Source organism: Balaenoptera musculus, chromosome 4 (genome assembly GCF_009873245.2).
Source record: "Balaenoptera musculus isolate JJ_BM4_2016_0621 chromosome 4, mBalMus1.pri.v3, whole genome shotgun sequence".
Lineage (NCBI taxonomy): Eukaryota > Metazoa > Chordata > Mammalia > Artiodactyla > Balaenopteridae > Balaenoptera > Balaenoptera musculus.
Genome location: NC_045788.1, coordinates 40,793,447 through 40,865,535, shown reverse-complemented (window position 1 = coordinate 40,865,535; position 72,089 = coordinate 40,793,447). Strand labels below are relative to the sequence as shown.

At 39.2% G+C, this 72,089-nt stretch overlaps 1 protein-coding gene across 1 annotated transcript; it reads left to right on the top strand.

Annotated features, from left to right (window-relative positions):
• Window positions 1-21,233: 21,233 nt before the first annotated feature.
• On the top strand, window positions 21,234-49,803 carry SPTSSB (serine palmitoyltransferase small subunit B). The gene is made up of 3 exons (XM_036851712.1): window positions 21,234-21,447; window positions 30,795-30,887; window positions 48,233-49,803. Exon 3 carries the CDS (start codon window positions 48,265-48,267, stop codon window positions 48,493-48,495), a length of 231 nt encoding a protein of 76 aa, XP_036707607.1. The 5' UTR covers window positions 21,234-21,447; window positions 30,795-30,887; window positions 48,233-48,264; the 3' UTR covers window positions 48,496-49,803.
• The last annotated feature ends 22,286 nt before the right edge of the window (window positions 49,804-72,089 follow it).

Sequence of the window (72,089 nt, the reverse complement as noted above, 5' to 3'; positions counted from 1 at the left end):
GAGCAACTGGGCCTGTGAGCCACAACTGCTGAGCCTGCGCGTCTGGAGCCTGTGCTCCGCAACAAGAGAGGCCGCGATAGTGAGAGGCCCGCACACCGCGATGAAGAGTGGCCCCCACTTGCCGCAACTGGAGGAAGCCCTCGCACAGAAACGAAGACCCAACACAGCCATAAATAAATAAATTAATTTAAAAAAAAAAAAAAGAAGAGTGTCCTTTCCTTGGGAATATGAAGGGAAACAAAGGTAAGCACTGGGAAGCAAGGGTGCCCTGCAGAGCAGCAAGGCCTCGCTGGATCACTCGAGACCAGCTTTTTTCAATCTTGGTTGCAAACAAGTTCAGTATGTCACAGACTGTTTGAAATTTCCTCAGACACTCTTAATCACCAAGCTAATTGTCCAACCCTAGGTTCTCCTCCCAATTTTTGCTATGACCAAAGTTTAATATATCCTACTATTAAGTGATCACACATCAAATTTTCTCATAGCTTGTAAGGTTTTCTCGGACAGCACACTTAAGCTCAAATTACGTAGTATACAGACAAATTTTTTTACCAAAATCTTTGCATCCATGTAAATTATTGGAAAACTGAACTCATCAAATTTCACATCAATCCTGAGGTGTATATCAGAGTGCTCTTTAAGGGTCATATGTGGAGAGATGGAGACCCAGAGACATTGCTGAATCCATAACAGGGCAGGAATGGGGTCATGGAGCCTGAGAGTAAAATGCTTTCTCCTTTTGTTTTTCCTACAGGCCTTCTTTACCCATGCAGCCTAATCAGCATCCTGAACAAGGGGCTTCCTCCTGAAGACGTCTGCATTCTTCTCGAGAAGGAGTGAGAAAAGACTGTCTTCATGGCACACATTTTGCTGTATTCATTTTCCCAGATCTCTTAAAGCAAACGAGTCCCTCTGTGCCCCTCCCTTGCTTTATTTCTGTGAGGACTTTATTGACAGTAAACTTTCTTATCTCTATTCAGAGTCTATAAATTATGAATTAGTGTCTTCAGAGATAAAGGGGAGGATTAGTTCTTCCATACATGGAAATCCCACAGCAAGGTCAACAGCGCACTGTAACACTCCCTTAAGCTTAATACAGCACAGAAAGAGCAGGTTCTATGTCACGAACTGCCTCACTGGGACCCGGGAGGGAAGCATTAAAATACCTCTTTCCAGATGGAGAAACAGACTCAGATGGAGAAACTTTACAGATGGAGTTGCCTGAGCTCCCACAGCTAGTGTGTGTGGTAGAGCTGGCGTTTAACAGAGGCCTGTCCTACTCCATGCCCATCCTTTTTTCCCTTTTGCACTCCGGAAGACAAAGCTTCTCTCCTAGAGCACCTTCAGAACATCTGAAAAGATCTGAAGATCTGTAATCTAACCCAATGCCATCCAGATCCCCTGCTCTGCTTCAACACTTGGGCCAGCCTCAGAAATCCATTCGCTCCACCTGAGAAACTAAAGCTTTGCCAAGGGCTACCTCAGAGTAGGGCTGAATTCCTGAATGTTGACATTCTGAGTCTTTCTCAAAGATGAGGCAGAGTTAGACAGCATCCTGGAGTCAGATAGGGCAGAACTCCAGGTAAAGGCCAGAAACAAACTGGCCTCGGAAAATGGAAAGAAAACAGAGGCCCTGGAACCAGAAGACCAGATTCTCCTCCTGGATTCAGCATTTGCCCGCAGTGAGAACTTACATTGCCTCATTTCTCTGAGCTCCAGCTTTCTAGTCTGGAAAACGGAGATATTAGAACCTTCTGCTTATTCAACATCATTACATTGATGACGAAAAGAAGTTGTGGGAGCAGCCTAGGTTCTCCTCAACAGGAAAGTGGATAAACAGAGACATAGCCACACAATAGAATATTATTCAGCAACAAAAAAGAACAAATTATTTACACATGCAGCAACACATGACTCTCAAAAACATTATACTACAGGAAAAAAAAGACAGACGTAAAAGACTGCATGATTCAATTTATATGAAGTTTTCCAGCAAAAAAAGCTAACCAATAAGGATAGAAATTAGGATAGTGGTTGCATGGGGAATTGACTGAGAAGCGGCATGAGGAGACTTCCTGGGGTGATGGAAATGTTCTATACATTTGATAGGAGAAGTGTATGCATTCGTCAAGAATGATTGAATGCAGACTTAAGACCTACACCTGTCACCATATGTAAAGTGTACCTCAATAGAAAACATAATACAATTTTAAAACCTTTGTAAATAAAAGAGCTTTGTACAAATGTAGAATTCCGCAGTTGCTTTACCAGAATACTAGTCCCCTTTACGTGATGGCTTGGTCGGACAACCTCATATGAGTGACGTGCGGTGGCTCCAAAAAAATGCACTTAATTGAGGTTACTCTCTTTTATTATCCAAAGTTTATGATTGGATCTGAACATAGGGATTTCTGAGAAAAGCAAATAGCATACAAATACAGCAACACTAAGTTTAGAAATAATGAGTCATATTCTAATAGCAAAGTGGCATATGGGCCATTCCACAGCACATACACATTTCCTCTAAATTAGACTCCCTACATTTCCATAGGAAAGGGAAGTTGCTATTTAAAATTTAGCTCGAGAAAAGCAGGCAGCAATAAAAAGAATAATGCCATTTGTATTGAGTATACCAGCCTCTTCCAAAATGTTCTTGTTTCTGCTCTCAGCTGCCCTGCAAAGCAGAAAGCATTATCTCCATTTCAGAGATAAGAAAATCAAGGCTCGGGTGTGACTAAATTACTTGCCAGAAGACACATACCAAGAAATCAAACCTGTGTGTGTCTGACTCTATAGCTTCTTTACTCTATCCTGACAGATTATATATATTTTCCAGTCACACTTATTGTTCTAATTAGTTATCTTCTCAGTTGTAGGTAATTTTCTCATTACACAATAGTCATAGTAGTAATATCTAATGTTTATTGAGTATTTATCAAGTGTCAGGAAGTTAACATGTATTAAGGCATTAAATGCTTAAAACTTAGTAAAAGGGAGACATTATTACCAGCTTGATTTACAAATGAAGAAACTGACCAAGAGGAGGATAAGGGCTTTCCCAAGGTCACACATGGAGCAAGTAGCAGAGCCAGCATTTGTGCCCAAGCAGCCTGGATTCAAAGGCCACGTGATCAGCCCAACCATTGCACTGTCTTTTCTCAATGGGTGAGAAACCCAAAGTGCAAGGCATTATACAATAGTACTCAAACCTTTATTTCAGAAAAGAGTAGAACATTTTCAACTTTTCTAGGAAAGGTCGGCAACCAGAAGCAAGTTCAAGATTGTAAAACAACGTACATCTACTATTTCTGTCTAACTCATAGTAGCAGTTGGGGCTATCAGTGTATCTATGGTAAATGCAAAGACAACAGAACTTTATAAATCCTGAAAAGGTCACAAGGTCAGGACATGACACCATCATGATTGACCATCTCCTAGAAAATTTCATTCTAGTCCAAAGATTCACCCCAAAGCCTCCAAAGAGTGTGTCAGATTCTCAGAGTAATAGCTCACTGTGCAACAATGGGAGTAGAAGGAGGGACAAAGGAAGAGAGACTGTGAGCTCGAGAAAAGAAGAAACCCAGGGGCTTCTGATACTCTCCTTCTTCTTCTTCTTCCTACAGAAGTACTGATCTAAGGCTCATATTCCTATTACAGGGTTCTCAAATTTTAGCATGCATCAGAACCACCCAGAGCAGGGGGAATTTCTAACAAGTCCCCACGTGAGGCTAATGCTCCCGGTCTAAAGACCACACTTTGAAAATCACTGCCCTGTAATATTAATCCCTCCCAAGCCTCTGCTTAAGTATCTCCAACCACAAAGGACACTGAAGTGAGATTAACACTGCCCACTCAACAAAGCACAAGGTTATAATTTTACTTACTAACCATGAGGAAATGCTACCAAATGTTAAAGTAGAAAAACACTTTGTAATAATAAATTCTAAACATATCTATTTCTGAAATACACACAACAAAAGTTGCTATATTTCACTAAAAAATAAAAGGTCATACTTTATTTTTCTTAATGACTACCAGAAATCCCAGGTCAAAATTTTCCATGTGCAATGTTTATGCCTGGTCAGAAGAAAACCCCTGCAGACCCAGAGGCTAATGCACAGGTTCTGTGTAAACGTTGACAGCCAGAGTCTCAGTTGAGCTCATTTAGCTTAACAAGTCTCTAGCTCCAGTTCACGGTGAGCAGCAGAGATCAATAAAAGCTCTATAATGTTTTTCCATTAGTCTCCAGACTTTCTTTGCTCAAAATGATAAAGGATGAGCAAGGGTCAATAGTGCGATAGACATAGCCCAGAGTTGCTCATTAGAGCTTACTACATTTACATAGAATTAAGTGGCACATTCTAGGGGGGGGTTCTGTGTTTTTCTGGGGTCATTTTGGAGAGATCCCTCTTCCCTGGTTTATCACCAATTCACCAAATCCTAGGCTGAAAGGGGCCTTAGAAACCGTTTGATTTAACTTCTCATCAGCCTATGTTGTAAGATTCTTGCCTACAATACTCTTAGGAGATGTAAGTATGACAGTCGTCAAAAAGGTGAAGACATGGACTTCCCTGGTGGCGCAGTGGTTAAGAATCCCCCTGCCAATGCAGGGGACACGGGTTCGATCCCTGGTCAGGGAAGATCCCACATGCCGCGGAGCAACTAAGCCCGTGCGCCACAACTACTGAGCCCACGTGCCACAACTACTGAAGCCTGAGCGCCTAGAGCCCATGCTCTGCAACAAGAGAAGCCACCGCAATGAGAAGCCTGTGCACCGCAACGAAGAGGAGCCCCTACTCACCACAACTAGAGAAAGCCCACGCACAGCAACGAAGGCCCAACGCAGCCAAAAATAAATTAATTAATTAAAAAAAAAAAAGGTGAAGACATGTCAACAATTGGTGAATTGAAGGGCTTATGAGTATTAATTATATGACTCTTGCAACTTGTCTGCTGATTTCAAATTTTTCAAAATAAAATTTTGGGAAAAAATTTTGGGAAAAAAAAAAGGTGAAGACAGAGATCTTCAAGACTTCTCATTCAGAGCAAATTTACCTGGCTTCCTGACCTATTCTTCAATGATAGGATTATTGTTTAAAATAAATCCTTCAAAACTATGGTATCTAAAACAGGCTTGGAAGGGAATCAAAACTGCTCAACTAATTTACATCACAAAAATAAAACTCCGTGAAGGGAGGAAATCAGCCTGTTTGTCACCACTGTATGCCAGAGTGGGCACAGCTGGACATAAGTTCTCAATAAATATTAATTGGATAAATTAATGAGTGAATGAGACCATCATAGGTATTCATAGCTGTAATAACAGTTTGTAACTTTCCAGAATAACCCTAAATGACTTGTTCAATCGCTGAGGATCCCACAATCCTCAGATTGGGCTTGAGATCAGAAAGGACTGTGTTTTATACCTAAAACACTTGCTAGAGATACCAAAGGAACATTTTAAAACAGTCAGAGGAAACTTAAAGTGCGTTAAGCCATGGATGAAAACATGAAACTTTAAATTAGTGTTGTGAAATTTTTTGAATTTTTAATTTTAGTTGGATCCTAACAAGGCTATCTGTATACATGAACATGAAATCTACTCAGAAAGAAAATTGAAGCCTTAGTTAACCCGTTTAACTTTAGATTGCAATTTTGCCACTTAAAAAAAAAAAAACTTCCATTATAAATTTCACTATTAAGGAAGAAAACAACCACTGAGCACCTGCTATGTGCAAGGCAATGGGAAAGACTCTCCTACAAGCATCATCTTATTCAGCACAACAACAGGCAGTAACTTTCAGACATCTGGGTAATCTAGATATCCAAATATCTACTGAAACCAACAGTAAGCTGATCAGGCAACTTTTGTGTTTAAATTAAATGATCCAACAGCTAAGTTGAAAAGTAAATTTCTAACACCTAACACATGCCTTGAATATGTGTTAGGTGACTAGAATTGAAGAAAATAAACATTAGCTTTAGTAGATCAGAGTAGGAAAAATATTTCCCAGTCAAGTCAGAATACTATTTGAGATAGCTGGAGAGGACAGGCATTTCAAAGGATGTTGATTACTTTCCCATGGACGAAAAAAGGGGAAAAAAGTCAACCAAAAGGGCTGCAAGTGATATTTTTAAAGGATATAGGGAGGGTTAGGATGGTCACCCCATCATTCACAAGAGGTATAGGAGGTCAAAAATCATCCTCCATACAGTATTGTTTACCAGGATGGTTAAAAAGCAGAGTAATACTTGAGCACATTTGCCATTAAATTCTCCCTCCCATCTCTCACTCTCTATCCTGTCTCTCTCGCTAGATGAGCCATTTTTTATTCTTCTTTCCATTCGAGTGGAGAACTCTCTGCTTGCATCTCTCCTCATCTTTTCAACGGCCCCATCCTTGTTTCCCTTCTTTCCCCCTCTCTCCTCTAGTGGCCATAATATAGAATTGAAGTCTTCAGTGTTACAGTCGTTGGTTGGAAAATTTTATACTTCTCCCTTAAGAATACCTCAGCTTTTTTTAATGAGCTTCAGTCTTGATTAAAACTTCAAGGTTTTGAAATTTTCTTGAAATCTATGACCAAAAAAAGCCTTGTTCTATGCCTCCATGAAAGACAGCCTTTAAATTATCTGTAGCTTTAATGTAATAAGTTTTGAAATTGGGAAGTTTTGGATTTCCAATTTTGTTCTTCCTCTTTAAAATTGTTTTGACTATGCTGGATCCCTTGTATTTTCATGTGAATTTTAGAATCAGCTTGTCAATTTCTGTGAAAAAGGCAACTAAGATTTCAATAGGGATTGCTATCCCTTTCTACAGATTGAATCTGTAAATCAGTTTGGGGAGTAAGCCATCTTAACAATATTAAGTCTTCTGATCCATGGAATAAGATGTCTTTCCATGTATTTAGATCTTTGAATCAGGAAAATCATGATTTTTGCAGACCTGGAGGAGTACACACTGCAAGAGGATATGCATCTAGGAATGCTTGAATACCTGTAAAGCCAATCACTGAATTTAAAAACTTTAAAAATAAAAGGCATGGTGAAAGAAAAATCCCACTATAGAAGATTTGGGGCAAATAAAATGCACCATTACTGAGATACAGTGACTCAAACCACTATATTGTTTCAGTGTGAAGAATGAAAACCTGAAGCAGAAAAGGCAAAAACATAGTTGGTCTTAATATATTTTTCAAAAGTAAAGATAGATCCCCAGGGCTCATTTTGTTTCAGCTCTTGATCTACCTCTTAATTGCTCCTTCCTTTGTCATCATTGATTTCAAAATCAGAAGGAGGGCTTCACATTTTTTCATTTGTTTATCCCTCAAATGCCTGCAGAGAGGGGGGCAAACGGGGAAAGGATAGTATCTTCTTGCCTCTGCAGCTTCTAAACTTAGAGGCAGCCTCAGAGCAAAATGGGAAGACACAAATGCTGATATATTGCTGACTGAAAAGATTTGTCCTGCTTACATACATGAAAGAACAAAAATCTGTGCTCCAAGATTCCCTGCAGCTTCAGAGCTACCATCAGATCCTACCATGGGTCCAAATTCACAGTTCTGTGCTTTATTTCCCCAAATCAGGTCCTTTCTTGCTAAATTCAATGAGCCCCACTCTGGCTCTACTCCCCTGGGACCTCAAATATCCTTAGTCCTTAGAAGGACTTAAGTTTAGGTTTGCAGTTTCCAAAGACCTCTCAAAGAGACTTCTGAGGATACCCTACACAAAATTGTGTGACATGCACACAGTCACTGCAGTAAAAATAACTTTCACCCTTATAACCTGGAATTGGTTCTACATTATTCACACAACAGCATGAGGAAAATGCCTAGATAACCTATTACTCAAAATTGTATCTCAACTTCTTTAGCAACAACAATAATCAGATTCTCTTTTTTTTTTTAAGGAATGATGAGCTTACTTGAAACTAAGATAAAAAAATAAACTCTTGCAATTTTTATTTAATTTTCTCCTGAATTAAACGTTGATGCTTCCTATGGAAATGCAGGTTCATGACAAAAGTGTTCCCCTTCCTACTATTTGTGATCTCTAAGAAACTCCTAAATAGAAATGTGGAACCACTCCATCTCCTCCAAAGAAATGTGATTATCTATGTTAATGAAAGATAAGTTTAACATGAAATAAAACCCAAGTAATTCAAATATTTTACTGCAAATATTCATGTTACCCCCTACCTATTTTTGCCAGAGCTGCTGGCAAATTAAAAACTAAAACAAAGCAAAACAACAACTTTTTAAATATTACCTCTTATTTACTAGATAGGTCACTTCCTAACAAGCAACTTGCTCTTTCGTTCCAACCTCAAATTCAGAAGTCAAGCTTGTGGCTCAGCAAAATTGCAAATTTCATGGACCGCTAGAATGATCTGAACATAGCAGAACTAAAAATGTTACATCCACATTTGCCGAGGGTCTATTTCATGGCCTTCATTAAATGTTTACCTTTTCTTTATATTCACTGGTTTCACTCTTAAACAATTGATAGATAACAGGTATGTGGTTAACAGCAACTCAACTCACATCTTCATCTACAAGTTCTTTTGTGTTTAACTCCCATTTCAGAACCACCCCCTGTCCCTCTACTTACATTTTCCTACAGAGAAGAAAAATCCTATTATTTTTACTGACTACCTCGGGGAATACTTCCTGGAATATAAAGTCATTTCTTTTTTAACCATTTATAATTAAAATTTCTTCATTTGGGGTCCAGGCAGCCATCATTATCCATCCAGTTCAGACCTGAAAAGCATCAGTCAATCTCGGTGGTTTCTTCTAGGTCACAATGTCTGCTATCTCTTGATAGCAGGCATTCCTCTTAATGCACCTCCTGTTTTTATCATCAAGAAACTCTCAGTGGGCCTTTTTTCCCCTTCCTAATGAGAGTTGTGACATCAGTAACATGTAGCCAAGGCTAGTACCCTTCTCTTGGTCCATTTGCCTGACCTTGACAATGTCTTCCTGATTGGTAGGTGTTCCCAATAAATGCTAGATACCCATACACTGCTCTCATTTCAATCACAGTAATTTAATACCTGTTTCATCCCATCACAAGCTTCTTTATCAGATGCTCAACCATACACTTAACTGGATGCTCAATTCTAAAGCCCGAATCAGAGACCATTCTAGGAGGTGTCAACTCGTAAAAGAGATCTGTACCTTTGAAATGTAAGCAGAAGAGAGAGTCTACAAGGTTTGACACATCTTTAACTCCATCTGTGGTAGTTAGACTTTAACTTTCATTAAGTCAAGGTTTTTGTATCCTCACATCAGTGAGTCACTGAAATGTGGCATGAAAATAACTGTAAGACTTTTCGCAAACACTTCGCTAATTTAAAAGTTCAAGGGCTTCCCTGGTGGTGCAGTGGTTGAGAATCTGCCTGCCAATGCAGGGGACACGGGTTCGAGCCCTGGTCTGGGAAGATCCCACATGCTGCGGAGCGACTAGGCCCGTGAGCCACAATTACTGAGCCTGCGCGTCTGGAGCCTGTGCTCCGCAACAGGAGAGGCCGCGATAGTGAGAGGCCCACGCACCGCGATGAAGAGTGGCCCCCACTTGCCGCAACTAGAGAAAGCCCTCGCACAGAAACGAAGACCCAACACAGCCATAAATAAATAAATAAATAAAATTAAAAGTTCAAGAAAGAAATACACCCCAGAGTGACACCTTATTTTAGCCCTAAAGGAGCTGGATGATATGACAATGTACATTTTTAATGTAATTCAATAAAAATCACTTAGTGCTATCCCCCATTTTCCCCTGAACTTCTCAATATGCTTCTTGGTCTAAAAGCTTTCAGAATTAATATAATACTAGAGGAAAATGTTGAATTGTGCTTTAATTTTGTATTTGACATGGACCGAGTATCTTTGGCCATGCCAATTAACCTCCTTGGCCTTAATATGTCCATCAGTTAACTTTCTTATTAAATGGGGTTATACTTGTTCTGTTTTCTTAATGGGATGCTGTAATAAAAAGGAAAAATATTGTGAACTTTCTATAAGTATAAAATGTATTTTCTCAATTTACTTCAATAAGCACAGGGATGGACAGCCATAATGCAAGACACTAAGCCAGGTAGGAAGGATGCTGGGTTAACCAATACATAATTCCTGGACATTACTAAGCTTTATTCATATTTGGGGTTTAGAATAAGTGTTTAATAAAAGAAGTGCAAGACGTGTACACTGAACATTACAAGACACTGTTGGAAAAAATTAAAGAGGATCTAAATAAATGGAAAGACAGCTCATGTTCATGGATCAGAAGTCTTAATATTGTTAAGATGGCTTACTCCCCAAATTGACATATAGACTCAATCTGTAGAAAGGGATATAAAATCCCTATCAAAATTTTAGCTGCCTTTTTCACAGAAATTGACAATCTGCTTCTAAAATTCATATGAAAATGCAAGGGATCCAGAATAGTCAAAACAATCTTAAAAGAGAAGAACAAAACAGGAAAACCAATAGTTCCCAATTTTAAAACCTTTTACAGTAAACCTACAGTAATCAAAACAGTATGATATTGCATAAGGCTATATATATTGATCAAAGGAATAGAATTGAGTGTACAGTAATAATCCCTTACATTTATGTTGTCAGTTTGGGCTGCTATAACAAAAATATCATAAACTAGGTGGCCTATAAACAAGAGAAATTTATTTCTCACTGTTCTGGAGGCTGACGTCCAAGATCAGGGTATTACTATGGTTGAGTTCTTAAAAGGGCCCTCTTCCAGATTGCAGACTGCTGACTTCTTACTGTGTTCTCACAGAGTGAAAAAACAGCTACCTAGCTCTCTGGTCTCTTTTTATAAGGGCACTAATCCCATTCATGAGGGTACTACCTCTTGCCCTAATCAACTCCCAAAGTCCCTAATTCCAAATACCATCACACTGGGGATTAGATTTCACATTATGAATGTTGGGGGACACAAAGATTCAGTCCATACAAATGGTCAGTTGATTTTGGCAAGGGTGCTAAGACAATTCAATGGGGAAAAGACAGTCTTTTCAACAAATGGTGCTGGGACAACTTGATATCCACATGCAAAAGAATGAATTTGGATACCTACCTCACACCATGCCCAAAAATTAATTCAAAATGGATCATACACCTAAATGTAAAATCTAAAATTCTAAAAATCCCAGAAGAAAACATAAAAGTAAATATTCATGACCTTGGGTTAGCAATGGTTTCTTACATACAACACCAAAAGAACAAGAGATCAAAGAAAAAAAGATAAATTAGACTTCATCAAATTATTAAAAAAACTTTCATGCTTCAAAGAACACCATTAAGAAAGTGAAGGTGCTTTGTGACCACCTAGAGGGGTGGGATAGGGAGGGTGGGAGGGAGACGCAAGAGGGAGGGGATATGGGGAGATATGTATACATATAGCTGATTCACTTTGTTATACAGCAGAAACTAACACAACATTGTAAAGCAATTACACTCCAATAAAGATGTTAAAATAAATAAAATAAAATAAGAAAAAAGAAAGTGAAAAGACAACCCACTGAATGGGAGAAAATTTTTTCAAATTATATACAGACAAAGGAGTTATATCCAACTCAACAATAAAAAGATACAATTAAATAAACAAATTTAAAAGATGGGCAAAAAATTGAATATACATTTGTCTAAAGATGTCAAATAATGAATAAATTTATGAAAAACTGCTTAGTATCATGATTCGTTAAGGAAATGCAAATCAAAACCACAATGAGATGCCACTTCACACCCACCAGAATGGCTAAAATCACAAAGACAAACAATAACAAGCGTTGGCCAGGATGTGAAAAAAATTGGAACCCTCATACATTACTGGTGGGAATGTAAAACTGTGCACCCACCTTAGAAAATAGCTTTGCAGTACTTCAAAAAGTTAAACAGAGTTATGACCCAGTCATTCCACTCCTAGGTTTATACAAAAGAGAAATAAAAACATACATCCACCAAACAATGTGTACAAAAACGTTCACAATACCCCAAAAGTAGAAACAACTCAAATGCCCATCAAATGATGAATGGATAAATAAAATGTGGTATAGTCACACAATAGAATATTATTCAGCAATAAAAATGAATGGATAACTGATACATGCTGTAATAGGGAAGAACCTTTTGTATTCTATTACAAGTTAATAGGGATGTTGCCTATAAGCTTAAATTATACATAATGGTCCATCGCTGGGAACCCTGCTCCCTCCGTAATGAGCATTAAGCTAAAATACCTTTGTTTAGCTCACAGGAAACATCCTGACCAGGTCCAGCTGTGAATGACTGCAGGGAGGGAGAAATGAACACATCCCCTTTGGAGGCTGATGGGAACCAGGAAGTGTTTGACTTTACTCCCTCCCCTTTTAGTATAAAAGGAGCCTGAATTCTAACTCAGGCAATATGGTTCTTTGGGGCACGAGCCCACCATCTTCTTGGTTAGCTGGTTTTCCGAATAAAACCGTTATTCCGGGCTTCCCTGGTGGCGCAGTGGTTGAGAATCTGCCTGCCAATGCAGGGGACACGGGTTCGAGCCCTGGTCTGGGAAGATCCCACATGCCGCAGAGCAACTAGGCTCGTGAGCCACAACTACTGAGCCTGCACGTCTGGAGCCTGTGCTCTGCAACAGGAGGGGCCACGATAGTGAGAGGCCCGCGCACCGCGAAGAAGAGTGGCCCCCGCTTGCCGCAACTAGAGAAAGCCCTCACACAGAAACGAAGACCCAACACACCCAAAAATAAATAAATAAATTAAATTTAAAAAAAAAAACAAAAAACGTTATTCCTTGCCCTAGCAACTCGTCTCTCAAGTATTAGCCTGTCGTGCCGCGAGCAGTATGAGCTTAGACTCAGTAACAATGCTACAACATGAGTGAACCTTAAAAATGTTATGCCAAATAAAAGTAACCATTCACAAAAGACCACATATTGTATGATTCCACTTATATGAAATGTCCAGAATAGGCAAACCTATAGAGACAGAAAGTTGAGTAGTAGTTGCCTAGGGCTGGAGGTGGGGGTGAGGAAATGGGACATGCCTGCTAATAAATATGAAATTTCTTCTTGGGGTAATGAAAATATTCTGGAATTAGGTAGTGATGATGGTTGCACAACTCTGTGAACACACTAAAAACCACTGAACTGCATCTTATAAATGAGTGAATTAAATGTATGTGAATTATATCTCAATAATGCTGTTTTTTAAAAAAATAATAGGTAGAAGAAAATGACAGCCATTTAAAAAATAAAAAGATGAAGTGGTCAATGTAAACTTTTGGTGGCTAGTTATGGTGAGATTCTGTTTTAATTTACACAGGTAATGGCATGCTGTATCTGCCTGATATTTAAAAGTCTAGTCCTGCTGGGAAAAATTTCTTGGTTGATTAATACATGGTTTGTGAGATGCTTCACCAAATTCTCCTGATGCCTCGCATAAAGCTGTCATACAAATTTCAAATACAGGTCACTAGATTAGATATTAGAGACTGGGACAGATGACCCAAAAAGGACCACGGCTTTATTTCCAGTTGCCACTGTGTTTCCATAAGCTTCTTTTCCTGTTGTTTACTCTTGACATCTGCATTTTCTTGTTGCCTTATTTTCACTCTGCATTTGTTCTCTTTATCCCCAATACAATCCTGGCCCCAAAATTTAATTTCACAGTAATTAAAAATAACTTCACAATGAACGCCAAATTCTCCACAGAAAAATGTCACAACATTAGAGCAGCTATGATTTGAGTCAGAGAAAGCAGTTTTGTTGAAGATGGGAGACAACTCACTCAATGGGGGCAGGCAATGATGGGGCCGGAGTCCTCCCTTTCTCATTACATAGCTATTCATTATAGCTGAAGAGTCTTACTCAAACTGATTAAGGATAAGAAAAGAAGTCAAATCAAAAGCCTTAAAAGAAGCAATAAATCCCTTAGCAAAGGAAGGGTGAAGTAAGTTTGTTCTGGGAGAGATGCAGTCACATGTCAAAATCCAAAGCAAAATGGTTGGGTCAATCAAAATTTTTGGCCACTGTGACAATCAATTTTATGTATCAACTTGGCTTCGCCATGGGATGCCCAGAAATTTGTTCAAACATTATTATGAGTGTGTCTATGAGTGAGGGTGTTTCAGGGTGAGATTAACCTTAGAATCTATAGACTGAGTAAAGCAGATTGCCCTCCCTATAGTGGATTCTTTTGAAGGCTCATCCAATTAGTTGAAGACCCAATAGAACAAAAAGTCTGAGTAAGAGGTAAAACTCCTACTACCTGACAGCTTGAGCTGCAGGTTGATCTTTTCCTGCCTTCAGACTTGAACTAAAATTCAACTCTTTTGGAGTCTCAAGCCTGCCAGCTTTTGGACTGGAATTTACATCATCAGCTCTCCTGGGTCTCCAGCTTGCCAACCTTAGATTTGAGCCAATTTCTTATAATAAATATCTCAATAGATAGATAGATAGATAGATAGATAGATAGATAGATAGATAGATAGATAGATAGATAATTGGTTCTGTTTCTTGGAGAACCCCGGCTAATACAGCCACTTTAGACCAATCCGTATCTCAGATACTGAGAGTTCTCATTATTATATTTAATCCATCAATCTTTCTCAAAAATAGGAAGTTTTCACCTTTAAGCTAATTTCTCCTTTCTAAACCTGAACATTCTTATTTTTTTATCAACTACCGTTTTAGCAAAAGTCTTTTAAAAAGATGGGGGAAGTAAAGAGTTCTGTTCCTGAATATGTGATACTGAATTAAAGTATGTTTTATGTTGGTCTGAAACATTAGGGTAAACAATGGGTTTCTCTGAAAAAAAAAAAATAATAGTTCATAGACAATACAGTTGAGTGATCATAGTTATTGGCACAAAAAGGGAGGATGAGGAGAAGATAGGGAGGAAGAATCGTGGGGGAAGGGAGGGGTAAAGGGAAGGAGGGAGGGACTAATCATATCTCTGACAGACTATTTTAAAACTATATATGTTATAAAAATAAAATATTTTTAAAGTGAAATTGTCATATTAAGCATTGTCTAAGGGCCAGACACTGAACTGATTTACATGAATTATAATCTCATTGAACTCTCCAGACAATAGTAGTGAACACTTATGGGACATTTTCTCTTCTACATGCTTTTTGGATATTAACATAAATAATTCAACATGGTTATTATCCTTTATGGCAGATGAGGAAACTGAGGCTTTAGAGAGATTTAAGTTAGCTCTCCTCATTCACGAGAGTGGTCACGTTGGGATTTAAATATGGGAGGTTTGGCTCCAACATCTCTTCTCTTAACCTGCACAATACAGCAGGTTAAGTGTCACCTAAAAAAAGTTACCACCTCTCTGATTCGTGGTTTACTGTCTATAAAAATAAAATAAAAGCTCCTACCTTGCAAACTTGTAGCAAGAAAAAGAGATGATTCTGGAAAACCTTGGTGGTTGTAGTTCAATAAATGATAGTTATTATCGTCATTCTTCTTCTTCTTTTGAAGTTTGGCAGAGAGCTCAAAGACCCCAGCCATACAACTTTCCTACTTTGTTTGTTTGTTTGTTTCTAACCTAACAGGCCCAATTAATGAAGAAAATAAAATTCTATGTTGATAGAGGGAAACTGAAACAAAAGAAATGATAGGATAATGAAGGATATCTGGTGCATCTTTGTAACAACATAGCCAGGAGGGGGAAAAAATGTTTTCCATTTTACAGGAAAACAGAATTATCCACTTATTCTGAAAAAAAATAAATAAATAAATATAAAATTACTAAAGGGACTTAGCCAAAGGTATATAGCTAGTTGGTGACTCAGCGAAGACTAAAATATGTAAGTTTCATGAACATGTGACAATCTTTTCAAATATCTTTACAAATCTATTGAGTGTTATGAAGAGTTCTACTCTGGGAGAATAATAACATTTTATGCCACTGTCAACAGGAAAAAAAAAAAACAAGAAACACACAACCTAAAATTTGCAAGTTATGTTTTATTCAGTGACTGTACTGAGGACTATAGCCTGGGTAGACAACCTCTCAGATAGCTCTGAAGAAATGTTCCAAAGAGGTAAGTGAGGAGCCAGGATATATAGGAGTTTTTGCTGGGAAAAAACAAGTAGTAGAACATCAAAAGGTTACTGCTAATCAAAAAAAAAAAAAAAAGACAAAAAACCCCCAGACTTCTCAAGTTAATGATCCTAGTGCTTTTCTATGTACAGGAAGATGCAGGAGTCTGGGCTCACTGAAATTATTTCTTTAATATGCATCTTAATTATCTAGAGCCAGCATCCTGTTTTTCTCCATCCTGAATTCCCCTCAGGGCGCATCAGTGGGGCAGCTCCAGTGGCTTATGGAGGGCAACATTGTTTACTGAAATGAAAGGCAACACTTTTTTTGTCACACCATCATAAAAATAAGTAGTGCTAATCTAACAAGGTTTAAAAAAAAAATAAGGAAGTGTTAATCTGCACGTAGTGAAAGCAAACCAGAAAGAAGTAAATAAAATTTGCTTCAAATTTCTGTTCTTGCTTTTAAATACTCACATCTGTTACTGCGTTTCTTTCTTTTCCCCCTCCTGATAATAAGATCAATAGAAGAGAATAAGAGTTAATACATAAAGGAAGATATTGCTGATATAGTTAGTTGGAGCCTTATTCTTTTCTCTTGATTCTTCTGATCTTCCATTGTCTTCTCTGTCTTGTCCAAATAGATGTAGATGCACTTTGGACATTGTATGAAAAAGGCAGTGTTTGAGGCTGCTTTAAAATAAATTCTTGAGAAAATCTTTGTTAAACTGGTCTTACTGCTGCTCTGGGAATTTCTGTGTTGTTCTGTTGGGGTCTCTTTATTGCTAAGAACAGCTTTTAACGTCAAGAATTGTGCCTATTATGATACATCTCATGTGTTTGTTAATGATTAATGGGACAATTAGTTCCTTAATGAAATACTGCTTTTCCAATTTTTAGAATAAACTACTGACTCTCATTACTATTATGATCTTTATTCTAATATTAAAAGTAAGAATGGTTAAATGTTAGGGTCTTTCCATTAATGACTTCAGCCTAAGCATTGCATCTCTGTTAAATTATAATCAGTAATTTGGAGCAATGACACTCGTTCTGCTAGAACACAGCCACATAGGAACTCAAAAAATATATGAATTAGGAAAGAAGGAAGGAAGGATGGAAGGAAGGAAGGAAGAGAGGGAGGGAGGGAGGGAGGGGGAAGGGAGGGAGGAAGGGCAATCCTGCTTTTGCCATTCACTTTATAAGAGAGGGGCTGAGTATTTTTAGATTCAGGGGTGTCTCTCCAAAGCATTCCAAAGGTACTCAGTCATGATGTTTGGATTCCTAATTGCTAAAAAGTCATGGAGGAGGTAGCTGGGTCGCTGAAAGGAAGGGAAGGAAGGTAGAGTCCTACTGACAAAATAGGAGAAATGTCAATGGACAGAAGAGAAGATCCTGAAAGATGGTGTTTAGAGAAGGAGGAATCGGGGGAGGGAGGGGAGGAGTAGGGAGCGGGTGAGATAGAGAACTATACAGTTACTTTGTAAACAGTGGCTTTTTAAATTTTTCAGAAGAACCCCACGAAGGCAATATTATTTCCACTTCATAGATGAGAAAACTAAGGTATAGAAATAATAGACAAGTTGTCTCAGACTACAGTTTCTTAGTAGAAAAGATGTTAGTAGAACCAGACTTTGCCCCAAAGTACATACTCTTTCTACCATGCCACCCTGGGCAGGTTTGGAGCTTGAGAAAACTCACATTTCAGGCTATTAATTTTGGTCCCCTGGAGGTAAGACCATTTTCAGGCTGGTCATTTTCAGTGGATTCTCACATCATGTCCTTTCTCCTTCCTGGTGTTCTGAACTCCAGAGACATTCCAAACAAACTTTCTGGGCCATAAATACAGCTTTTACAAAGTGATCCTATTCCCTTCCCTGTAATATCTGTCCTCAAACCTCCCAGGTTACCTTGAGAGCATATAGTCTTTTATTACTTTTAACTTTTCTTACTTTATAAAGTTTTCTACTCCAGCAAGCATGTGTCCTTTAGTTATTCAACAGCTGCTTTATGATAATGATGATGAAAGGCCTGGTTCCAAATGTTCAGCTGATACAATTAGAATCACTTTATATTCTTACATTCTTACATTCTAAACAATTTTGCCTGCTTCAAATCTTATTCCCCTTTCCATAAGCTGTGGTATGTCTTAACCATTTGTTATCTTACTATTTCTAGTTATCAGCACAAAGGGAGGATCCTCTCTGTGGGCAAAGAACATTATCTTTTTTTTGTTTTGAATATCCAACTCATCTGTGGTTATATACCACCTTTTTTTTTTTAATTATTTGCTTTTTTTTTTTTAATTTTATTTATTTATTTATTTATTTATGGCTCTGTTGGGTCTTCGTTTCTGTGCGAGGGCTTTCTCTAGTTGCGGCAAGTGGGGGCCACTCTTCATCGCGGTGCGCGGGCCTCTAACTATCGCGGCCTCTCTTGTTGCAGAGCACAGGCTCCAGACGTGCAGGCTCAGCAATTGTGGCTCACGGGCCTAGTTGCTCTGCGGCATGTGGGATCTTCCCAGACCAGAGCTCGAACCCGTGCCCCCTGCATTGGCAGGCAGATTCTCAACCACTGCGCCACCAGGGAACCCCCTATACCACCTTTCTTTTCTAATGTTGCTTGTACCTTTGTTTCTTGATTTTTTCTTGATCTTTTCAATAGATAAGTTTTTTATTTCATTGATCAATTCTTGTTTTTTATTTTTCTATTTCATTAATTTCTGCTTTTATTTTTAACATGAGTTAACACAATTTTTTGTAATTTCCTCTAAGCTTCTTGGTTTGTACATTGCTTTGCAATAAATACATTGAACGTTGTATGGCTTTTCTATACTCTTCCAATTTTACGTAGGATTTTTGTTTTTCTTCTGTTTCTAAAAAGTTTGTAGCTTCCCATTTGTGCTTCCCTTTAACCTACGTTTAAAGTATTCTTAAATTTCCAACTGTGCTATGTCAATCAGGGGGAAATGAGCTGTGTATGATTTCTGCCACTTAAAATGTGTCCATCTAAAAAAAAAAGTGTCAATCTTTATTTTGTGATCTAGTTAAGTTTTGAGAATGTTCTGTTTGTAATAATAAAAAAAAAACACCTATTCTCCATTTGGGGTGCAAAGTTATACATAAAGGTGTATCTGTGTGTGGTTATATTACATATGTCATTTAAGATTATTTTTAATGGGCTAGATGCTTCTGCAAGCTATACCAGTTTCTCCCCACCTACAGTTCAAATAATTGCAAGGTCTCATAGCCATTTCACAAACTTTGGGCAGGAAGAGACCTATTTCTATACTTCCACAAATGTACAATCATGGGGAGTATGGGGGGGGGAGGCATGTCACAATCTGATAAGAAAACTAGATAATGAATAATGAGACCTAAAAACCAGTGTAAATAGTATTGACCCCACCGCAACAGGGGCTTCGCGACCTGAACAAGTCACTCTTCAGGGTTTCTATTTCCTCATCTCCCAATGGGGGTGGTCATACTTGTGCTGCCAACATGACAGCACAAGGTTTGTCAGGAGAAGCCAGAAGATAAGGAATGTGAACAACATAAAGTGGTAAATAAAAAATATTAGCAGAGGTTGCTACTATTTAGATAAAAGATACAGAAAAGATAAAGATGTAAAACGGCCAACACAGATGCTGCAAGGTGCTCAGTTTCCATTGGTTCCCTTCCCTGGCCCCAACCACCTTCGGCTTCCTTTGGGGACACCTCCTCCGGCTTGCAGTAACCCCCACCCAGTCTCTCTCTTCGTTGCACCGGCGGGTTGGAACCTGCTTAGAACCTGCTGGAAGCGCGTTGTGAAGTGAGCTGAAACCTGCCCGCAGCTAAAATTCGCGCTTCAGCACAATGAGGCCGAACGTGTGCAACGTGTCCTCCTTAGGCGATGGGGGCTGACGGGCAGATGTTGCCCGAATGCTCATTAATCAAAAGACTCTTTCGCCCCGGACCCCACTAGGTCTTGGGCAGAGTCTCGGCTACACAGATATCGGGGCTGGGAGCCTCAAGGTCCTCTGCGCTCTCAGCAAGCAGCCGCGGCGTTCAATCTAAGCACTATGTCCTCGGTAGAAAAGGAATCGATGGTGTTCTGGATGTTGGTTTTCAGGGAAGATGCTCTTCGCGGTCCCGCGCCTCCTCGGGAAGATAATTGAGCGCCGAGCGTGAGCGCTGGGGTCGCCGGTCCGGGAGCCGCGGCAGCCTGCGCCGCGAGTGTAGGCAACGAACCTCCCAGCCCTCTCTCCCCAATTTGCCTTCCTGCCGCAGTCCGGGCCCAAATTCTCTTCACTTGTGAGTGAGCACACACAAGTTCGCTGGGCACGATCCTTCCATCTGCTTTCCCGAGGGGTTCCAGCCTTTCAACGATTAACCGCCCAGCCAACGGGGAGGAGGGAAGATGCTGGATGGAGGGAGTGGGGCGGGGAGAGGCGTTTTGCACGTTCAAAGGCACCAAAATTAACTGCCAAAGCTAAAAGGGTTTGCTTTCTTCTGTTTTTGACAGACGAATGCGGTGGGATGCCTGCTGGGCCGACCGCCGCCCCGGCCCGGAGCCCTGGGCTCACTTCGCAGCCTGCCGCTGAGTTTCAGACCGCAGTCCTCAGCATCCGCCCGGCTTCACCCCCTTGCCGAAGTCTGCAGATCGATGGATGCTGGGCGCAGGCTTTCCCTAGGCGGGTTAACGTTGGCTTAGGCTAAAGCCCCAAGGCTCCCACCTTCGCCTCCTGTTTATCTGCCCGCTCCCACCACTACCACCGAAGTACGTGCCCCTCCGGCAGTGTCGGGGCTCCGATCCGAGCGAGGGGGAGGGCGCCTCCCCACCCCCTCCTCCCCATCCCCGCCGCGACTCGGGGTTTTACTGCAGCAGCCGGAGGTGACAGCGACGCCTTAGCCTCCTCCGTTGCTCTCAGAGCCCAGGCTTCCCCTGCATCCGGAAAGCACCCCCTCCTGAGAGGCTGGTCCCCGGAGAAGTGCTAACGAGCTACAGGAAACCAAATTTAAAAATGTAGAAGTCGCTGGGCTGCATTCCTCCGCGGACGAGCCTGGTCGCCCAGGACTGAGAGTGGCAGCGTGTGGGAAGTTGGGACCATAGAGCAAGGGGGGAGGGGAGTGGTGCAGCCGGCATTTCTTCTGGACGGAGTCGTTGGGAGCAGTGCGGTTGGACACAAGTTTGCCTGGGAGTGTTTTCCTTTTGTCAATAATTAATCACCGGAATCAGTCTGGCAGAATTGGAGTTTTAGCAATAGTGCAGAGGGCGGGGCCGAACACCTAACTCTTGGAGCCTCGAGGTGCCCAGCGCAGTGGGAAGCTCGCAGCAGTTGGGGAGGAGCCAAAGCATTGGTGCTCACCTAAGCCGCAGGAGATACACCCAACTGGGAGGTAAGCATCTTCCACATATCTGCTTGAACTGCAAAGTAGCTTTAGAAGGATAGAATTCCTGTCTTTATAAGGAAAAAATAATACCAAGCCATAATGCAATGTATCAGCTTATTATTTAACTGCATTAAAAATTTTAAGAATTGAACGGGCTTTTCCATTTGCCTTTAACTATGTTAGAAACTAAGATGTTTCACTCAACAGAAGCCAAACTTTATTATTAAAACTTTCCCAGCCAAAAGAAGAGAAAATTACTTTGTTAATTACTTACATTATTTATCTTTGTATAGTTCAGTAATAACTATTCAGAGAAATGTCATTGGGAGGTTCTTGATTTCATTCTTAAATATGCATCTTTATCTTGTTTCATGCTCTTATACAATACTTTTTTGCCCATAAGCTACTTGAGGCAATAATACACACAAGTCAACTGACCAAAAAGTGAAGAGTTTCCAACAAGGAATACATTTTAACATTTTTTCATGATTATTAAGCAGGACGTATTTTCTTAAAGATGATTGTGTTCATTTATAAGTAACTAGACTTCTAAACCCAAGTAGAAAGGTACATATAGATAACTTTGACATGGGGGTGGGGATGTGGTATAATAAAGAAGGGTTTAGATAAGAGCAGAGATTCTAGATCTGTTTCAACTAAAATGACATTCAACTGGTTGGCAATGAACATATGAACCCAGCCCTTGACCAAATAAAGAATTTGAAGAATTGTTAAATGTAAATCTTAGCCTTAAAACTACAAATAAATGCACCAGGGAAGTTGGGAAAATTGTTTTTCTACAAGACTTTGTGGCCCGGTAGTTCTTTTGAATTAAACAAACGTTAAGAAATACATGATCAGTTTTGCTAGTGAATTTTTTAGATTAGTGCATAAAACTAATGAGGTTTGAAAAATTTGATTTTCACATCTAAATTATTCCTATGCTTTTTAAAACAGGCATCATTTTGATGACTCTTTCAATGGCTGTGACGGTTTTGCACATAGACTACTAGAGCAACAACAAACATGTGAAATGTACTGTCACCCTCATTACCCAAAGATTTCTATACAACTATTTAATAACAATAAATTAACAGTGGTTTGTCAAACCAAATGCATGGGCATTCTAGAAATTTAGTGGATATGAAGTTTAAAGTCAACCAATTCTCAACTTCAACTGGTTTTCTTAATCCACTGTTTGTAAATTTGCAAATACTTTTGTAAAAAACTGTCTTTTGTAATTCTATATCTACTATATCAGCATAAACTATTTCACCACCAAGTATACAAGATGTAAAATCTTCATTAAAAATTATCCAAATGGGACTCAACTTCCAGAATGGTGGTGTGAGGAGCTCTGTGAATCCACCCCTTAGCAAAACAACAATACTATAACTTTAAAATTACTATTGAAAATTGTAGGTAAACAACTATTTAGTCTCTAGAAATTGTCCTGAGGAAATACAACAAATGAAGAAAAATTTGTTCAAGACAATCCACTAAATTTCCGTAAGAACAGCAAGAGTTTGGATTTTGAACCACAACTCACTTCCCTGCCAACTCCACCTGGATGTGATGGTGCTCCACTCTGAGGTGGGGGGTACAGCCAAGAACACGGGACTCCCTCTCAGCCTAGATCCCAGCATAGGGCTATGGTATATCCCTGGGAAAGCAGGCCACGAGCATCTCATCCACCACCAGTGTTGCAGAAGCTCTACCTTAGGCAAGAGCATGTGAAAGATCTGAGGCTCTCCATCCAACCATCCCTCATTCTTAACACAAAAGAGGAAAAACTCAACAACTAAAAGACAAATAACCCATTTAAAAATGGGCAAGGGATTTTAGACATTTCTCTAAAGAAGAGGTACAAATGGCCAATCACCGAAGAGGTTCTTACTATCATTTAGTCATTAGGGAAATGAATATCAAAAACACAAGATACCACTTCACACCAACCAAAATGACTATAATCAAAAAGAAAGAAAATAACAGTTGTTGGAGAGGAGGTGGAGAAATTAGAACCAGCATATATTGCTGGTGGGAATGTAAAATGGGTGAGTTGCTGTGGAAGATAAGTTGGTAGTTCCTCAAAAAGTTGAACATAGAGTTACCATATAACTCAGCCGTATAACCCATATAATTCCACTCCTAGGTATTATCCAAGAGAATTGAAAATCTAGGTCCCTGTAAGAACTTGTGCACAAATGTTCACTGAAGCATTACTCATAATAACCAAAAAGTGAAGATAACCCAAGCATCCATTGACTGATGAATGGATAGATAAAATGAGATATGGAATGGAACAATGGAATATTATTCAGCAATAAAAAGGAATAAAGTACTGATATGTACTATGGCATGGATGAACATCGAAAAGATTATGCTAAGTGAAAGACTATATATTGTATGATTCCATTTATATAACATATCCACAATAGGCAAACCTATAGAGACAGAAAGTAGATTAGTGGTTGCATATGGCTGGAGGGGATGGGAGTGGCAATGAGCAGGAATAGGGAGTCACTGCTAAAGGGTACAAGGCGTCTTTTGGGGGTAACAATAATGGTCTAAAATTGATTAGTAATGGTTGCATAACTTTGAGTATACTAAAAACCACTGAATTGTGTGCTTTGGGTGAATTGTATGGTGTTTGAATTATATCTCAATAAAGCTGTTTTTAATAAATTATCCAAGCTATTAAAAGAACATGTGGGTTTAGAACTTGGAGTTCATGAATCTTCATGTACCACCAGACCAATAGTTTATGTGAAGATCTTTCCTAAGGGCCACATGAGATAGATGAAATAATTGAGTGACACAGGGGATACATATTATATGATTTGCATATGTTTACACACCTGCCCAAGCTTTTCTCTGTTTAGAAATGTCAAATGTCATTAATGCAGTCCTATAGAGAATTTGTTTGCAATGCCCTAACTTTTTGGACTCATCCACTCATTATATTAATCCAAGCTCAGTGAGGCCAGCTGTTCCTCCTGTTTCTAGATAAGTCTAGTTCTTTATCAGTTCTTTAGGCCAGTTGTTGAGAGAGGCCACAGTGGGTGAGAGAGGGAGGGTACCTGAATCTCAGCCAAAAGTGTACTTGTCTGCCACTCAGCCTAACCTGGTTTCACTTGCACTAGACTGGCCCGGAAGTAGAAGTCTTGGGGGTAAAGGAAGAGCTGGAGCGGCCACTGTAGTACTCAGAGCACCCTGATGTGTCACTGTCGGGAAGCATCTCCAGTGATTATAATAATCTCAAATATAGAAGCTCCCAAATAATTAATATTCTCCTCTATTCATCTTCTATATTTTGTGTTCCCATAAACTACCTGATCCTGTAAAGAAGTGTGGAATTGGATGATAATGCTTTGTCCAGAAATGGGAATATAATATTAGTGAGTCTGAGTTTCATGGGGGTATAAGCAACACCTGAACTTGTTGCCAGGAACAGTTATGAGTACACTGAGCCAAAGTATACCCTTAGCTTTAGGGATTCAAGTAAGTCTACCTGCATCAGGAAACCTCAAGATTTTCCATTCTCACCAGGCCAAGCTTATCCTTCCATGCACAAGTTTAGAAGAGCATACCATGCTGATGAAAATGGGTTTCACGCAGTTTTTGACCATCAAAGCTTTTGTAGAGATCCTATTGTCATATTTTGTCAGATTTCTAAAAAATAATTTTAAATGTCCAACCAGTTGTCTATAAATTAAGTACATGTAGGAAAAACCTGATCATAGTTATTACTTATTAATATTGTTTTGATTGGGATTAATAATTCTTTAATTCAACATATTTATTGTGCATCTACCCTGCACCAGGACAATTCTAGGCCCTGGATGAGTAATAAACAAAACAGACAAAAATTCCTACCCTTCAGGAGCTCAAATTCTAGAGGGGCTGTCATATAAATACATAATTTTTAAGTGAATTATACAGTGTATGAGCAGGAGATAAGGGCTCTGGAGAAAAATTAAGCAGGGAAGGGAACGAGGTACAATTTTAAACTGTGGCATCAGGCTAGGAAGTAAAATTATGTAATTAGCTAATATAAAGGTCATGTATGGGATGGGCCATAAGGATTACCTGCTCCAAGTTAACTTCTCCCCCAAGGAGCTTTGGTTTCTCCTTCCCGTCAGCATTGTTTTACTACCTTGGATTTACTGCTGTTGCACCAAAGAAAATATTACATTAGCCCCAACGTTCCAAGCAAGCACAAGGAAGACATAACTTCATGTCTTTCCTAAAGAACTACAACCTAAATAAAACACCGCCTTATGACAACAAAAACTCTTGTTAAGGGAAATCATTAGCCTGGGCTTTCAGTTTTCTTGTGGCCTTTCTCTCTTGCTTTGCCCTGGATTCTTGTAGTCTGACAGAGGATTGTGTGGTAAATAATTAAGGACCACTTTCCCAAAGCTAACACCTTTTGAAAGAGTGAAGAGGGTAGGGGAGCGTTTGAGGGAAAGAAAAATTTCCAGGACACTCTGGAAAGGTGAAAGGAGAACAAATCTTTCAGAACTACGTAACAGAGCATGGAACCCCACAGATCAACTGGAAAAAAGGAGAAAAGCAACCAGAGAGCCTCTGCTTTCCCAGACCGTCCTAGAATCTCTCCTCAGGGCACCTGGCTTAAAAGATACCTGAGGACACATTGTTCTAGTAAAATATAATGGGTGTGGCAGATCTCCTGAAATAGAACTTTTAGAAAATGGCTTAAAAGGGAGCAAGGACTTGATTTTTTTTTTTTTTAAGTCAAAAGCGAACATTTAATTCAGGCTTAGAGGAGAAGCATTTGAATCAAATTAGAAATAAGTCAAAAACCTCCCTGTTATAAAGGAGTTATTATGGAGCATTAGAATTCTCATTCATTTAGTTAACAGGTTTTAATTGAGCAGCCACTATGTGCCAAATACTGGGGGAACAACACAGACCTTGCTTCAAAGACCTTTCTTTCTTGAGGTTACCTTATATGCCTTTTGTTACAAAATAGTCAAAGCACACAGTGATGAGGACAAGAGCTTTTTTTTAAATCGGGGTATAGCTGTTTTACAATGTTGTGTTAGTTTCTACTGTACAGCGAAGTGGAGTTCCCTGTGCTACACAGCAGGTTCTCATTAGTTACCTATTTTATAGGTATTAGTTTATATATGTCAATCCCAGTCTCCCAATTCATCCCACCCCTCCTTTCCCCCCCTTGATGTCCATACGTTTGTTCTCTATGTCTGTGTCTCTATTTCTGCCTTGCAAACTGGTTCATCTTTTTGACCTGCCTGTCCTCACACCCCCTTCTAGGCTGGGTTAGAGCCTCTTTCTATGCCCCAGAGTACCCTACACTTCCCTATCATAGCACTTATCGCACTGTGTAGGACGATTGTGTAATTGTCTCTCCTCTTCTCTAGAAAGTGGCCTGAGGAGAGTGAGTACGTCAGTCTTATTCATAGTTTATATCCCTAGTACATGCTTACTGAATATTTGATTGGATGGCTAGATGGAAGGATGGATTCATGGATGGATGGATGCGTGGTGATTTGTCAGGTTGTAACCAGAGGTCTTTGCATAGAGAGGCAGTCTGGCAGAGTAGTAATTAAGAGTGTGTGCTCTACATTAACTGTGAGACTTTGGGTTAATATTGAAATTTCCCAATGCCTCAGTTTCCTCATTTGTAAAATGGGTACAGAAATAGTGCCTCTATTATAGTGTTGTTAAGTGAACTGTCTAAGGTAATACATATAAAGTTCTGGGACACAAGTTGCTCAATAAATATCCATTATTATTACCAATACAGAACGGCAGTTTCCTGGGTGACCGTCTGCTACTGAAATATTGTATCCCTGCCCTTTCAGCTCTATTATAAGATCGAAGGATGTCCATTAGGAATTCCAAACTAAAGTTATCACTTTGGGTTCAAGATCTCTGAAAAGATTAAAAAGAGAATTTGGGAATGAATACAAGTAGAATATTGAACAAGAAAATTTGAAGGACTAGAAAAAGAAAGAAAGAGAAAAGTTCAAGATGGCACGTCCAAAGCAATTTTTCTGGGGCAATAATACCTCTACTGCTCTCACACCCACCAGCCAAAGTGCCAGTTCATCTCTGTTCTGGAACCTACTTGTGCCTCACAGAATGTCATGCCCAATAAACATCAATAAATGTTCACTGATGCAGAAGAAGACAGAAAAATGGAAAAAAAATTTTATTTGAAGTCAAGCCTTATCTAAACCTAAGAGTGTTATATTGTCTTTTTTGCTTCTTTTGAAAGTTTGATAATCCTCTTTTTGTGTAAGATCTTTAGTCAGAATTTTCCTAGTGCCTCCTCACATGCAGTGTTTACCTATTACCTCCTAAATAAGATGAAATGCCAACCTGTGACCATCTATGGAAACCTAGTAACTTTAATACTTCCCTCTACTGCTATTAAAGAGGATTCTCTTGGCCTCATTCCCCAACCATGGGGGAATCTCATGTTTTTATCTTCTTCTAAGAATAGTAAACTGCTTCTTAGTTGCAGCATGCAGACTCTTAGCTGTGGCATGCGGACTTCTTAGTTGCAGTGTGAGAACCCTTAGTTGCATCATGCATGTGGGATCTAGTTCCCCAACCAGGGATCAAACCCAGGCCCCCTGCATTGGGAGCTTGGAGTCTTACCCACTGGACTACCAGGGAAGTCCCGGTCATTAAATTTTTAATAGGATATTTTATTGTCTAAAACTTTAAACAAAGAAAAAAATCAGTCAGGTTGGTCTAGTTCTCGTCTTGATAGGCAGGAAAATTAGGTTATAATTCAGGACAAAAATGTTGTTCCACAGGTTTCCTCCATTTAGGAGGAAACCCTGATGCAAACACAAAACAGATGATATGGTACCCTCTCCCCACCCCCATGACCTACAGGGCAAATTCTTTCTCCCAGACTCATGTGAGTCACCATTTTACCTACTTACATCATTTGTGTCTTATGGGTTCAATAGAGTCACCCGAAAGGAATCTCTTAGGAGAAGAAATAAAATGCATGTAGAAAATAAGAGTAACAAATAATATTGTGATAAATGTTACCATCTTTGAGCCGTTATTAAAACCAGGCACCATTAAGCATCCTTTACCAATGTTGTGTAATCTTCACAACAACACAGAAATAACTAACCATCTCTGTGTTGGTGATGCCGTAACTGACGTTTACAGAGGTTAAACAACATCCAGAATATCACACTATAGCAAACTCCAGTTTGCCAATTTCAAAATCCATATTCTTTTATTATGGAAAAAAATTTAATGAAGCAAATCATTCTCCAATGGGATATTGAATGCTATTATAGAAATAGTACCTTAGATGTGGTGAAAGCTTAGTAATCTCTTCTCAAACCCTTCCTTCTGATGGGTAGCAACCCACAGAAGGTGCTGTCTAGACTCTGTTTGAACAGTTCCCTAATGGAATTCTCACTACTTCAATCAGCCAACACTTTCCCCTTTAGATTACTCTTAATGTTTAAAGTTTTTCCTGAGTTTTTTGTTTTTGGCCATACCACACAGCTTGCAGGATCTTAGTTCCCCGACCAGGGATTGAACCCAGGCCACCGCAGTGAAAGCGCCAAGTCCTAACCACTGGACCGCCAGGGAATTAATTCCCCAGGTTTTCCTGAGATTAACCTCTGAAAACAATAAAACAATTCCAAACCTTTCCCTCCATAATAGCTTGTAACACCATTTAAAACCTCTTAAATCTTTTAAGACCTCCTTGATATGTTCCTCCCCCAAAATCTTCTTGCAATGTTTCCCATTGGAAACCTTCCAGATTTTCGCCATCTAGCTTCCTGAGGATGTGCTCGACTTGCTGGAGTGACTATTTTCAGCAGCTAGAAGGATGCTAATCAAAGCCAAGAGCTGGTGGCACAGTACTTCTATAAATATATAAGCATATTGGTACTACGGTCTGAATGTGTCCCCCCAAAATTCATAGGTTGAATCCTAACCACCAAAGGAGATGGTATTAGGAGGTGGGCCCTTTGGGAGGCACTTAGGTCACGAGAATGGGACCTTCATGATGACATTAGTGTTCTTAGGGCTCCAGAGAGATCCCTTGTCCCTTAGACCATGTGAGGACACAGCCAGAAGGTGGCAGCTAGGAACAGGAAGAGGACCTTCACCAGAACGCAACCGTGCTGGAGCCTTGATCTTAGACTTCCCAGTCTCCAGAACCGTGAGAAATGAATTTCTGTTGTTTATAAGTCTCCCAGTCTGTGGTATTTTCTTATAAAAGTCCAAACAGATTAAGACAATTGGATCACTTATTTGTCAACCATTTCACAACACTATTGGCTCATAATGAACTTGAAGTCAAGTAAAATTCCTTAGTCTTTTTTATTTGAACTGATCGTGGGCCACATTTTTCCCTATCTTACCCTTGGACAATTGACTTTTTGAACTGAAGAACAAGACTTTGTATTTTTCCCAAAGTTTTACCCTCAGTCATTTTTGGGACTCTGTAATCTGCTAAGTCTTTCAGAACTCCACCCCATAACTTTGGTTCATCTGCAAATTTGATCACCTATACTTTCTATGACATAATTCAGATGGACAAAGATGCTACAATGGTCAGGGCAAAATGCAGAGCCCTGGAGCTCACCACTAAAGACCCACTCACCATCTTTATAATGCTTCACCAATTATAAAACACTTTCACAAATATTATTTCATTTAATTCTTACAATTATCCTGTGAAAAAGATATTATCATCATTCTATATTTGAGAACAAAGATTCAGAAAGACTATCTAACTTGCCTGATGTGACACAGCTAATAAATGACAAAATAGGAAACAAGGCTTAGGGCTTCTGACTGTTTCCAGTGCCTTTTCAAAGACGGATGTTTAAATACAGTGATTAACCTAATCTCTTTTTCCTTTTTTTCCCCCACATAGATATCAACAGAGACTAATTAAAATTATGAAACACTTTCTACAAACAAAATCTCACCCAGAAACCTAGTGCATAAAGCAGATTAAAAGCAGGCTCTCACTCTGATAGAAGTGAGATGTGAGATGTGAGGCTCTTAGCTTCTGTCTCTTTGTCCCACCTGGGGCCTCTCCTCAACCCTGCCATAGATGGTAATGTGGCACCTTATAGCCCTCAGAGTACATTAGGAAATCACTAGCCGAAGGCATGTCCTCAAAGTAAACTTCTCTAAAAATAAATGTTAAAATAAGGCTAGCTTGTGATGCTTTGTTTTTATAATACATTCTAGAATTTTGTGGGCGATCATCTCTCTAAGAGGTTTAATAATCTTTTACACAGAATAGAATTGTTTTAAAGTTTGAAGGCATCTGGGTTTATTTAATTCAAATATTAATTTCACAGATGAAGAAGCTGCAACCCAGAGAGGAGAAGTAACACACACAGAATCATTCCTCAGGAAAGCAAGGACAAGAACCCAGACCTGGACCCTACTAGGCAGGTAGATTCTTCTGATTGATTATATCATAGAGTCTCGCTTTTAGAAATCTGCCCCTTTTGCCTATAAGATGACATCTTTAACAAGATGAAGCTTCTGGTTCTCACTTAAGCAACCAAGAAACATTTATGATATACTTGATATTATAATGGCATTTAAGATGATACAAAGGAGTGAAATGTGGCAATTAGCTTTAGTAATGAGGCCTTGAAACAGTGGTTCTTAGCTTACAGACATTACAGGCTCCTTTGAAGTGTATACCAAAAAATGTTTATGCAAAATTTGCAAACATTTCAAGGGGTTCACAGATTCCACAACCCACCCACCCCCAACCAAGTTCTTGGCCTCCTGGTTAAGAACCTCTGGCCAATTTCAGTACAAATGCCAGTGTCAGGATTGCATAGCACTAACTACTGTCTTATTTATGGGTTTGCTGGTTAAAACTGCTTCTGTTTCGGCATCCTTCATTTTTTATTTAAATGGAGCCGTATCTTATCCTGGAAGACCTCTGATACAAGAAAGGAGTAAATGTTTCAGAAAGTACTTAGCTAACCAGATGGGACAAATGAAGAGAGAAATATGATACAATGAAAACATTTTCTTAAAAAAACGTTAATGAAAGTAAGCCTGGTCAGTGTTCATATGGGACATTCACTTTCTTTCTGCTTATTTTATTTTTAAGAAAGAAAGAAAAGGAAATAGAGTGGAAAAAACCTAGACTACCACTAGCCACCTACCCACTTTTATTAAATCTATAGTAAATGGGGAAAAAAGAAAAGGTAGAGGGTGTGGACAAAAAGAAACAGATTTATCTTCTGTTTCTTAATCCTTCTCTTTTGCTGCAATATTTTAAGAGATTCATGGTTTTGAAACAGTTGGCAACAATTTCTTCAGTTCAGAATAGTTTGGGAAGCTCCGCTATTACTTTAAAGTTACTGATAATGAGGCTTGATTTTTCTAACTCAAAAAATACTTGTTGGACACTTAGCATTTGTAAAGCATTTATAAAGTCATTTGCGTGATAGAAAGAGCACTTTGGAGTGAGAGAATCCCAAGACTGGGTCTCATTGTTGTTTCCCCCTTGGTTTCTGACAGTAGTGAAGTACAAAAACTTAATGAGTCTCAGTTTCCTCATCTTTGAAATGAGGCAATATACTTTTTTTTTTTAACATCTTTATTGGAGGGCAATATACTTTTTTATCTACTTTGTGATAGCCACACCAGAACTGAGTAAACATTCTGAAGAATAATCTCTCTAAAAGTGGCTTCTATCTTAACAACTGATAAAGTTGACACATTCTGCCTTAAAAATGATCTCATTCTCTTCTATTCTTTGTCTGGTATTCATAGGCTTAGCAATAGTACATTAGTATAGTGTATAATAATCATAACAGTTAACATTCACTTAGGCCTTCTTCCTATGTTTTATTCTTTATACTTTACATCTTTTAATCTTCCCAGAAATTGTATGAATGAAGTTCTATTATCATTCCTTTTTTTCCAGTAGAGGAAATTGAGTCAGAGGGGTTGAGCAACTTAGCCAGGGTCAAACCCAGACAGGATCCAGAGCCAGAGCTCTTAACTACTCACCACACTGCCTCTCGGGAGGATTCTCACCCAGCTCCCCATGTGGTCACCGTGAGACTCTGGGCCTCAGTTTCTTCATCTTTAAAGTTGGAATCATTTAAGTTTAGCATTTAGCCAGTGCCTGCCACAGTGGTACTTAATAAAAGCAGTTTCTGTCCCCTGAAGAGAATTCCACATTATACAATTCTAGTGGTTTTAAGGAAGAGATCTGAATTCATTGCCTAGGGCTGCTGTAAAAATGTACCACAATGTTGGTGGCTTAAAACAAGAGAAAATTATTCTCTGATAGTTTTGGAGGCTAGAAGTCTGAAATCAAGATATCAGCAGGGCTGCAATCCCTCTAAAGACTCTAGGGGAAAATTCTCCTTTCCTTCTTTCAGCTTCTGATGGCTTCTTGGCTTATGGCTATGTAACTCCAATCTCTGCCTCTGTCTTCACTAGCCTTCTCTTCTGAGAACACTTGTCATTGGATTTAGGACTGACCTGGGTAATCCAGGATGAGCTTTTGCAGAGATCTGTAACTTAATTACTTCCACAAAGATACTTTTTCCAAATAAAGTTACATTCACAGGTTCCAGGATGTGGACATATCTTGTGGAGGGCCACCATTCAACCTACTACAATATCTTAACCCAAATATTTTTCTATATTGGCAGATTTCCTCTGGTATTCTTGACAAACAAACCCACATTTATTCAAAGAGGGAAAGGAACATTTCATCTCACCCAGTTTGAGCGTATAGTTAAATTGGTTTCAAATCTATTGGTTGAAAATATTTTTCTTAATATGCCCAGTTGCCATTAGCCTTCTCCACATTTACTTGAGAATCAACAAAGTTCTTAGGAAATGAACAATTGTTACTCATTTAAAAGAATAATCTTGGAGCTCAGCCCTTTTCCACTTTTCACTAGAAGCATGCAGGTACCCATGTACCTGGGAGCAGGTGAAAGAGAATGAAGCCAGAATAATATGTCAATGCCCTTCTGCCCAGGAGAATGAGAAATCCACTAGGCTAAATTGTCATTGAAACTTTTTTCTTTTGTTATCTCACTTAAGTAACTCATTTCTAAGTACAAGATTGCAAAATCTAATTAATTTAACTGTCTAAAAGCAATGACATGTCTTGACATAACTCTATTACTCCTGCCTTTCCCTTCTCACCTCCCTCTGCCCCATGTCAGAAACTAGCTGACCTAGAATGCTAACCAATCCAGTAGGGAAATGTCCCTTGATCTGGGGGTTGGCAGAGAGAACACCTCAACAATGCTGTGTCTATCTCCATGACCCTTGGAGTCAGGCTAGCTCTCCACATATTTTCCTAAAAGCAGTAATAACTGAGATACAGAAGCAGGTCAGTTGAGGGCAGTAAAAAAGCAACAGGCTATCTTACTATTGTCACAAAAAAATCACACCTATGAAAGTTCAATGTCGCTGGTCACCAAAAACACTGAACTCATCACCAGAAGCCTTCCAGACAATGTAATAAGAAATAAAGAATAGGCCAGAAGAATGAGAAGGAGAAGGAAGAGGGGGAAGAGGAGGAGGAGGAGGAAGAAGAGCAGAAAAATAAACAAAAACAATAAAAAGTTTTATGAGCAAATCTATTCAATGCTATCCAAAAAACTGCAAAAAACACAACCCAGAAAATTAGTATTAGAAAATACTATTGGAAGAGTCTTGGTTGACCAGCTGCCTATGCAACCGGATTTCCCTTGGCAGAACACTGGGAACAAGCGCTCAGCAGGTATGCTTCTGACAAATCATTATTGCAGTAACTCACCTTCCTTGCCCTCAAACTCTTCCTTGGGAAAAAAATGTCTTCTATTTCTGAAGACATATGAAATATAATGACAATAGTCAGGGATGAGACAAAAGCTTGATTTTTTTGTGCTCAGGCTTCTAGCTGCCAAGAAACTTGAGTCCTTAGGAACAAACAGTAAGCAGGTATTTCCTTTACCAAAGTGTAGTTTTGATGGCAAAGAGCTGGGGAAGAAAAGAGAAAGGCAGAACTGTTATGATGTACATGGCACATAATTGCCAGGAAAGGGGTTTGTAATGACATTAGAAAAGTAGTTTCAGTCGAACGATTTAGCCACTTTTCCACTCTTACTCCCTTTTAAATACTCTGGGTTTGGGGATCTTATGAGCTCTTTATTTCACATCCTTGTCAAAAACACATAAGCGTATCACAGAATTTTAATTCCCACAAGTACTATAGGGAATTAAACTAAGAGAATTTCAGTGATGCCAAGAATCAACCTAAACAGGTCAACACTCCTCTCAGAAAGATCTTTGTAGTTCATCAGTTTCCAATTTTCCTCTTATATCAAACAAACATGAAAGCCAAGAAGAAGGGAACCCCAACTGGAACCTCACAATTATTATTTGAAGACCTTTGGGGTTATTCATTTACTTAGTTTTGGATGGTACATCCAAGCAATTTTGCTAGACTAGTAATGCCCCACTACAAATTGAGACTCTCAATGACTTTTTTGTTTCTAATTAATTAATTTGTTTATTTTTGGCTTTGTTGGGTCTTCGTTGCTGCGTGCGGGCTTTCTCTAGTTGCGGCGAGCAGGAGCTACTCTTCGTTGCAGTGAGCAGACTTCTCATTGCAGTGACTTCTCTTGTGGAGCATGGGCTCTAGACACGTGGGCTTCAGTAGTTGTGGCACATGGGCTCAATAGTTGTGGCACATGGGCTTAGTTGCTCCACGGCATGTGGGATCTTCCTGCGCCAGGGCTCGAACCCGTGTCCCCTGCATTGGCAGGCGGATTCTTAACCACTGAGCCACCAGCGAAGTCCCGAGACTCTCAATGACTTTTAATGACTTTTAAAAAATATTGTTCAGACTATTTTTAAAGTGTATTTTTAAATTTCAGTCCTTCTTAATTTTTAGAGTTATTCACTGACATTTAAAATTCTTAAATTGTGGTAAAATACACATAACATAAAAATTTACCATCTTTGCCATTTTTAAGTGTACAGCTCAGTAGTGTTAAATATATTCACATTGTTGTGCAACCAGTCTCCAGAATGTTTTCATCTTGCAAAACTGAAATTTCACATCCAATGAACAACTCCCAATTTCTCCCTTTCTCCAGCCCCTGGTAACCACTATTCTACTTTGTTTCTATGAGATGACTACTCCAGATACCTCAGATAAGTGAAATCATACAGCATTTGTCTTTTTAGGACTGGCTTATTTCACTTGGGATAACATTCTCAAGGTTCATCCATGTTGTAGCATGTGTCAGAATTTCCTTACTTTTAAAAGATAAATAATATTCCATTGCATGTATATACTATATTTTGTTTATCCATTCATCTGCCAATGGACATTTGGGTTGCTTTTGGTTATCTAGAATAATGCGCTTTAACATGTGTATACATTTAATGACTTTTTCTTTTGGTCTGCTTTTATTCTCTCCATTTCTTTTTTTTTTTTTTTTCTTTATTGGAGTATAATTGCTTTACAATGTTGTGTTAGTTTCTACTGTATAAAAAAGTGAATCAGCTATATGTATACATATATCCCCCATTTAAACGGTTATTAACATCTTTAAGTCCACTGTTAGTGTTGCAACTCTGTTTACTTTTTACTTCTAAAAACAAATTGGCAGTCCCTGGGAACAATATCTGCAGAAGGAAAAAGCTACCCAGAAGCTATATTCTTTCCTCTTTCCTTAGGATAATGGGGTTTTTCTTTCTTTTAAAAAAAAAAAAAAAATAGTAATAAAGAGGTTCATCCTAGGAAATGACATTACAGTTAAAATCTTGACCGGGAAGCCTTACTCTCCACTCCCAAATTGGCAGGAATAAAGAAGGATACTTTTCCTGTTTCTTTTTATTTTTGGCTACGTGGCTTGTAGGATCTTAGTTCCCCGACCAAGGATTGAACCCGTGCCCTTGGCAGTGAAAGCACGGAGTCCTAACCACTGGACCACCAGGGAATTCCCCTTGCCCTGTTTCTATATGAGTCAATGACAGGACACCAGGAACAAGGCAAGATATGTCATCTCCTATTACAAGTTTCTCTTCCTATTCATAACATCTACTCAGCATTAACCTATGTGCTTCTCATTTTTAATTTCACTATATGTATCTCCTTTTTGATGGCCACACAACATTGAAATTGATCTAATGTGAATTTGGTATTTCCTAAACTATTATGAAATTTTCTGTTAAAGTCAAATTCCAAGTTTCCTTTCCCAGCCAGAAGTCCTTCATTCATAAATCCCTCTAGAGTCTGTCATAAAATGCCAAACAACAAGGACTGCTTTGAAATTACAGTTACTCAACGCTCACTGTGATGCCCAGCGGCCTCAGCTGATAGTTGGACGAGAAGTACATGTTTTCTGTTGTTCTGCCTTTGTTGGTGTTAATGGAAATTGGAGGCCAAAAGGTTGGTTCAGATCTCCACAAAAACACTCTACTCTTGTGTATTACTCAAACCAACACCATACCAACTACAACTTGGCTAAATTGTTGGTGAGACTTTTTCCTCTTAGTACTCTATTTCAGTAACTCACTTCTAAAATTATAAAACGTTGAGTAACTTAGCTGCCTAAAAGCAGAAGCATGCTTTGACTTACAATTGTTCGTTTTTTCCTCTTTGAGGAGTCTATAAATTGTGCAAGCAATTCATGAATGTATAAAGAAAGTTCCTTAATTGCCCTATGGTTGTTTGATTTGCTTCTCTGGCTTTGATTTATCACAAACTTTTAAGTTGGTTTTTTAGCTCCCTCTTAAGACTTGGACTTCAAATCCATCACTTCTGGTCTGATTTCCAATATTCACCTCAGTATCAGCATGAAGAATTGCTTGCCAAAGGGTGACTGGAGAGCATTCTAAGATGACAAGGAAATTCCCTGGAAAATGTTAAGCAAGAATAGAACCTTCTGTGAGACACAGAAAACATTACAGTCACCCACAGAAAACTTAGAGCAAGACATCTGGAAACTGGGAAGCCATAAACTATTGTTGTGTCTGATTCGTACATAGACACAATGTGAGGTTTTTCCTTTAATCATACAAATTTGTATCTTTGTGAATCAAATTGTGTTTACATAAAGAAACAGTTTGTGATCAGGTCTCCAAGAACCATGAAACAAGTTTGTGCAGTGCACAGCCCACACAATGGAATGTGGTGGCCCTGCCCAACACACATTTAAAGATTTGTGTAAAGATTGCAATGTCTTTCAAATAGTGGTTTGTGTTAATGGTTATATACATGTGTTGTTTTGTTATTATTTCTCAATGTACCAGGAAGTTCATTTAGCAAACAAATAAGGGCTGAGGGTTTTTTTTTCCTGTAAAATATCCAAAGCACTCCATTGTTGAGGTAACTGTTATAGAATATTCTATGAAGACTCTTTGACTCTATAATTTAATAAAATCTTGCAAGTAGTTTAATGTTGTACCAATCCACAAGGAACAACAACAAACACTACTATTACTATCATTATGACTCTTACAAATATTTCTAAAGAGCTCACAAACTATCCCCACATTCCTTACCATATCACTGAGACAGACTTAGAAGCAATTATCAATTATCTTCATTTTACACAGAGAAGCTGTGACCCAGAAAGACTTTGGAACTTGCCCAAGGACACAAAGTAAAATGAATGAATGAATGAAGAGAAATAAAGAGAAAAAAAGATGAAGAGAAGAAAGATGAAGAGGAAAAAAAGCTGTAATAGAATTCAGGTCTCCAGATGTTCTCATCCTGGGATTTTTTTCCATTAGAACCACTTTTCTACCAATCTTAAATTTTTACTCACCTAGAGTAAGCCCTTGTAAAAAGCCATTTTAATGGGATTTAAAACCACTTTAGAAGTGCTTTTTATTCCCCCACAGAGTCCATGAACTTTCAACAGTATTGGAAACTTTAAAAGTATTTGTCATATCAGTACCAGTTCCCTTTCATCCTACAAAAAAACAGATTGTACTGAATTTGACAGTACTTGGAAAACAATCTGTCTAAAACTTATTGCCTGAAAGCAGACAATGAGAATTCATAAGTACCTTTTATGTATCCCACATTGTGCTATGGGAATATTAAATAAGTACAAGTGTGGTCCCTACCTTCTACAACCTTACAATTCAGTCAGCCAACCAGCCAACCAGCTCACCAGCCAGTGTATAAGTATCCCACATTCCAGGCACTGGGGATATAGAGATGACCGTGGCATATTCCCAGTATTCAAAGACCTCATAGTCTAATGGGGAAACATTGTACATGGCTAATTATAATACAGTATAAAAGCTACAATGGTAACCCATAAAAGAAAGCAATATACATTCCTTGGGAAGGGTGGTCTCCTGAGAATGTTTCATAGAAGAGAGAACATAGAAGCTACGTCTTGAAAATAAATAGGATTTCATCTAAAAGAAGAGGGGCACAAAAATATTTCTAGAAAATAAAAGAGGATGAACTAAAACATGGAAGCTTAAGAGTGAACGGCATTTAGCAGGAGAGTTCAGAGATGATGCAGGAGAGGTGGAGGGATCAAACTGTGAAGGGCCTTACATGAATGTTTCATTTCATAGGAAATGGAGAGCCATTGAAGTATTTCAAGCAGAAAAATAAATCTGTAATTTTAGAAAGTTAATTCCAGCAGCAGCATGGAAGATTGTAAGGTGAAAAGGAGACAAGTTGGTAGGCTATTTCATTGGTCCAAGTGAGAGACGGAGAGAGTCCACAGCACTGCCCAATAAAATTTTCTGCAGTGATGGAAATATTCTATACCTGTGCTGTCCAATATGGTAGCCACAAGCCACATGTGGCTAATGAGCACAAAAAATTTAAATTGCCACATATGACTAGTGTCTGCCAAACTGGACAATGCAGAGACATCTTGGAGAAGCTAGCAGTTGAGATAAGCCTTAAAGGAGGGTTTTTCCAACTGCAGGTTACAATTGGTGGGTTAAGAAATCGATATGGTAGCTCACGATTGGTATTTTGTAATGAATGAAGACAATAACATAGAACACAGCAGAATGAAACTGAATGGAATAGAATGGAATGAGAAATAAAATATCAGCATGCAGAGTATTATTCTGAGAGATGTTTATTTCAGTTATATGGGTATGTGTATGTGTATGTGTATGTGTATGTGTATGTACCCTGGATCAAAAGTAAAATGTACTTTTCATCTCTATTGTGTTTGACAATATTTGAAAGCCAGTCCTTTATGGAAGACTGTTATTTAATTATATTCGAAGTTATGAGGAAGAGTTTTCCAGAAAGGCAGAACAGCATAAGCAAAGTTCATTGGAGTTTGGAATAAGGGTAACTCTGGATCTTTCAAGACTTTCCTAATTATTTTTTTGCCTTCAAAAAATTTTAATAGACTTTATTGTTTAGAACATTTTTAGACTTACGAATAACTTGAGGTAATAATACAGCGAATTACCATATACCCTGCACCCAGTTTCTGCTATTAACATCTTATGTTAGTATGACACATGTTACAATTAATGAGCCAACGTTGATATGCTATTATTAAAGCCAATACATTACTCAAATTTACTTAGTTTTTACCTAAAATCCTTTTTCTGTTTCAGGATTCCATCCATTAAACATTACATTTAATTGTCATGTTTCCTTAGGCTCCTTTGGGCTGTGACAATTTTTCATACTTTGCTCATTTCTGATGATCTTGAGAGTTTTAGGTACTAGGAGAATTTAAGGTCAGGTATTTTTTAAGATGCTCTTCTGTTAAAATTCGTCTGATGTTTTTTCTCATTATTAGACTGAGGTTGTGGGTTTGGGGGAGGAAGACCACAGAATTAAAGTGCCATTTTCATGCCATCATATCATGGATACCTACTACAAACATGAGTTATCACTGTTGACGGTGGCCCTGATCAGCTGGCTGAGGTAGCGCTTATCAGTCTCCTCCATTGTAAATTTACTCGTTTTTATCACCCTTTTTCACACTGTACTCTTTGGAAGGACATCACTCTGCTCCTTCTTTAAATGAATTACTTAATTAAAGGAAGCCTTGAACTTGAGTAAATCTATTGAGTTCTTTCCAAAGAAAGCTACTTCCGAGTACAGACACAGTCTCTTTTTAGATACAGCATCTCTCTCTGCAGCAGCAGGCAGGATACTTTTTCCCCTTCTCAGGTTTTCAAGTTCCAAATATGAAGCACAAAAAAAGCTAGGTGATTGACGTAGAATTCCAAAATAAGTTGAGAACGAGATAACCCAAATTCAATTGCAAATCCTTCTGACTTTTCTCTTCAGCCCCGGATTCTGACATTTTAGAAGGAAATTTAAACCAAAATGTGTTAAGTCTTTTTCCCCTCCTCAGGAGGGAAGGTTCATTTTTAGCTAATGTTTAGAAAGGGAAATCCCTTCCTTAGAAAATTCAATAATTTGGAGTACTTTCTTTAGGCAGAGGAGGGCTGCAGGATGAAGTCTTTTGCAGTATTCCCAAGGAAAACGCCACCCTAACAAATCATCTGCTACTCATCTTTCATTGTGGTTGCCTAACTTTTTACCACTCCTGTTCCCATGGAGAGAACCAAAACCAAAAAGCCTCCTGAGCAAGCCCAGCCTCTACTTTTGCCATCACCCTGCATGTTCCTTTTACAGCATTCTCATTTCGTGACTCATATACATGGGTTCATGGGAGCATGTGGGTTTTTTTATTGCTCTATTTATTCTAACCTTCTTTTCTGTTCAGGCCAGAAGAAAGGCTTGCCCCTGAGTAATGTGGATCACAAGTCCCCGGAATTCTCCTTCTCATTGTGAGAGAGGAGATTAAACTTTACTTTTCCCCACTGTACACAAAACTAGTGAGAGAAAAATACATTCAGTGACATTCAGAAATAAAAAATAGCCACTTACTCTCCAATCAATTATGAGATAACTTCTTAGGGGAATTCCAAGTCCTCACTGTTTTCTGCTGTCACAGTGTCCCTATTCATTCACTGGGTTCCCTTTAGAAATCACTCTCTTTCTCTTTCTGGTTCCCAAGACTCTCATAATCCTTCTCTAATAATCTCTTCCTTCACCCCTGTTTCTCCCCTCAACCTGGCAAAACTCTTATTCGGGTCTTTTATCCATGCTAAGTTGTACACTACTAACAAGAACCTTAGCCTTTGCCAGTTCCCAGTAATAGTTGTAATAAATGAAGCCTTTGCCAGACCTTCATTTGACTAGAGGAGAATCTGAACAGTGGGATTTCAGGAAAGAGTCTTGAGTAAGAGAAGAGTAGAGCCTGGGGAAACTGAGAGAGGGTGAGGCTGAAGTCTTCTGGATACCTACACACTTGATTTCGATGTTCTTGATCAACTTTGAAGACCACAGAAAACCTCCATTGGAATTTTTGCTTCTTTCAGCCAATGTCAATTCACAAAACACAGGGTATTCACCACCTGGAACAGTCCAGTCACTTTAATTCAGTTTGACAAACCAATTTGATGTGAACCAATTTAATATCAATTTAATGTTAGCCTCATAGTCTTGGTACTTTTCTTTAAAATGAGTGACTGGGTCTAGGGGACTCTACAGTCCATCCAGCTGCTAACATTCTAGGATTCCACTTTAGCTACCTAATACATGTGGTAAATATTGTCTAAAATATATATTTGTGGAATATATCCAGCTGAATGGTAATCCTTGGGGCAGTGGCCATGACTGTCTCAGTCACCATGGTATCTCCAGTTCCTGGTGCGATTACCAGCATGGTAATAATTATTTTTAATAAATAAAAGGAAGTGGGGGAGAGGGGAAAGCCTTTCACCAGTTAGATTCCATCTTCCTATCTATGTATTTCCTCCATATGCAAACCCCTTTTTAAAAAAATTTTATTTATTTATTTATTTATTTTTGGCTGTGTTGGGTCTTCGTTTCTGTGCGAGGGCTTTCTCTAGTTGCGGCAAGCGGGGGCCACTCTTCATTGCGGTGCGCGGGCCTCTCACTATCGCGGCCTCTCTTGTTGTGGAGCACAGGCTCCAGATGCGCAGGCTCAGTAGTTGTGGCTCACGGGCCCAGTTGCTCTGCGGCATGTGGGATCTTCCCAGACCAGGGCTCGAACCCGTGTCCCCTGCATTGGCAGGCAGATTCTCAACCACTGCGCCACCAGGGAAGCCCTACAAATCCCTTTAATTGATGCTTTGCTTGCATTTTTGCTAATCCTCACAGCAACCTTAAACAGAAAGGATCATTATTTCCATTTACAGGTGAGGACCCTGAGGCCCAGAACACTTAAGTAACTGGGCCAAGGTCACATACCCAGCAAGTAGCGAAGTCAGAACTTGAACCAATGCCTGTCCTTAGTCCCAAACCCATCATGAAAATGCAATAAAAAGCACTTTCTAAGCTACAGATAATCCTATGAAAACAGAAATTGCTTCTGTTATTATTACAAGAGAAACCCTGATAAATCAAATCCATGAAGCATCTTAGAATGTGGTACTACATGGATCCTCCTGAAGAAGGAGATGTTATCCTGTTTTTAAAACAATGGCCCATGTCTGTGGGTCTGTTTCTGTTTTGCAAATAAGTTCATTTGTATCCTTTTGTTAGATTCCACATAAGTGACATATGATATTTGTCTTTGTCTAACTTACTTCACTTAGTATGATAATCTCTAGGTCCATCCATGTTGCTGCAAATGGCATTATTTCATTCTTTTTTATGGCTGAGTAACATTCCATTGTATATATAGTTTGGTTGTGGTATATATATATATATATATCTCACACTTATGGTTACCGAAGGGGAAAGGGGGTGGGGAGGGATAAATTAGGAGGTTGGGATTAACATATACACACTACTCTATATGTAAAATAGATAACCAACAAGGACCTACTGTATAGTACAGTACTCAATATTTTCAATATTTTGTAATAACCTATAAGGGAAAAGAATCTAAAAAAGAATACACACACACACACACACACACACACACATATATAAATTGAATCACCATGCTGTACACCTGAAACTAACACAGCATTGTAAGTTAACTATACATCAATAGAAAAAAAAGGAACATTAAAAAACAAACAAGCAAACAAACAATGACCCAGAAAAAGCCTTTCCTCAGGCCTCACTATCCATCCCTCCAGGTAACAGTGCTGGCCCTTGCCTCACCCCCACTTTTTACAGAGAGCTTCACCCGCTTTGTGTCCCGCAGGGGCTCAAACCCTCCCCAGTCACCTGAAGGCATCACCACACAACTTCAGCTGTTAAGAGTCAAACCCATCCAGGCCACTGTACCACTGAAGACATACCACAATGTGCTTAGGCAGTGTCACCTTTGAATGCACAACCTCATTAAAAATTTAAGAAGGTTTTAAAAATCACCAACTTTAGAGAAAAAATTAGAAGAAGAAGGAGGAGAAGGAGAAGAAACAAACTACTTCCTCCCTCTTTTCCATATACGGGAAATCATCTTTTAAAAAACGTATAATTAAAAACAAGGAGAAGTGTGGTGTGCTTGAATAAAATAAGCATTTTAAGTCTCTTGTTTAGCTTTACTGGGATATGCCATCAGGTCTTTAAGGGCAAGTTAATTTCACATTTGATTGTGAAAGATTAAGACATTAAGATGTTTGCTGTCATCTAGTTCTAGGTTACCTGTGAATAATTAAGTTCATGCCATTTTTGTCATCTTATTTCTCAAATTCAGCCTCTTTTCCTAGCTTCCTCCTTAGCATTTTTCCATGCCCTTTCCCCCCAGTTAGTGCTCATTCCTGGCCCCTCATCACTGCATGTTTGTTCCATGGTCCAGTTTGCTGCTGCCTAGAAGAGCATCTCCTGTCTGCAATGCCATTTTGGAACAGATTCCTTCTGAAGCTGTTACTACTAAGAGAAAACCACATAGTAGTACTCAAAATGCCCTTATTTAATGAATGAATGAATTCTCCTTCCCACATTGCTCATCTTAAATTGTCTAAAGTGGTTTTCTTAAATCTTCCCTGTTGTCCCATAGGACAGCAGTCCCCAACCTTTGCGGCACCAGGGACCGGTTTCATGGAAGACAATTTTTCCCGGGGGTGGGGGTGGGGGGGATGGTTTAGGCAGTAATGTGAGTGATGGGGAGCGGTGGGGAGCAGCAGATGAAGCTTCACTCGCTTGCCTGCTGCTCACCTCCTGCTGTGCGGCCTGGTTCCTAAAAGGCCACAGACCGGTAGTGGCCCACGGCCCAGGGTTTGGGGACCCCTGCCATAGGAGACTTAAAAATGGACTCAAAAGGAAGTAAAACATATTACCGAAGCAAATCCAGAACCTAAATATAGTGCATATTCTAACAATAGGTTGTAGCAGATGATTTACCAATAATAACCAACTCTCTTCTCACCTTTTCATGAGAAACAATGAATAGATAATCTTTAAAATGGCTTTTCATTAATAAGGGGAAAAAGAATCAAAGAAAAGGGGGATATCAATGCTTTTTATTGACTCTTTTACTTCATGAGACTGAAGTGAGATGTGACAAAGTACTTTTTACATATCAGAGCTGACTACTGAGAGGGCTGGGAAATGATCCAGCGCACTGTAGAAATGGGCAAGAAAAAAAATTTTTAATCTTAATTCTTTAAATTGTCAGCAATATGTGACCAAGTTCTTACCAGGTGTCCAGCTTTGGTGTAATGCATGTTGGTATGCTTTAGAGCTGTCATTTCCTTGATTGACTGACTGACTTTTACAGCTTAACACAATGAACACTGACCACCTCACAGTTTCTACGGCTCAGAAATCTGGGTACAACTTAGCTTAGCGCCTCTGGCTCAGGGTCCCTCACAAGGCTGCAGTCAAGGTGTCCACTGGGGCTGCTCAAGCAAGAAATTTAATTTTTGAAGAGAAAGCAATGGCCAGGCAGTTAATTAGTAAGTTTTTAAAAGCAAAAATGTATAGAGAAAAAGGTCAATGATGTTTCTAAATGAGTAATTTATCTCATTTATAAAAGTAAAAAGAATATTAAGAATATTTTAAACAGATTTTCAGTATATGGTTGATTCTGAATGAGTAACGCCCATGAGACAGCAGAGACATAGATTTACTGAAATGATTGGTATTCAAAATCATTTCAGATTGGCTTTAGAATGCAGGGAAGGCAACATGTCCATATAATCTTAAAGGCTCATCCTCTCAAACCCACCACAGCATTCCCCTGTTAAAAACCTTTGGGGCCCCCTCACTCACAGGATCAAGACAAAATAGTTTGCCCACTCAGCTAGGCCCTAGGGCACTTGGCCTCACTCTGGTCATTCCCTTGACCACCTATCAAGCTCCTTCCCACCTCTAACCTTTGCACAAACACAAGTTGATCCCTATGTCTTGTCCATTCTCCCCATCTGACTACTCATTTTATCTGTTAGATTCACAATCATCTCCTGGATTTTATCTCAAATATCTCTTCCTCAGAGACATACTCAGACTGGATTAGGTTTCCCACAGTCCCTTATACATTGCTCTTGCCCTTTAGGGCATAATATAGTAGATAATTATATATTTGTATACATTATTTGATTGCTACCTGTCTTCCCAACTGGACCAAGCTTTCTAAGGGGTGGGTCTGGGCCTGGCTGAGCCATCATTCTCCCACCTTCACCCAGCACAGTCTGGAACTTCATACTTGATGAATGGCCTCTCACACTCCTGATCAGTTACCTGGCGCCACCCCAAACTCTGTCAAGGTAATGAAGAGGAGCAAGTGTGGGTAGCCATCAATAAGATTTTTAAAAATTAAATTTAGTTTGAAATATACAGTTGTCTCATGGGACAGCCTAAAAGCTCAAATAGGGATACCTCCTAATTTCTCTCTTTCAGCTTATCAGTGGAAAGTCTTGGTTGCTTGGATAATATTGTTCACTGAAATTATCACTTCTTCTGTCACTCATTTTCTCTTAAACCTTTGACCTTTGCTCTTTCTCTGCAACCAGAGTTAGGAGTGAAAAAGAACATTGGAGGTAACTTCTCACTGAAGTCCACCTGCCAGGACAAACCATTCAAATCCAATTACTTCATCTCCACTCTGGCTTCTAGAAGACTAAGTAATTGTATTATTTACTTATTTGGATTACTCTGGCCATTATTACAAATAATCATGACCTGGTAACACAGAGACTTTCCCATTTTAAGTCTTTGTGGAAATTTTCCTTGTCAGAAAGGGTTACTTACTATCAAAACCAAGTTATTGAAAGTCAGCAGTAGCCTACCGGATCCCACTTAGGTCGGGACTGTGAGTCATCTGTAATTATTTTTTTAAGTTGGTTACTTGTCATTCATTCATTTACTCATTTGTTCAGCAAGTATTTACTGATGACAGTCTTTGTGCCAGGCATTAGGATCATGAGAGTCTCCCCATAGCCTGAGTCCACGGTCTTATGGAGCAAAAACATCTTGCTTTTACTCAAAAGAGAATCAAATTAAAGAGAGATACATTCAGGTCAGAACATAGGAATGATCTTCAAAAATATTTAACTGTGATTTGAATAATAAAAGTTATCAAGGTGGACTTAGATGATGTAGCACCATGATACTCCTAGGAGTAAGCACAACAGGTACAGGTCTGCTTGTCTCCCCAAGGACACCCACCATGTCTCTGAGTGTCTGCAAAATCTTCCCAAGAATCTTTAAGAAATGAATGAATAAATAAAAATTGGTATATCAAAAAAAAAAAAAAAAAAGAAATGATAGATGCCCTTCCTTCTAGGAGGTTTTCCACGTAGTTTTAACTATGATCCTATCTGAGGGCCAACAAAACATTTTTATATGGTTTTCATAAGTTCTCTACCCAAAAACCAAATGACCACCCAAAGGTACACTTTGGGCTTCACCTTTGTTTCAGAGGTGTCTTGTTTCCCAAGACCATCCATATGTCCAGTGCCTCACTAGAAAGACTCACAGGACTCAACATATATTAGCACTCACAGCTAAGGTTTATTATAGCAAAAAGATATACAACAGGATCAGTCAGGAAGAGAGACACGGTTGGAGTCTGAAGAAATCCATTTATAGGCTTCAGATGTTCTCTCCCTCCCATGAGTGGACACACCAAGTGTGCTTCTTTCTTTACCAGCAAAAAGTGCAGCGATACATGCCAATGTTTCTGCTCAGGGAAGCCCATTAGAGACTCAGCACCAAGGTTTTTATTGGGGCTGGTCACATGGACACTCTTTGCCTGGCAATTACAAAAAATTCCAGACTCCCAGAATAAAGCAGGTATTCACCATAAATTACAGTGTTTGCACAGTCTAGGCATAGTGAATCATCCTTATCCATTAGGGAACAGAAAGAACATTCCAAAAGCCAAGTTTCCAGATGCCAGCCAAGGACCCTTCTAAAAATAGCAGCCTCAGGTTTGTTATATTAACTCTTTTCTGCACACTATTCTTTAATCTTCTACCAGAATATATGCTGTAGGAAATAGAAAATTCACGTTTATCTCTCTAAATGTACAGGGCTAAAGAAAATGTGGTTAGCCTCAACTGCAGATATTATTATCACTAGAGTTATTACTAGCAATTATTTTTAGATAAATGTTACTGTTAATAATATTATTGCTATCCATTCTAGTAGTAATTATTAGTAGTAATGGCAATATTATTAATTCCTATGATTAATATGTTGTTATTATTTCCATATAATATTCCTATTAGTAATTCACTCAATGATCATTAACATTCTTAGAAAATTTTTGACATGCTGAGATCATGAAAATACAAGGAGATTCTGTGTTTAGTGCCTTATTTTTTTTTTCTTCTAATCTGTTACCTTTTTTAACAGGACAGACTTTCTGCAGCTTGAAGGAGCCAGCCATGGATTTCAAACGTGTGAAGGACTATTTCTCCTGGCTGTACTATCAATACCAAATCATTAGCTGCTGTGCTGTCTTGGAGCCCTGGGAGCGATCCATGTTCAACACCATCTTACTAACCATTTTTGCTATGGTGGTATACACCGCCTATGTTTTTATCCCAATCCACATTCGCCTGGCTTGGGAATTTTTCTCCAAAATGTGTGGCTATCACAGTACAATTTCTAATTGATCTTGTTTGTATCCTGTGAACTGGCATTACATATGTGTACGTTGCTTACAATGTATTAATTTAGGTGAATACCGTAGCTTCTTTCACTATCTCACCTGAAAAGCTCTCTCCTCTCTATGCACTCTTATATCCTGCCTGAAATTTGAGATAGATGTCTCTTTAGGTTCTTTTGTACATGCTACATTGTGCATCAGACCATAGATAACACAATGACCTTACCTCACATACCATATTCTCTCAACTTAAATCTATGACTTTAGATTTTGTTTTTAATTGGGAAATTTCATATAAACTTTTTCTGGGAAGTAGGCTCATAAGAGACCTATCAGAATCATATTTAAAATGCTCTCTTGATACCTATTCTATAGTGAAGGATATATTTTTAAAAAATTTGTTCATACACTACTGTCAAAAGTATCCTATCCTTGTTTACAATATACAAAAAGATCTGAATAAATTATACAGACCCCCTAAAGTCTTATTTTCTAGTAACTTGCTGATACCTAAAATTCTTTTACTTCAAGCGCAAAAGAATAGGTTGAAGGTAATTATCTCCTTTCAGACATGGTTCATGAATTGTTTCAAATGCCTCTAAAAGTCTGGCTTTATAACAGTTTAAAATCAACAATGTTGATTTTAGATGACCCAGTAAGTATTATAATACAAAATCATTTTAAGTGTAAGAAAAAATATATAATCAAAGTAAATTCAGATACTGTGACTTGTGATGCTGCCTTGCCTTGCATGATGCTGGGGGAAAAGAGACAAGAAATTGCATCCTTTCTGTGTTTTCACTCAGTGGAGGGGTGGGGTGTGGGGAATCATATATTGGGCTACAGGAAGAAAAGCTAATAAATAGGCTGGAAGTAATATTCTACCAGCAGGAACTCGACAGTTCCAGTTAAATGTTTTGATACAGTGGCTCCTTTGCAGAGCAAAACCAAGATTTATTAAATTTCCTTCAAAGTGTTTATCTTAAAAACAAATACAAGTTTTTAATTACACTGCTGAATCAAATGTGAATGCCAAAGGCCAAACCTTGAAGTTTTTCTTTCCTCTCAATAAATCTTAATGTTAGTAATTCTGGAGGGTAAAAATGTAAATAGTTTTTGGACAATATTTGCACCCTTGTTTGTGTTATGAAAAAAAAATTTTCCAAGGAGAGCTAAAGAGAAGAATGTTTGGCATGCCAAATTAGCTTGCATGTTTGTTAAAAAAACAAAAATACGTGTTTTGAAGATAAACCAGATCTGAACATGTATGTGTTGATTTTTGCAAAATAAATTAGGTTTAATTTTATAAATAAAATATCCACCTCCAGATTTGCTTTTTTCTCCTATTGCACTAAATATCTAGGTGCTTACATCCATATTTCTCTGCAAACATCATTTCTTAGTGATCCAAGGTGGTAACTGATCTTAAGATGGTAGAGTAAAACTACTGATAGATTTATCAAGAGTCTTCTCCATGGTGGACATGTTTTACATGTTGAAGTAGGTATTAAGGTCTCCCAGTTACAGGTAAGGGACCTAGAACTTGGAAAAAGTACATTTCTTGTTCGAGGTCCTTTAACTGCTAGTGGCAAAGCCAGTAAGCAAATCCAGGTCAGGACCACACTGGGCCCTGAAATATTTGCCACATGGAAGCCCATGGAAGGACAATGTGAGCAAATGAAAGTTAATGGGCTGGGGATCCCCAACGTGTTAGAAAGCAGAACGCCATCAATAAAAGGGGTGAGGGGCTGAGGAGACAGCCAAGGTTGGAGGAACAACAAGCTCAGGTCCCAGCTCTGCTTTTGCTGCTTAGCGGTGCTGTGTTCACCCATTTCTATGCTGTCCAGGCCCATAGGCCTCTTTTAAAAGAATGCTTCACTTTTAAATATTTAACAGAGGATTCTCAGTTAAGCTTGAACTTGAATGCATTCCCAGTTCACAATGATTCAACACACTTATATACATGGACCCCTGCTAAGTAATCTTGGAATTCAATCACAAAGATACTGCACTGACCTTCTTAAAATCCTCCTTCTAAAATAAGAATCAAAATATTATAAATGTGAATAGACACAGTAAAGCTTAATAAAGGATATTGCAAAGCACTGCCGTAGGATGTCACTTCAAAGGTAAGCATTTCCTCTGAGCGATCAAAATAATAAACACAGGGTCCAAAAAATATAATCAAACATAGTTTAGAAAAAACTATCTGCATGCAGAAGGGAAGAAAGCTCTACCTGCTCTGCTCTGTCAATTTTCTAGACTAAGCAGAGATGCTCTTTACCTTGACCATAGTTAGCCTAGATTAGGAACATTTATACGCTTTTCTTTTGCTTCTATTATTTGTATATTTCAATGGTATGTGCAGAACTTTAAAAAAAAAAAAGCTAAGAGTTTCATGGTTCAAATGGGCTTGCATTTGTCACTCACTTAACTAGGAATCATAAAATATTCCTTCACTGGCATTGGCCAAGTAAACAATCGCTTTTGTCTACTTGTGCAACAAAAAACACAAAAGGTCAAGAAATCAGGCAGTTTGAACATCAAGATAGGACTGGTCAGTCTTTATTAACAAGTCATACATGTGAAAAAAAATCGCTAGTCAACATTTTCTACTTATTTCTTCTATCACTAACATATTTGGGTCTTCTCGCTAGTGGAGGCTGTGCCTCTGGAAGGCAGGAAATTTGTCCTTATTTCTGCATCCTCAGTTTCTGGCCCAGTGCCTGGTACAGAGGTGAGCAGATACACATCCAACGAAACATGACGTAGTTCCCCATACCCTCTGTCCACACAGAAACAAGGAAGCTCAGGATATATAGCTTCGGGCTATTGACCAAAAGAGTAACATTCTTCATTTACTCATTCATTCAACAAATGCATTAAAAGTCAACCACGTGTTGAGGATAGATAGAGGAATAGAGAGAGGGATAGATATGTGATGAAGAAACTACAGTAGAAACTAGGGGTTAGGTATTCAGGTGTTCATTATAAAATTCTCTGTGCTGTATGTTTGAATTTTTTTATTTAAAAAATGCTGGGGAAAAAGTCCACCATGTGCTAGTCATTGAGCTTGCCACTAAGAAACAAAGATGAACAAGACAGAAAGAGAAACATCTCTGAATTTATGAATCATACAATCTGGTAGGCAAGATGACACAAGAAAAAAATAAGCAAACGAACTATTTATAAATTGTTATAAGGTTTCATGAAAGAAACAGCAGAGTGCTGGAGAGAAAGTAACAGAGGGTGGGGGACAGTGGGGCACAGAAGGGCCATTGCATTAGGGGAATTCAAACTTCTCTCACTGCAGGTCTTTAAGCAGGGGGGCGATGTGGAGGGTGGGGTCCTTTACAATGTAAGATGAGGACACTGGCTGTTGTGAGTGGATGGGATGGGGCATGAGTCTGAGCAGGAGGCCCTAGCACAGATGAGAGCCAGACTAAGGTGGTGGCATCAGAGACAGAGACAGAGACACACAGTCTGATGTGAAATAATTTTTGGAGCTAGAAAGTCAACATATCTTGCTTATGGGTTGGATCAAAGGAGTAATTTCATTAAATACACAAAGTATTTTTTTAAAAACATCTAACTCATCTAAAGGAAACTTTCTCCTCATTTGGGGAAAGTTATTTCCAGAGACAATCAGCTGCCCATAAGAAAGGATAGAGTTTTGGTGGGGCTAATGGTGGGCTCTGGGAAGGCTCATGCCAAGGAGTACTTCCCAGAACTTCTGCTGCCAGTGTTCTTCTCCCCACGGAAAGCCACAGCCACCCCTGCCTCTGTAGGAGACCCTCCAACACTAGCAGCCATGGGGCTGACAGAGTCTTTGTGCTCCGGCCAGGTGTCAGGCCTGTGCCTCTGAGGTGGGAGAGCCAAGTTTAGGACATTGGTCCACCAGAGACCTCCCAGCTCCACGTAATATCAAATGGTGAAAGCTCTCCCAGAGATCTCCATCTCAACGCTAAGACCCAGCTCCACTCAATGACCAGCAAGCTACAGTGCTGGACACCATATGCAAAACAACTGGCAAGACAGGAACACAACCCCACCCATTAGCAGAGAGACTGCCTAAACTCATAATAAGGTCACAGACACCCCAAAACACACCACCGGATGCAGTCCTGCCCACCAGAAAGACAAGTACCAGCCTTATCCAGCAGAACACAGGCACTAGTCCCCTCCACCAGGAAGCCTACACAACCCACTGAACCAACCTTAGCTACTGGGGGCAGACACCAAAAACAATGGGAACTACGGACATGCAGCTTGCAAAAAGACGACCCTAAACAAAGTAAGTTAAGCAAAATGAGAAGACAGAGAACCACACAGCAGATGAAGGAGCAAGGTAAAAACCCACCAGACCAGACTAATGAAGAGGAAATAGGCAGTCTACCTGAAAAAGAATTCAGAGTAATGATAGTAAAGATGATCCAAAATCTTGGAAATAGAATGCAGAATATACAAGAAACATTTAACAAGGACCTAGAAGAACTAAAGAGCAAACACACAAAGATGAACAACACAATAAATGACATTTAAAATTCTCTAGAAGGCATCAATAGCAGAATAACTGAGGCAGAAGAACGGATAAGTGACCTGGAAGATAAAATAGTGAAAATAACTACTGCAGAGCAGAATAAAGAAAAAAGAATGAAAAGAATTTAGGACAGTCGCAGGTACCTCTGGGACGAAAATAAATGCACCAACATTCAAATTATAGGGGTCCCAGAAGAAGAAGAGAAAAAGAGAAAGACTGAGAAAATATTTCAAGAGATTATAGTTGAAAACTTCCCTAATATGGGAAAGGAAATAGTTAATCAAGTCCAGGAAAAGCAGAGAGTCCCATACAGGATAAGTCCAAGGAGAGACACGCCAAGACACATATTAATCAAACTATCAAAAATTAAATACAAAGAAAAAATATTAAAAGCAGCAAGGGAAAGACAACAAATAACACACAAGGGAATCCCCATAAGGTTAACAGCTGATCTTTCAGCAGAAACTCTGCAAGCCAGAAGGGAGTGGCAGGACATATTTAAAGTGATGAAAGGGAAAAACCTACAACCCAGATTACTCAACCCCGCAAGGATCTCATTCAGATTTGATGGAGAAATTAAAACCTTCACAGACAAGCAAAAGCTAAAAGAATTCAGCACCACCAAAGCAGCTTTACAACAAATGCTAAAGAACTTCTGTAGGCAGGAAACACAAGACAAGGAAAAGACCTACAAAAACAAATCCAAAAGAGTTAAGAAAATGGTAATAGGAACATACATATCGATAATTACCTTAAATGTAAATGGATTAAATGCTCCCACCAAAAGACATAGACTGGCTGAATGGATACAAAAACAAGACCTGTATATATGCTGTCTACAAGAGACCCACTTCAGACCCACCTCAGACACATACAGACTGAAAGTGAGGGGATGGAAAAAGATATTCCATGCAAATGGAAATCAAACGAAAGCTGGAGTAGGAATCCTCATATCAGACAAAATAGACTTCAAAATAAAGACTATTACAAGAGACAAAGAAGGACACGACATAATGATCAAGGGATCAATCCAAGAAGAAGACATAACGATTGTAAATATTTATGCACCCAACATAGGAGCACCTCAATACATAAGACAAATGCCAACAGCCATAAAAGGGGAAATTAACAGTAACACAATCATAGTAGGGGACTTTAACACCCCACTTTCACCAATGGACAGATCATCCAAAATGAAAATAAATATGGAAACACAAACTTTAAATGATACATTAAACAAGATGGACTTAATTGATATTTATAGGACATTCCATCCAAAAACAACAGAATACACTTTCTTCTCAAGAGCTCATGGAACATTCTCCAGGATAGATCATATGTTGGGTCACAAAGCCTTGGTAAATTTAAGAAAATTGAAATCGTATCAAGTATCTTTTCCAAACACAACACTATGAGACTAGATATCAATTACAGGAAAAAAATCTATTAAAAAATACAAACACATGGAGGCTAAACAATACACTACTTAATAACCCAGAGATCACTGAAGAAATCAAAGAGGAAATCAAAAAATACCTAGAAACAAATGACAATGTACACATGATGACCCAAAACCTATGGGATGCAGCAAAAGCAGTTTTAAGAGGGAAGTTTATAGCAATACGATCCTACCTCAAGAAACAAGAAACATCGCAAATAAACAACCTAACCTTACACCTAAAGCAATTAGAGAAAGAAGAACAAAAAAAAAAAAACCCAAAGTTAGCAGAAGGAAAGAAATCATAAAGATCAGATCAGAAATAAATGGAAAAAAATGAAGGAAACAATAGCAAAGATCAATAAAACTAAAAGCTGGTTCTTTGCAAAGATAAACAAAATTGATAAACCATTAGCCAGACTCATCAAGAAAAAAAAGGGAGAAGACTCAAAGCAACAGAATTAGAAATGAAAAAGAAGTAACAACTGACACTGCAGAAATACAAAGGATCATGAGAGATTACTGCAAGCAATTATATGCCAATAAAATGGACAACCTGGAAGAAATGGACAAATTCTTAAAAAAGCACAACCTTCCGACACTGAACCAGGAAGAAATAGAAAATATAAATAGACCAATCACAAGCACTGAAATTGAGACTGTGATTAAAAATCTTCCAAAAAACAAACGCCCAGGACCAGACAGCTTCACAGGCGAATTCTATCAAATGTTTAGAGAAGAGATAATACCTATCCTTCTCAAACTCTTCCAAAATATAGCAGAGGGAGGAACCCTCCCAAACTCATTCTACAAGGCCACCATCACCCTGATACCAAAACCAGACAAAGATGTCACAAAGAAAGAAAACTACAGGCCAATATCACTGATGAATATAGATGCAAAAATCCTCAACAAAATACTAGCAAACAGAATCCACAGCACATTAAAAGGATCTTACACCATGATCAAGTGGGGTTTATCCCAGCAATGCAAGGATTCTTCAATATACGCAAATCAATCAATGTGATGAACCATATTAACAAATTGAAGGAGAAAAACCATATGACATATTATCTAAATAGATGCAGAAAAAGCTTTCGACAAAATTCAACACCAATTTATGATAAAAACCCTCCAGAAAGTAGGCATAGAGGGAACTTACCTCAACATAATAAACGCCATATATGACAAACCCACAGCCAACATCGTTCTCAATGGTGAAAAACTGAAACCATTTCCACTAAGATCAGGAACAAGACAAGGCTGCCCATTCTCACCACTATTATTCAACTTAGTTTTGGACGTTTTAGCCACAGCAATCAGAGAAGAAAAAGAAATAAAAGGAATCCAAATCAGGAAAGAAGAAGTAAAGCTGTCACTGTTTGCAGATGACATGATAGTATACATAGAGAATCCTAAAGATGCTACCAGAAAACTACTAGAGCTAATCAATGAGTTTGGTAAAGTATCAGGATACAAAATTAATGCACAGAAATCTCTTGCATTCCTATACACTAATGATGAAAAATCTGAACGAAAAATGAAGGAAACACTCCCATTTAGCATTGCAACAAAAAGAATAAAATGCCTAGGAATAAACCTACTGAAGGAGACAAAAGACCTATATGCAGAAAACTGTAAGACACTGATGAAAGAAATTAAAGATGATACAAACAGATGGAGAGATATACCATGTTCTTGGATTGGAAGAATCAACATTGTGAAATGACTATACTACCCAAAGCAATCTACAGATTCACTGCAACCCCTATCAAACTACCAATGGCATTTTTCACAGAACTAGAACAAAAAATTTCACAATTTGTATGGAAACACAAAAGTCCCCCGAATAGCCAAAGCAATCTTGAGAAAGAAAAACGGAGCTGGAGGGGTCAGGCTCCCTCACTTCAGACTATACTACAAAGTTACAGTAATCAAGACAGTATGGTACGGGCACAAAAACAGAAATATAGATCAATGGAACAGGATAGAAAGCCCAGAGATAAACCCATGCACATATGGTCACCTTATTTTTGATAAAGGAGGCAAGAATATACAATGGAGAAAAGACACCTTCTTCAATAAGTGGTGCTGGGAAAACTGGACAGCTACATGTAAAAGAATGAAATTAGAACACTCCCTAACACCATACACAAAAATAAACTCAAAATGGATTAAAGACCTAAATGTAAGGCCAGACACTATCAAACTCTTAGAGGAAAACATAGGCAGAACACTCTATGACATACATCACAGCAAGATCCTTTTTGACCCACCTCCTAGAGAAGTGGAAATAAAAACAAAAATAAACAAATGGGACATAATGAAACTTAAAAGCTTTGGCACAGCAAAGGAAACCATAAACAAGACAAAAAGACAACGCTCAGAATGGGAGAAAATATTTGTAAATGATGCAACTGACAAAGGATTAATCTCCAAAATTTACAAGCAGCTCATGCAGCTCAATATCAAAAAAACAAACAACTCAATCCAAAAATGGGCAGAAGACCTAAATAGACATTTCTCCAAAGAAGATATACAGATTGCCAACAAACACATGAAAGGATGCTCAACATCACTAATCATTAGAGAAATGCAGATCAACTCTACAATGAGGTATCACCTCACACCAGTCAGAATGGCCATCATCAAAAAATCTACAAACAACAAATGCTGGAGAGGGTATGGAGAAAAGGGAACCCTCTTGCACTGTTGGTGGGAATGTAAATTGATACAGCCACTATGGAGGACAGTATGGAGGTTCCTTAAAAAACTAAAAATAGAACTACCATACGACCCAGCAATCCCACTACTGGGCATATACCCTGAGAAAACCATAATTCAAAAGGAGTCATGTACCACAATGTTCATTGCAGCTCTATTTACAATTGCCAGGACATGGAAGCAACCTAAGTGTCCATTAACAGATGAATGGATAAAGAAGACGTGGCACATATATACAATGGAATATTACTCAGTCAAAAAAAGGAATGAAATTGAGTTATTTGTAGTGAGTTGTAGAGTCTGTCATACAGAGTGAAGTAAGTCAGAAAGAGAAAAACAAATACTGTATGCTAACACATATATATGGAATCTAAAAGAAAAAAAAAAAGGTTCTGAAGAACTTAGGGGCAGGACAGGAATAAAGACACAGATGTAGAGAATGGACTTGAGGACACGGAGAGGGGGAAGGGTAAGCTGGGACGAAGTGCAAGAGTGGCATGGACTTATATATACTACCAAATGTAAAATAGATAGCTAGTGGGAAGCAGCCTCATAGCACAGGGAGATCAGCTCAGTGCTTTATGACCAGCTAGAGGGGTGGGATAAGGAGGGTGGGAGGGAGATGCAAGAGGGGGGTATATGGGGATATATGTATATGTATAGCTGATTCACTTTGTTATAAAGCAGAAACTAACACGCCATTGTAAAGCAATTATACTCCAATAAAGATGTTAAAAAAAATCACATCAAAAAGAATAAAATACCTGGGAATACACTTTAAAAAAAAAAAAAGGATAGAAAATTCTCGAGAGGTTGAAGGAAACAAACTTTATATATTTTTACCCACTTTTTCTAGCTTTTGAAGCTTCACTGTATCTCATCAAGAGTCCTTATACTTCTGATTGGAAGAAAGGACTCCAATTTTCTACCATGAAACAGAACATTATTCTCTAGGTATTGATACATTGCATCGCCAAAGTTGACTAACCGAAACATCAGTAGCCTGGTTGTTCCTAGGGATTAAATTATCCCAACAGTAATTCTGGAGCTTGTAAAGGCCTTGAGAGCAAATTTCAGTGTTTGGGTTCTCTTTGATTCATTCCTGAATTATGATGTTGAGAATCATGAACATAATAGTACTGAGAAGATTTAATGGTGGGGTTAGCAGGGCAGAGTGGACCGATTTTTAATTTCAGTTATTTTCTTGGAGATTATAAGGAAAGAGGAGGCAGAAGGAGTTCCAAAATAAAATTACAGTTGCCTTTACTGTAATGACAAAGCCTATTTCTGTAGCAATGATGACATATTCCATTGACAATATTCGCACTTCTAATCATTTCCATATGAAATTCAGAATTCAAATTGCTCCTTTTTATTATTGTGTTTTTATTTCTAACAGAGGTAGCACTCAACCCAGATGTCCGAGTGTGGGACAGAGGGAGACTGCAAAATATAGGCGAGAGCTCCCTATGCCCTACCTTCTCAGCCTCTGCCCGCACAGCCACCCCCACACACATGGCAGGTTAATTCCCTGGATGGCACGGTCTTGATCACTAGGGAAGCACTGACTGAGGAGATCCTCATGTCATTCAACATGGATTCCCACTCAGTGATGACACTGGACTGGAGAAAGTGATGAGGGAGGAAGAGGAGAGAGAGAATGGGGGAGAGCAGCGAAGAGGGAAAAAGGAAAAGGAAGAAGTGTCATCCTTTTGTTTTCTAAGTTTGTATGGGAAGGTCTCACTTCCAAGTAAATTGCAATGCTTCTCTGTCCTTATCCCTCACAGAACTTCCCTGATCTCATATTTTTTCCTAACATGAGCCATATCTAAGTGCTTTACATCTTGTTCATATTAATAGTTCAGTTTCTTTTGTTAAAATAATTCACTTTTGCCCAAGGTTAAAGCAAATGTGAATAACCAGGTGGCCGATTTCTCCATCCTCCAGTGGGTCTTATGTCTTCCCTCTTCTTACAGCCTGGCTTATGAGGTTCCCTCTGTCTCACCTCATCTCGACCCCACTCCCTCACTATTTCTAGAAGTTAGGTCGCTTCATTAGAAAATTAGAGAGTGGAGTGAAGTCTCTCCAGTGATTTTTCCAATTAAAAAGTCTATAGTCTATGAAATTCTAGTGACTTTCAGCATTTCAGCTTCCTGAAGATTTGGTTATTGACAGGAGCCTGACCTTTCTCTGAAATTCTATGGCCTTTATAAACCCAGCACTAACCATCATTGTTGTGAAAGGTAATATAATATAGTCTATAAATAAAAACAAAAGAGCAAACAAATATACAAAATCCCAAAGAGCAATCAATTAGTCTTTTACCTGAGATTGAGGTGAGAAAATCTATTCATTCAGTGGTTGGTGGGCTTATGGGAGAGGCCTCCCTGAGGGGTTCGGCTTGCATTTCAGTAGCTACCCCTACTCCATACCCCCTCCTCCCAATCCCCCATAGCCCCTCAGTCCTTTCAACCTCCTCATGGCCCTCACCCTGTCAACTCTTACATGCAGCCCCAGGAAGGGTTTACTGTCATTCTCTGCAACCTCAATTTTCACCACTGGATGGGAGGAACATGAGAAATCAGGGGTGAGGAAGTATGGCTCTACGTAGAATCAAAAAAGAGGGAAGGTTGCTTCCATGTCCTGGCTATTGTAAATAGTGCTGCAATGAACACTGTGGTACATGACTCTTTTTGAATTATGGTTTTCTCAGGGTATATGCCCAGTAGTGGGATTGCTGGGTCATATGGTAGTTCTATTTTTAGTTTTTTAAGGAACCTCCAAATACCATATGCTAACACATATATATGGAATCAAAAAAAAAAAATGGTTCTGATGAACCTAGGGGCAGGACAGGAATAAAGACACAGATGTAGAGAATGGACTTGAGGACATGGGGAGGGGGAAGTGTAAGCTAGGACAAAGTGAGAGAGTGGCATGGACATATATACACTACCAAATGTAGAGTAGATAGCTAGTGGGAAGCAGCTGCACGGCACAGGGAGATCAGCTCGGTGCTTTGCAACCACCTAGAGGGGTGGGATAGGGAGGGTGGGATAAGGAGCGTGGGAAGGCGATGCAAGAGGGAGGGGATATGGGGATATACGTATGCGTATGGCTGATTCACTTTGTTATATGGCAGAAACTAACACAACACTGTAAAGCAATTATACTCCAAAAAAGATGTTAAAAAAAAAAAGGGAAGGGGTTCATGTCCTGGTGTAGCCAACAGGCAAAGTGTCCAAGAAAATCAGCTGTTGAATATGCCCTTCTGGTAGTTTATCTCTTGCACCTTATTATGCAAAGGCAATACCATCTTCCCCGTCCTGAGTTACGTTTTCGTGAACCAGAGAAAGTACCTGGCTCCAAAGAAGGAGAGGGAAGAAGAAAAGTCCATTGTCCATATATGCGTATTCTGTGCCTCTCCTATGTCAATTTCCAAACAGTTATGTAGGTGTGGCTTCTGGAGAGCACATACTGGTTTTTTGCCCCAGGTATTCTTGTAAAAGCTCATTAAGTGAACGGATTAATGAATACATTAAGTCCTTTTTGCAATTCGAGGTTAGGAGGCATAGAGTCATATTCCAGACATGATTTGTCATTAGAAATTGTATCAAATGATTCACCTATGAGGAGAGCTTTAAAACTCTGAACAAGTAGGTGAAGGTTTTGAGAAATTGCTGACCCTCCCCCTGTGTTCTCCTACCTGTTTCTCCTCTCTGCTCCTGCATTTATTCTCGCAGCAATCCCTACACCAGCGTTGTTAAAAAGGAGGAGGATCCAAAATGTATTTGCTGCTCAAGGACCACACCATTGGTTTACCTCTGTGCCTATACATTAGAATCATCTGGGAGCTTTAAAAACCATCAGTGCCTGGCCCCACCCAGAAAATTAAATCACAATCCCTGGCGGGGGCCCCCAGCATGGGAGGTTTAAAAGCTCCCCAGGTGATTCTAATATTCAGCCAAGATTGAGAACCACTTTACTAGGGTTTCAGCAATGCTAATTAAGTCACTCAGATCCAGCTTAGAGCTAGACCCTCCACTTTCTCCCGCTTGCCAGGTTCCCTGAACATGTCTGTGATATGGTCAAGACTCCACTGTTTGTCTAGATCCAGACTTAATCTGAAAAAACACCACTTCCCTACAGTTCTTCAGTAAAAGTACTTAACACTCCCATAAGAGCTTGAAGTGCTAAATCATTAAGAATATCACATTCCCTGTTGGATATTGTTCCATGTAATGATGTCTTCAATCATTTCATCATGCATCATTTAAAAGCAGTAAAATATCACAATTCATGCTTATAGGCACGAAGCTCTAAGTACACTCAGTCTGCTGTTGATTAGCCTGGAGTTTTTCATTTGCAACCTGACTACAAGATCATGCCACAATAATTTGGTTAAGCCAGATAGATAGTGCCATCAGCACTGCTGCAGAGCAAGCAAGGCTTATGAATTTCACTACAGTGTTGTAGGGCATCTCGTGGATGAATGATTGTACCTTGCTTCCTTTTGTTTTTAATTATTTGCAGCTATATGTCTTTAATGTAATAAATATATGATGTGATATTGTTAAAATCAAAAACAAAGAGACAAGCCTGGAAAAGTCCCTGAGCAGACAAAATCAGTTTAATCATACAAGCAAAGCTTAATTTAGCTCATTTTGCAAGACTAACTTGACCTGGGTCATTTCTTGCTTATGCCTCTGAAAATCGTAAGTAAAACTTAAACTGTTTCCCCAAACTGATATGCGGTGGCCACTAACCAATTTCCTATCATTTAAGAAAATTCTAATACTATAACCAATCATGGTGAAGAATAAACAGTCACTGCCTTCCCAGTATGTAATTTGTTTTTTAACAGTATACCTTGAGCCTCATTCCATGTTTTGGTTTGAGTGTTCCTGGTTCATAAACTGTCTTTGTGGTGTGTGCACAATAAACTTTTACTGATTACTACTTCAATGATTCATTGGTTTTATTTCTGTTATTTATGAACTTTTGACAATACATATACACACATACGTATATTTTATATATATGTATATTTAACCATCTAAAGCTACATCAGTGTAACTGGTGGCAGGGGCCATTCTAATCAGAAACTAAGCTAACCAAATGATATGTTAGGAAAATAAATACCATCATACATGATGGCAAGACAAATACCAACCAAAGAGTGGAAAAACCCAAGTTCCAGTTCTTGCTCTGGCTGGCTGTGTGGCCTTGGGCAAGTCACTTCACTTCTCTAGGCTCCAGGTCTCTCTGCTGTGAAACGAGGGACTCACCTGGGAATGGCATATGTGTTCTTGTCTTTTCGGTCCCTCCAATCACTGGCAGGACCTCTCTGGAGGGCCATGGTGAGAAGCGTTCTGAGGCTTCATCTGCTCACTGGAAAAAATACCATTATCAACATATCAGTGTCTGTCATGAGCTCAGGAGAAGGGAAGTGGAGTTTAAGTTCCACTGGGCCAAATAACAGAGAATTATTTTCCCAAACCAAAGCAGTGAATGGAGACCAGTAGAAATAAAATGAAAACAACTATTTACATCACCTTAGCTGCTGACCTTTACAGCCTTATAAGAGTGTGTCCCCGCATACTGGTAAAAAGCTGTCTTTACCTAGTACACTTATCCTTCAGCTCCATTTCAAATTCTACCTCTTCTACCGGACCAACCACATGCCATAATAATAACTGGTAATATTTAGGTAGCATTTACTACGCTTCAGGCCCTGTTGTAAGCATTTTGCACAAGTAATTCATTTAATCTTCACAGCAACCCTGTTAGGTAGATACTATTATTATTCCTATTCTACAGATGGGGAAAGCTGAGGCACAGATTAAGTGACTTGCTCAATATTACACAGTCAGTGAGAGAGCTTAAATTTAAACTGAGGCAGTCTACTCTAGAGAAATGTGTTTACCATTGGATGAAATATCTATCCAATAGATATCATTTTCTGATTCTATCATTTTCTGATTGTGTGATTACAGAAGATCGATTAGTGTGGTAAGTACTTTGAGATTCAGACATAACTTTATAGAGGGTGACCATACATCCTGGTTTGCTGACTCAGTGTCTTTGGATGAGGGTGGGGAAATTCAGAATAGGCTTCCTACATGAAGTGATGCCTGAGTTACTGAGTTATTAAAGAATAAATACCAATTAACCACGTTAAAATTGGCAGTTAGGGTCCGTTTGTTCTCTAATACAAACATTCTCCCTTGCCAATTGGTTATATTGCTTGGACCCCAGGATACATCCTTTTGTAAACGGAGTTGTCTACCCCTCCTGCAAACTCAAAGAAAACATTAAATTACCTGCAAGAATAAAGTTCAGTCCTGGGGGTCGTGATGGCGGCCCCAGAGCTGGAAGTGCAGTCCCTGGCAGAGGACATGGAGAAGAAACCTCTGGCCACTGCTGAGGCGAGCAGCAGGAAATGCCAACATACCCTGGCAGAACTGGAGGGTGTGCTCAGACACCTGGAGGGCCTCTTTGCCTGGTCACTAGAACCCCAAGTGCTGATGCTCCTTGGGGGCAATACCCTAAGTCCCAAGGAGTTCTGTTACTGACCCGGGTCCTTGGACCCTTTAATCAATAGAAATTGGTAAAAGATCAGATGAGGAATTCAGGCAACGCTTTACTGGGACTTGTGCTGCTGCACAAAGGAGAGAAAACAAGTAACAGGTGCCCTCGCTCGCTCTCCGAGGAGGGCAGGCTGGTTCCTTAAATGGGATGAGGGTGGGGGCATATCAGTGGGTTGGGCCGGAGGGGTGGCTTAGGGGGTCTGCCCGCCCCCTTGGTGGTGCTATGTGCAGGAACCATGCGTAATACCCTGCTTTTGCTCTCAGCGCCTCAGAAATGGTAGTTGGTGCATGCGTGCAGTGATTTTCAGTCCCTTATAGTTGCTTTGCATTCTGTTGCTCAGGAGACATTTGTCCAGGTGCAAGGGCAAGCACTCCAGTAAAGGGTCCCAGGTCCCAGCCTATCTCAGTTCTACGACCTTGACTTGTCCTGCTTGGCCGCCAACAGCATGGACCTGAGCCTGAGCACAGCAGCTTGTTTGCGCCGTCTCTTCTGAGCCATTTTCACGGCTGGTGCCCTCAGTGAGCTGCAGCCTCCTCCACTCATGGGAACCATAGTAATGGCACAGGGCCACCGCGACTGTGGAGAAGATTGGTCTCGACCCAAGCTCAATTACAGAGTGCCCAGCCCGGGCCACAAACTCACTGTGACCATGTTCTGTGGTTAATTCTCCATCCCAACCATGGCTTGGGAGGATTTCATTTGATTCCAGGCAGTAGTGACACTGAAAGTCTTCCGTGAGTGAAGAGGAATGCTTCTTAATCGTGAACACAATGGCTAAATTATCCTTCCCCTGGTGGCACCAAGTGACCCATCTCTCGCTTAGAGCTAGGTACTTCCTGGTGAGAAGAAAGTTCTGTCCTTCTGGCTGCCTGCCTCCCTTCCTCAGACTTCCTGGTGGGCTGATGGTATGGCTGGAACTGTGACACCATCATTGAACAACATATATTTGGATCAAAGGCTGATTTTCCCAGACAGTGCTGAGTCAGGCGTTTCTGTTTAGGGTTGGAAAGCAAACATGGGCACATAGACAGACACTCTTATGGAGGTAGCCCTTTTCTGCTTTTTGCTGTGACCTTTCAGAATTTTTACCAGGGACATAATGTGGGTGTGACTCATGAACTTAAATATAAAATGAATGGATTCTGGACTTCCCTAGTGGCGCAGTGGTTAAGAACCCACCTGCCAATGCAGGGGACACGGGTTTGAGCCCTGGTCCGGGAAGACGGGAAGATCCCATGTGCCGCGGAGCAACTAAGCCCGTGCGCCACAACTACTGAGCCTGCACTCTACAGCCCTCGCACCACAACTATTTAAGCCCGCACGCCTAGAGCCCGTGCTCCGCAACAAGAGAAGCCACCTCAATGAGAAGCCCGCCCACCACAGCAAAGACTAACCCCCGCTCACCGCAACTAGAGAAAGCCCGTGTGCAGCAACGAAGACCCAACGCAGCCAAAATTAAATAAATAAATAAACTTATTTTTAAAAATAAAAATTAAAAATACATAAAGTAAATAAAATGAATGGATTCATATTAAATTTTCCTCAAACTCAAGAAAAAAGTTCAGTCCTATCGTAATTATGGTAAATTGCTTTACATATGAAAATCTTAAAAAGGTCACTTCCAGGTCATGTTCTTGTGTCGTTAGAAAGGGAGGGAAAGATCTAATAAAACTCTTGATTAGGAAAGAAGAAAATACTTCAGGGCACAAGAGAGTGTGGGAAATCATTTCTTCCTACGGTCAAGAGCTTCAGACTCTCCGGTAAATCAAACGTAATGAGCTGGTAACTCCATGAGGTTGTGAGGGGAAAGATGCTACATTTTGGTGAGTTCCAGACAAATAAAAATTGGTTCCACTTATACACTCTGAGACCTAGTTTAGGGAGGATTGGACTAACAGGAAAGCATGCTGCTAAGGGAGAGAATAAAAAGGGACCACGTTGGAACCTTACTTTTGTTTCTGGTTTGGTGATCATGAATTTATTTAACAGTCTTATTTTTCAAATTTATTACAATAATAATTTTCAACCTGCTCACGATGGTAGCTTGTTCCACAGACACACAAAGATACAAGCCTTGTAAGACACATTTACCTGTAAGACCTGAAAGCACTAAGAAGCTCAGAGAAGAATGCAGGGAGGATGCATTTCACTTCTTCAAAGCCACACCAGGATGACTCTGGGTTACTCACCATAATAGGACACTCAAACGAAGCTCAAAAGTCGATCTGCTTTCAAGATGATCATATATCCTGGAAACTTGAAGTTGCCTGCCTCCCAGATGATGGGCAAGGGGAAACAATGATGAAACCTATCAGGAGATGGGAGCACAACTCTTCCAGAGACAGAAACTAACTTACAAACAAGAAACAAGTCAGAGGTGATTTCAATTTACTGGGCAGGAGTTAAAAACTGAGATCAGGATCTGGGCAAAAAGGAAGATAATCAGGAGCTAGGAGAACAGAAATAGGGAGTCAAGACCAAATGAGAAACTCCAGAGGCTGGAGTAGGAATGCTGCCCAGAAACTCCATGGCTCCCACCTCTGGGTGGGCTGTCTGGAGGTTCTAAATTCCAGGATGCCCCTGGGAGGTTGGGGAGGAGAGGACATTTGGTCAACCTGAACCAGCTTCCCAGGTTCAGGTTTAAACACGAGCTCCACCACTTTCGGAGCACAATCTTGGAACCATTCTTGACTTTGAAAAGGCACCTTTGATGAGTCAAAAGATTCAGGAGGGCAGCAGAACAGGTCTCCACTTGAAGTCATCTAACATCAGTGCCCACAATCATAGTGGCCCTAAAAGTCACAGCAAACCCAGTGTGCCCACTTGCACACTTCTCTGCAAATTGGAACATTTTTCATAAAGATGTCATGACATTTCCTCTATTAATTGTTTAGCAAAACTTGTTCACAGGACAAAGGTGAACTGGAGCACCGCCCTATTTGAATGATCACTATCCCGTAAGAGTATACTTTCTTCCTGTTGCAATTTTTCATAATGTGTGACATGATTTATCTAATGTCAGTTCTCCCTTTAGACAATAAGCACCAAGAGCACAGGAACTGTGACTATTTTTGTCCGCTATTGTATCCTCATCACCTGAAATATTATCTGGCACCAAGAAGCCCTCAATACATATTTGCTGAAGAGATAATACCCACTCAAAAAATTGTGAGGACTAAAAGAGAAAATATATGTGAAGTACCCATCCCAGTGTCTGGCAAATGACTCAACATTTTTTGAGTAGAGTAAATGAGTGGAGAAGATTTTACTGCACTCGCTCTTGGTGCCCCCTCTGGTTACCTTCCTATTTTACAGCTTTCTTTTATTACATACTTTTCAGATGAGTGCTCAATGCTTTTATTTCCTCTCTAGTTACTCTCCAACTTCTGCCCTTTCCACTTCACTGAAATAATCCTCTCAAAGCTGTTTCAAATCCAAACAATTGGCAAACTCTCTCCTCCTTGAAACTCTCTCGGTGTCTGTGGCACCACTATAAATTCTCCTGCAATTTTTCCAGTACTTTCTCCGTTTCTATCACTGACTCTCAACTTTCTCCTGTTCTCTCAGTGAGAGCATCAGCAGGACTCACACCTTGATTGTCTGCCTTTTTTTCTTTCATTAAAATTGGACTTAGCGGGCTTCCCTGGTGGAGCAGTGGTTAAGAATCTGCCTGCCAATGCAGGGGACATGGGTTCAACCCCTAGTCCAGGAAGATCCCACATGTCGCGGAGCAACTAAGCCCATGCGCCACAACTCCTGAGCCTGCGCTCTAGAGCCCACGAGCTACAACTACTGAGCCCGCGTGCCACAACTACTGAAGCCCGCACACCTAGAGCCTGTGCTCCACAACAAGCGAAGCCACTGCAATGAGAAGCCGGCACACCACAATGAAGAGTAGCCCCCGCTCACCACAACTAGAGAAAGCCTGCACGCAGCAACAAAGACACAACTCAGCCAAAAATAAATTAATTAATTTTTTAAAAAAATTGGACTTAGCCAATCTAAGATACCACTTACTACTTCTTGCTAACGACTCAAAAATTTTCAGATCTTTCATATTTTGCCTGACCTATAATCCCATACTCCCAAAACCTTGGGGAAGTTGTCCCTCCTTTGTGTTCCTAGAACCTTTTCATCCTCCCTACAAACATAGCCTGTATGTTTGTCTCTACCAGACTCCCTTAGGATAAGCCCCATTATCATAGGTTTTTTTATCCTCAGCACCTAGCATTAAATTCCAGCACAAAACAAGTGATCGTTTGTTGAATGAATGAGTTTATAAAACTATTATTAAAACATTTTCATTTGAACTTCTTGCAATTTCTCAAACTTTACACCAGAATGATATCCTTTTTCCCTAAATTTCTTTGCCTCCTGAATTTCCTGCTGTCAGTGGTACTGGCATCCACCTATCTGAGCCTAAAATCTTCAAGTCCTCTGTCACTCCTTTCCACTTCCCTCATATTCATCAAATCTTAATGTTTCCTATGGTATTCTAAGTCATATCCATTCTTCATCCCCACTATCAACATGCAAATCTAGCATGGTATCAGGTCCCATCTGGATTATTACAACAGCCTCCTTATTCCCAAACATGCAAAGGCTCTCTATTATCTGCAGCAGGCTTGTACTCTAATATCCTTGACTTGGTTTTCAGGAATCTCCATAATCCAGTCTCCCCTCTTCCCCTACCACTGACTATTGATCCAACCTCAGGTCAACATCCACTGCCACAACATCTAGGCAGGCTGTTCCTGCCATTGACCACTCCAGTGGTGACTTGTTCTCTATCTGAAATCCTTTCCTTCTCCACCATCTATGGACTTCTGCCCACAATTCAAGACTTAGATTAAATAATTTCTTATTTAACAGCTTTATTGAGATTATCTTTGACAGATAAAAATTGTATTTATTTAAGATGTACAACTTGATGTATTGACACAAATAATTTTTTATGCAGGAAACTTACACTGACCATTCCAGTTCCTAACCCCTTTCCTCCAACAGTGCTTAAATTCTACACCAGGACCTCATTCAGGACTTCATTAAGGGTTTTGACCTGATTTCTCTGTGTTCATCTTCTTTCTTCAAAGACATTGTAAGCTTATTGAGGACTGCAGCTATGTTCTGAGTTCTCAGCAAGTGGTAAGTAGACACTTGATGATTGATTAATTTTATCAGATTTAGATAAACTGTGACTCATTTAAGAGATGAGATACAGTCCGTAAAAGCAGACTACCATAGATAACTGGAGGAATCAAAACTCATTTCATCTCCCTGTAAAGTTGGAAAGGAGTTCTCAACAGGAAAAATTTGTGTGGTCAGAATTTTATAAAATAACATTTAATATACAACACAATTTTCAAGTCACACTTGTTAAGGAATAGCAAGATATTCTGGTGGAGAATAGGAAAGGGAAGACAAAATGAAATCAGTAAAATTCCTCATGGGACTTCCCTGGTGGTCCAGTGCTTAAGAATCTGCCTTCCAATGCAGGGGACGCAGATTTGATCCCTGGTCGGGGAACTTAGATCCCACATGCCACAGGGCAACTAAGCCCACAGGCTACAACTACTGAGCCCGCGTGTTCTGGAGTCCACGCGCCACAACTAGAGAGAAACCCACATGCTGCAACAAAGATTCCGCATGCCACAGCTAAGACCTGATGCAGCCAAATAAATAAACATATATTCTTAAAAGTTAAAAAAAATGAATTCTTCAGGCAAACTACAGTATACAAATGTTCTCAAAGAACGTTATCCTGTCAACGTGACTGACCCTCTAAAGATGGTCCTAAAAATTTCAAACTTTTCTTCCCTTCTCAAGAGGAGAGAATCTCTGTCCTGAATAATTTTTCTTTACCTTTTTTTTTTAGTTTTATTTATTTATTTATTTTTACCTTTCAAATCTTTTTTAAATTTTATTTTATTTTTTTATACAGCAGGTTCTTATTATCTATTTTATACATATTAGTGTATATATGTCAATCCCAATCTCCCAATTCATCCCACCCTCCCCACACCATCCCCGCTTTCCCTCCTTGGTGTCCACACATTTGTTCTCTACATCTATGTCTCTATTTCTGCCTTGAAAACCAGTTCATCTGTACGATTTTTCTACATTCCACATATATGTGTTAATATATGATATTTGTTTTTCTCTTTCTGACTTACTTCACTCTCTATGACACTCTCTCGGTCCATCCACATGTGTAGAAATGACCATATTTCGTTCCTTTTTATGGCTGAGTAATATTCCATTGTATATATGTACCTCATCTTCTTTATCCATTCGTCTGTTGATGGGCATTTTGGTTGCTTCCATAACCTGGCTATTGTAAATAGTGCTGTAATGAACATTGGGGTGCATGTGTCTTTTTGAATTATGGTTTTCTCTGGGTATATGTCCAGTAGTGGGATTGCTGGATCATATGGTAATTCTATTTTTAGTTTTTTAAGGAACCTCCATACTGTTCTCCATAGTGGCTCTATCAATTTACATTCCCACCAACAGTGCAAGAGGGTTCCCTTTTCTCCACACCCTCTCCAGCATTCGTTGTTTGTAGATTTTCTGATGATGCCCATTCTAACCAGTGTGAGGTGATACCTCATTGTAGTTTTGATTTGCATTTCTCTAATAATTAGTGATGTTGAGCAGCTTTTCATGCGCTTCTTGGCCATCTGTATGTCTTCTTTGGAGAGATGTCTATTTAGGTCTTCTACCTATTTTTTGATTGGGTTGTTTGTTTTTTTAATATTGAGCTACATGAGCTGTTTGTACATTTTGGAGATTAATCCTTTCTCCGTTGATTCATTGCAAATATTTTCTCCCATTCTGAGGGTTGTCTTTTCATCTTGTTTGTAGTTTCCTTTGATGTGCAAAAGCTTTGAAGTTTCATTAGGTCCCATTTGTTTATTTTTGTTTTTATTTCCATTACTCTAGGAAGTGGATCAAAGAAGATCTTGCTGTGATTTATGTCAAGAGAGTGTTCTTCCTATGTTTTCCTCTAAGAGTTTTATAGTGTCTGGTCTTACATTTAGGTCTTTGATCCACTTGGAGTTTATTTTTGTGTATGGTGTTAGGGAGTGTTCTAATTTCATTCTTTTACATGTAGCTGTCCAGTTTTCTCAGCACCACTTATTGAAGAGACTGTCTTTTCTCCATTGTATATCCTTGCCACCTTTTTCATAGATTAGTTGACCATAGGTGCATGGGTTTATCTCTGGGCTTTCTATCCTGTTCCATTCATCTATATTTCTGTTTTGGTGCCAGTACCATATTGTCTTGATTACTTTAGCTTTGTAGTATAGTCTGAAGTCAGGGAGTCTGATTCCACCAGCTCCATTTTTTTCCCTCAAGATTGTTTTGGCTATTTGGGGTCTTTTGTGTCTCCATAAAAATTTTAAGATTTTTTTGTTCTAGTTCTGTAAAACATGCCATTGGTAATGTAATACGGATTGTGATGAATCTGAAGATTGCTTTGGGTAGCATAGTCATTTTCACAATATTCATTCTTCCAATCCAAGAACATGGTATATCTCTCCATCTGTTTGTGTCAACTTTGATTTCTTTCATCAGTGTCTTATAGTTTTCTGAGTACAGGTCTTTTACCTCCTTAGATAGGTTTATTCCTAGGTATTTTATTCTTTTTGTTGCAATGGTGAATGGGATTGTTTCCTTAATTTCTCTTTCTGATCTCTCGTTGTTAATGTATAGGAATACCAGAGATTTCTGTGCATTAATTTTGTATCCTGCAACTTTACCAAATTCATTAATTAGCTCTAGTAGTTTTCTGGTGGCATCTTTAGGATTCTCTATGTATAGTATCATGTCATCTGCAAATAGTGACAGTTTTACTTTTTCTTTTCCAATTTGTATTCCTTTTATTTCCTTTTCTTCTCTGATTGCCATGGCTAGGACTTCGAAATCTATGTTGAATAACAGCAACGAGAGTGGACATCCTTGTCTTGATCCTGATCTTAGAGGAAATGCTTTCAGTTTTTCACCATTGAGAATGATGTTTGCTGTGGCTTTGTCATATATGGCCTTTATTATGTTGAGGTAGGTTCCCTCTATGCCCACTTTCTGGAGAGTTTTTATCATAAATGGCTGTTGAATTTTGTCAAAAGCTGTTCCTGCATCTACTGAGATGATCATATGGTTTTTATTCTTCAATTTGTTAATATGGTTTATCACATTGATTGATTTGCATATATTGAAGAATCCTTGCATCCCTGGGATAAATCCACTTGATCATGGTGTATGATCCTTTTAATGTGTTGTTGGATTCTGTTTCCTAGTATTTTGT

What these genes read in the sequence shown, in the direction of transcription:
- SPTSSB (XM_036851712.1), top strand. Translation starts at nt 48,265, where the DNA reads ATGGATTTCAAACGTGTGAAGGACTATTTCTCCTGGCTGTACTATCAA.